Source organism: Lactuca sativa, chromosome 5, assembly GCF_002870075.4.
Source record: "Lactuca sativa cultivar Salinas chromosome 5, Lsat_Salinas_v11, whole genome shotgun sequence".
Lineage (NCBI taxonomy): Eukaryota > Viridiplantae > Streptophyta > Magnoliopsida > Asterales > Asteraceae > Lactuca > Lactuca sativa.
The window spans coordinates 213,682,604-213,754,692 of NC_056627.2; the positions used below are offsets into that span (position 1 = coordinate 213,682,604).

Below are 72,089 nucleotides of genomic sequence, written 5' to 3' on the forward strand. Positions count from 1 at the left end.
CAAACGGATGAAAGAAAATCATGTCCATATTGGAAGGGATTGTATAAGGTAGTCGAAGCCAAGAAAGACAACTCATATATACTGAAAACAATGGATAGTATTGTTGGATTTTAGTTCAAAAATAGTTTCCAAAACTCAAAATATTAGCAACGGAAGTCTTTAGAATTTTGAACTTAGTGACAAATCACAACCCACTAAGGATCTTCTTAGAATTTATGTAAAGATAAAAAAAAACATAGAGGGAAGAAGCAACAACAACCTTTGATGAACTTTGGATCCTCTAGGGGAGGATTGGATGTTGAAGAAGATGGATGAAATTTGAGACACCAACAATTTATCAACTTGATGAGAACGCTAGTTCCTTTTGTTAACTCTTAAGCTTGAAGAATAAAATCCAAGTTTTATATTCAAGAGAGAATGAAACAAGTAATAACTCTTTATCTATTTTGCAAGAAAAATTATATATATATATATATATATATATATATATATATATATATATATATATATATATATATATATATATATATATATATATATATATATATATATATGGAGCATGTTATGGTTTTTTCTTAGCCAAATGAAAGCCTTTGAAATCCTTAATAAAGTCAAAGTTTTACCCATAAGTCCTTAACCCATTAAGATCTCCATGCACCAAAGCCTACTTGTCTCCCCTGCTTTCCAACCCATGCACCCTTTTCTTTATTTTAATCAAAAACCATAACTTCTTAACCTAGTAAGAAGCCATGATTTTGGGTAAAAGAATAAAGAAAGAGTTTAAATTTTATAAACTGGGTTTATAAAATTTAAACTCTTTCTTTATTCTTTTACCCAAAATCATGGCTTCTTACTAGGTTAAGAAGTTATGGTTTTTGATTAAAATAAAGAAAAGGGTGCATGGGTTGGAAAGCAGGGGAGACAAGTAGGCTTTGGTGCATGGAGATCTTCGTCTTTAAGTAAAAGACAAAAGTGTTCAACTAGTCCAAAAAGTTGTGCATGACTTATTAATTCATACCTTATGAAATAATGTGTTACTTGTATTGTAAAATAATTATTTCCATGAAATAAATATTTTTCCAATTCATTATAAGAGTTTATGAATATTTATTAAAATCAATTTCTAATAAATAATCAATTGTTCAAGTTGTTGTTAGTGTGACCCTTAGTATCATATGTTAATTAGAAATATCATTCTAATATGACTCTTGAGCATATTAGATCTTTCAATCTCCCACTTGCACAAGACTCATATTAGATTGATATAGACAGTGGTGAATGTCTAGCAACATTTCATTGCCCTCTTTAACATACGACTTTGTGCCATTCTATCAACACCTAATTCCCCAGAAGCCTAAGGTTACAATTGGTGTATAAGGTAAGTTTATCAGTTATCCCTTGGCTACAGACATCATGTTGAACATGAGGTATAGATCCCAGTTAATCTCATATGAATGTCTAACATTGCATCAGGACTTAGATGTCTAACTCTCAACGAATTAGAGGAACAAATCACATCTTGACTACATACGCCTCTTGAATTTCCACATCATACCTGAAAATAGCTTTTATAACTGCTTGGTTAAAGAACAGTATTTGACTATATCAAACCACAACATTTCGGATACTTAACACCCATATATGTATCTCAGGTGTTAAGGATATGCAGTTATTGACTTTTATCAAGTATCATTCATGACAGCGATCCATGAAGTGATCTTGAACAAGTCGATCCAATACTTGTTCTCTATCAAGTACCTATGAAAATGGTTATAACACTTTGTCAACCATTCCAATTAATACTAGCCTTATTTCATTATTTTTCCCACAGTAATAACCGACTATGGATTTTAGAGTGAATAAATTTACTCAAGGATGAAACATGTTAATAAAGAACTCAACAAATATTTAATAAAAAGATCATATGCCATATATATATATATATATATATATATATATATATATATCATAGTCATTACAATATATGATGCTACAAAATGTTCCAATATTCAATATTAATACGTAGATCAAATCCAATCACTAGAATTGTGAAGTCTGATCCCTCGAGCATATCCTTCAAACTTTGGGTTGAGGAAGAGGCTTCGTGAAAGGGTCCGCCAAATTTTGATCAGTGTGAACTTTGCAAATACTGATTTCACCATCTTCAACTTTATACCGAATGAAGTTGAATCTTCAACTTATATGCCTGGTCTTCTTGTGTGATTTGGGTTCATTGCCAAAGCAATTGGACGCTCATTATCACAGAAGACTTCTAGGGGATCCTGAATGGAAGGAACCACACCTACATCTTCAATGAATTTATTCATCCAAGCAGCCTCTTGTATAGCTTCTGAAGCAACAATGTATTTTGACTCTGGATTGTGCTACAACACTTTGCTTGGAGCTCTTCCAAGATACTACCCCCCCTATTGATAATGAACACATATCCTGATTGTGACTTATAATCATCTCGATCTGTTGTGAATGAAGCATCGGTGTAACAATTTACACTTAAGCTTTCTTCCACACCTCCATAGATGAGGAACATATCTTTAGCTCTACGCAAGTACTTAAGGATGTTCTTCACAACTATCCAATGACTCCACCTAGATTTTGTTGGAACTTTCTTGTCATAATCATAGAATAAGCAAGATCAGGTTTAGTACAATTCATGGCATTCATGATAGATACAACTGCCAAAGTATATGGAATATCTTTCATCTTGTCTAGCATAGCCTTTGTGCTAGGATATTGGGATGAACTTAGTATTGTGCCATGTGCCATGGGTACAACTCCTCTCTTAAAGTTTTCCATCTTGAAACATTTCAAGACTTTGTTAATATATGTAATTTGGCTTAGACCTATTAATCATTTTGATATATCTCTATAGAATTTGATTCCAAGAATATATTGAGCCTCACCTAGATCCTTCATTGAGATTCACTTTCCTAACCAAGCCTTTACACCTCGTGAAGTCGGACTGTGATTTCCAAAGATTAGTATGTCATCTACATACAGGACCAAAAAGGTCATCGAGCTCTCACTAGTTTTCATGTAAACACAAGATTCATCTTTGTTTCTAATAAAACCATACTTTGTGATTTCATCATCGAAACGATGATTCCAATTTCGAGATGCTTGTTTTAACCCATAAATGCATCTTTTAAGCTTACAAACTTTATTAGGATGCCTTTGGTCGACAAAATCTTCGGGCTAAACCATATAGACTTCTTCCTCCAAGTTTCCATTTAGAAAAGCGGTTTTGACATCCATTTGCCATATCTCATGGTCATGATATGTGGCTATGGAAAGTGGTATCGTAATAGATTTAATCATAGCAACTAGTGAGAAGGTTTCATCATAATCAACCCCTTGGGTTTGAGTGAATCCTTTAGCCACAATTCTTTATTTGAATGTGTGTAAATTTCCATCCATGTCAGTCTTCTTCTTGAAGACCCACTTACTCCCTACAGTCTTACACTGGGGAGGAAGTGCAACCAAATCCCAAACTTGGTTTTCTCTCATAGATTGCATCTTTGCTTTCATGGCTTCAAGCCATTTGTTAGATTTAGGATCTACCATTGAATTTCGGTAGGTGATGGTATTGGCAACATTCATCAATGAGAAATCCATATCTCTCAGGTTCTTGATGAGTTCTACCGGATCTGCAAACGCCTTGTGTTTCAACAGGTTGAAGAGTGGGGATCTCTTCATCTTCAACAACCTTTTGTTTAGTAGTAGTTCCAACTTTGGTTGCATCAGGCTGTGGTTCATGATCTTCTTCATGTTCCACGTGCCTCCCACTTGCTTCCTCAATTAGAAACTTTCTTACCAAGAATTCAACTTTCGTGAGATAAATATCTTATTCTTACTAGGGATGTAGAAGTAATATCCTAAACAATCTTTGGGATATCCTACAAAGATGCATTTGGTAGACCTAGGCTCGAGTTTGCTAAAAGATTCTTATATGAAATAGGCTTCACAACCCTAAAATTTCATATAAGATAAGGATGAAGCCTTTCCATACCATATCTCATAAGGTTTCTTGTCTACCTTCTTATTTGGTGCCATATTCAAGATACGAACTGCGGTGAGTAAGACATAATTCAAAAATGATAAAGGGAGAGTACTTCTACTCATCATGGATCGAGCCATATCAAGTAAGGTCTGGTTTCTCCTCTCAGATACACCATTAAGATGTGGTGTTCTAGGTAGAGTAAGTTCTGAGATAATCCTACAACTCCTAAAATGATCTTGAAACTCTTGGCTCAAGTACTCGCCACCTCTATCCGAGCAGAGGATTTTGATTGTTTTATCGAGTTGATTCTTAACTTCACGTTGAAACAGTTTAAACTTTTCAAATGCTTCATGTTTATGTTTCATCAAAAACACATAACCAAATCGACCGTAGTCGTCAGTGAAGGTGATATAATATCTTTCATCATATCTTCACATTGTTTTGAAAGGACCACATACATCTGTGTGTATGATGCCTAACAAAACACTTAACCTCTCATTAGTGTCAGAGAAAGGGGCCTTTTTCATCTTGCCACATAAAGAAGATTCACATATGTCAAATGACTTAGTGCCATTTTCCCCCAACAGTCCACTCTTCTCGAGTTATGATATGCACTTCTTGTTTATGTGCCCAAGACGAAAATGCCATTGATATGTTTGGTTCAAACCTTATTTGAGCCTTTTAGTGTTAAAATGATTAAGGTACTTATTGTTTGAAGTGTCATCTAGATTCAATTCATAAATTCCATTTAGTGGTCTAGCCTCAAAATAGAATATTCCATCCAAGAAGGAATGAATGAAGATTATCATCAACAAATTGGAAATTAAAACCAGATTTTCTTAAACAGGAAACTGATACAATATTTCTAGTAATAGAGGTAATGAAACACACATTGTTTAATGTTAAGTACAAACCAGATGGTAAATGTAAATCAAAATTTCCTATTGCTTGGATTGCAACCCGTGCTCCATTACCCACATGCAGCACCATCTCATCTCTCTTCAGCTCCCTACTCTTTCTGAACCCCTGCAACAAATTACAGTTATGTGTTCCACAACCAATATCAAATACCCAAGAGTTATATGAAAAAGTAGATTGTACCATTTCAATCATGAAAATAGATATACCTTAAGGGCCTTCCCTAGCCATCTTATTCTTCATGTGTCATCTTTAGCAACCTTTTCCTGCTTCTTTGGTAGTGGGTTTTGGGGAGCTTTCTTCCCTTTGTCCTTTCCAGCATGTGGCTTACCTTTGGATTTCTTTCCTTGATTCTTCTTCTTGACTTGTCCCTCTCGAATCATGAGCACTTGGGGGGTTTTCCTTGAGATGTTTTTCTCTATAGTTTTGAGCATCCCGTGTAACTCAGAGATAGATTTATCCAAGCTGGTCATTTTGTAGTTCATGATAAAAGTTGCATAAGACTTTGGAAATGAGTTCAAAATTAAGTCTGTGGCCAAGTCTAGTGGATATGGAGAGGCCAATCTCTCCAATTGATCCAAATGACTTTTCATCTTGATGACATGAGTGCTCATATTTCTAGTTTCCTCCATTTTGCAGGCATGAAGGGATCGAACAATTTCAAATCTTTCAGTCCCAGCTTGCTGACCAAACATCTGCTTGAGATGTTCAATCATGTCAACAGTAGTGAAGAGTTCCAGATCCCGTTGAAGATCAGGAATCATTGTGGCATGCATAAGGCATGACACATCAAGTGAGTCATCTATATGCTTAATCCATGCATCATGTGCAGCCTTTGGGATAGAGGGTGGTTTATCCGGGATGATGTGTTATAGCAGTTGGTGGAGCCATCTACAAAATTTAACAAAGTTTTATTTAGTATTTAATTCTTTAAAAATATTACCCTTTTGTTTCAAAAAAAACATAATTTATTTAAAGTCTAGGATCCAAGTTACAAATTAAATAAATGGTTAGGTATCATTTATCCCACTTAATCAATTTCAACAAGGTAAATAGCTTTTATTAATTACACCGCTTGTAATTGCTAGATGTATGAGACCCTTAACAATCCATTTGTTAATTTCACATGTTTGGTCCCATCTATGCCTTGGAACACTCTTGCTTAGGTGACCTTTATCACAAGAGGTTTCCAATCAAGTCATCCAAGTGAAGAAACTTATACAATTGGCCTATAACTTGGTTATAGAAGTCACAAAAAAATACTTTCACCACCAAAATATAACACAAATGGTTAGGTATCCTTTATCCCATAAGCATTATACAAATGGTGTGACTATGAAAATGTTTCTAAAGCTGGATGGCATAGACTAGCCTTTTGAAAGGTTTTTGGATGTTTTATTATTCTATTTAAAACATATGATCAATTGATCATGGTATCAATTTTCAAAAAATCACATTTTGAGGTTCAAATATAAAACCTAATTTTTATATTTTGATCAGTTCAATTTTAACGATAATATCTAAATATTAAGTTTGAGTTTGAGCCGTGTAGAACCTTTCAATATTGTTTAATAAAACTTCATTTCTTTAAAAAAATATTTGGAGTTTGTATAAGTTTCAAAATCATAATCTTTAGACTTATATTTTACTATTTCAAAATTTTCCATAATTAACGTTTTTTTAATAAGATCGGTTTTTATTTTAAAGCATTGACTTGTTACATCTTATGTTCAACTTTTAAATTTTGAAAATCAAACTCCATCTGATGATTATTTTGACTAAAAAATAGTTTGAGTTAGTGAAAAGCTAAATTATCAACCACACAAAATATTTACTTCAAAAATAAACAACACAAGTGTAACATCCCGATGTGAGGTACTCCCAAATTTAAACCTTTTAATTCATTTATATTTCATTTGGTCCCAAAGTTCAAGAAATTTATGTGATTTACGTTGTGTGTACTAGGGCGCACTCAAGTATGATGGGCGTACATCAATATACGTGGGGATTACTTTCTAAATGACGAAACACTAATTATTAGGGTTTGGCTGGTATTTAAGCAGCCTTATGGCTTCGTTTCCCTTCACCTTATCAGCCTCGACCCTCTCATTCATGTTTGAAGCCCTAGTTCTCCCTGAGAAGCCACTTCTAGCCTAAAAGTGTGTGTTTGTGTGCTTAGAAGAAGAAGAAGAAAGAAAGCCAAGCTCATCTTTGGAGAGTGAAGCACTTTGGATCTGGGATTTACTCTTCATTTGCAACCCTTCAAAGGTACAAAGCTTGCATCTTGATCTTCCAATCATGTAGATCATGACATCGATGTTTTAGTGATACTTTTTTGTCCCAAATGTCTTATCTTGAGCATGGCATGTTCTTGCCGATTTGAGTTGTCCTTTCAGACCCTGGGAGGGGTCCTAAGTCATAAAAATGAAGTCACGATGGTTAGTTATGCTTCATGCATCTGGTAGAAGGTCTTAATTGATTAAAACCTTGAGTTAAGCACTTAATGGGCATGTAAAATCATAAAGTTCAAAACCTTATGACTGTAGAGTGTATTTTAGCCTTGGATTTTAAATATGGACGTAAGTGCTTAAGCCATTAAGCACTTATTGAGTTTTGAAGGTTGCGAGAGTATGCCCGATGTACTCGGAGTATGCTCTGCATATGAGGTCAACCACCCTGATAGTGGTCAACTGCGAGGATTTGGAGTACGCTCAGGGTATCTTCAGAGTATGCCCCACGTACTCGAAATGGGTCAATCTGGTTGAGTTTAATCGATTGGGTTGACTCGACTTGGTTGACTCAATTGACTTAATGGGTTGACCAGTTGACTTTGACTTTGACCAAGTTTGATCTTAAAGGTATTTTGGGTATTTCGGGATTTTGATGGAAATTAGTCATTTAGTAGGAATACGTTTTGGTGTGAGAGCTGAGATTCAAAGTCGAGACCTTATTAGCTTCTGTTCATTTTGAGAGGTGTGTTTTCCTCACTATACTTTTGGGTCGAAGGCACCAAGGCCGGCCCATAGGATTGTTATCCTGGTTTATCATTTGTTGTATCCTGGTATATAGCATGATGTTATACTTAGTGATCTATAAGATCTGTCTATTTGTTTGTTGATTGGTTATATGTATGCTTATTTGTTATGTATACGTTGACATGGTTTATGTGTGGCTAGGTTGAGGCGGATCAGTATAGACTGAAGGCCAAGAGACCTAGGGCGTCCCGAATAGACTGCAGACCTGAGATGTGTACCAGTTAGGTCGAAGGACCGGAGATTGTTCCAAATAGGCTGAAGGCCCAATGAGGTGTACCAGTCATGCTGAAGGTATTATGGGCGTACCAGATAGACTGTAGGTCGGTGGGGCTTTCCAGTCAGGCTGAAGGCTCTATATGCATGTTTTCTGTATTGTGCTTATGTTATGTGTTGGTACTTTGGGGGATCTCACTAAGCATTGGCTTAAATTTTGTGTTATGTTTTAGGTACTTCGGATGATCGAGGGAAGGGGAAGGCATAACCATACACATCCTCATGTTTTGACTTATGATTTTGTGAGACTCTGATGTTGAACATGTTTTGAAAACTATGTTTGTAAACAATTTGTGAAATTGGTAGTTTATAAAAATTTTAAATTTATCATGATTTTTATGAGTGTTACAAATTGGTATCAGAGCATTAGTTTGAGTGAATTGGAGGAACACTCGTGTGAATCTAGTCTCAAACTAAGGAAAAGTTTTTAAAAATGATTTTCAAATTGTTGTCAAAATAATTAAAGAGGATGCGATTTGTACGATCAGCTGGAGCCAATAAGTAGACCCCAAATTACCACACTGCTATTTGATTTTGTGATATGTTATAACAACATGCTAGTGATAGGCTAGGGATATTCAGGAATTGAATGATACAATTGCCTTATTATATGATGCCTGATAGCCTAGGATACTTCATTATATGAAATTGACATTCTTACTGTAGTTTCTTAGTGGATGCATCACGGTTATACATAACTAAGATTCTATAGCCTGAGAATGTTTGGTTTGGCCTTATTTCCTGTTCATGTTTGATGAAGGGCTTAGGGTAGGATTAGATATTCCACTGTCTATAGGGTCTGGTGTTATGTATGATTAGCATGCACGAGTGTTGCAGGGTTGGTGGAAGTTTCATGGATGAGTTGTGTGGGTTCATCCTGCTAGTCTCGTGATGTTTAGCCTTCCTCTAGGGAGTGAGGATTGAATGTATGCCTCTTCTAGTGTGTATTGTTAGGGTTGTTGTGATGATCCTTAAGACACATAAGGGTAGGTGTGGAAGGTAGTATGGGCTCGTACTAATGAAAGCACAGGAACCGTACACGTAACAGGGAAGTCACAACCCCAAGGGCTTTGTTAGGAGTTGGTTCCCGTGATATGATATGGGTGTTATATGATATCTCCCTGGTTTATTTTCAATATGGTGATGACGCGACGTTTTGAGGAAGGATTCGAATCACGATCAGGGACAGGTGGCCAGGGTGGGCCAACTGTATCCGAGGACATGATTATGGAGATCCTTTAGGAGGAGGTTGTTTCTAAATTTTGAGCACATTTCCAGATATGTTGGGTCTATTAGGACCACCATGGTGGAGTATTTTCATGAGCGTTATGCTGCTTTGCTTAAGGTTGTTGCTGATGCAGCCACCGCAACCGTTGTCACTGTTGGGGTTAGTGCTGGGGGGGTTTTCAGTATCAGGACTTCGACAATATGAAGCACCCAAAATTTGATGGAGTCAGGACTCGATCATAGCCATGAGGTGGCTGTCTAACATTGAGGGGTGTTTCTTCACTTGTTGTGAAGGATTGGTGGAGACTCGTTACTAGCTCATATTCTTTGAGTAGAGAGTTGTTGTGTCTTGAGATCAGTTCTCGGAGATGTTCTATTCTAGATATATGTCGTTGGTGGAGCGTGAGAGGTTGGCCCAGGAGTATTTGGATATGAGACAGGGGATTGGGTCGGTGACGGAGATCACCAAGATGTTCACAGAGAGGGCCATGTTTTGTCCCTGGTTTGCTGCTTCTGAGAAGGCTCAGATGACCCCTTACTTGAGCATGATCAAGACGGATATTAGGCAATTTGTATCCACTCAGCGTTATGGTTCTTTGTTGGAGTTGCAGTAGGCCGCCAGGCAGTGTGAGATTAAGATGGAGCTTTAGAAAAGGGAGTAGAGACCGGCCCGACGAAGTCGCAGCCTGCATCGAAGCGGTTCAAGGCCACTGATTGTATATCTGGAGGGCAGAGGTGCCTCACTTGTGGGAAATACGACAAGGTTCATGAGGGGGCCTGTCAATCAGGAAGTGGATGCCACAAATGTGGAAAGGAGGGGAACTATGCGAGGCATTGCCACCATTCTGAGTTCTATGATTTGCTATCACTGTGATCAGGTTGTCCACGTGAAGGTCAATTGTCCATTGCTCGCTGCCAAGCTGGTGCAGGCCCTGAAGCTAGCTACTTTGAGGATCACTGATGGGCACTAGGGGAGGGCGAAGCCCTCGAGGGCTCGAGGTCGTGCTTTCTAGATCAATGCCGAGGAGGCCAGAGTAGCTCCAGATCTTGGGACGGGTATGTTTCAATTTATTATTCTGTTGATTATGGTTTATGTTATGCTTATATGTATGCCTCTAATAAGTATGTTCCTAGTGAACACTTTGCCTACTCTTGTGTGGTTTAACTCGGGTTCGAGTCGGTCCTTTGTATCTTGATCATTCAGTAGGGAGTTTGATATGCCTATAGGAGAGTTAAAGTGTCCATTGCGGGTTCCTATCGCCAATGAACATGGGGTTTCTGCATTTACGGTATATCAGGGTTGTGTGCTAGAGATATTTGTGGTGCCTTATCCGATTGATCTAATCCATATTCCCATGGGATGTGTGCGTTATAGTGGGTATGGACTAGTTGAGCAGGTTTGGTGTCATGTTTAATTGTGAAGGACAGCGAGTAGTAGTTCTAACCCCATGTAAGGTAGAATAGGTTATTTATGGAGAGGGAACCAGGGTAGGTTCAGGATTTTGTTCAGCAACCACGGTTCATCAGTATATTTAGCACGGGTGTGCAAGTTATTAGGTTTATGTGGTTGACATTCGAGTTGGGGACCAGATTTCACTTTCAGAGGTTACAGTGGTCAAAGAGTTTGTTGATGTATTCCCGGAGGAGTTACCCGGTGTACTTCCCAAGAGGCAAGTCGAGTTCAGGATTGACCTTGTGTCCGGTGTGGCCCTGATTACCAGGCGTCGTACCGCTTGGCAGCGCCTGAGGTGCAAGAGTTGTCATCTTAGTTTTAGGAGCTGCTCGGCAAGTAGTTCATCAGACCGAGCAATGTTGGATTATTGTCTAAGTCCATCACTATAATTGGTATGTACTTGACCCGACTCGGCATGGTCCATTTGGGTTGCATGGCATCAGAACATTTTAGATAGACCGTTTGTGAGAAGAGGACATTTGTGACATATTAATATATTATAAGTTCTAATATATTAATATGAAATCATGTTATTTAATTAGTATTGATCAAGAATAAATTTGGACATAGTTTAGTGATCAAAAGAGACTAATTAAATATATGGGGATTGGTTGTGTAAATCATTCATTATTATATATGTGGGCTTCTGATCCATGATTCCTTATGTTGGGTTTAACCCATGTGGTGCCCATGGATACTCCATGGAGATTAAAACCCATGGAGCATAAGGAATGGGTAAAGTCATGGATTACATGGTGTAACCCTAATGTGCACACTATATAAGGACCCCTTTAGCTCAAGAAATTGGCACTAGTAATACATATATGAGGGTTAGCCGATTTGAGCATGAAGTGTCTTCTTCTCATGGTTTTTCCAAGTGTTGATGATGTTGTGTGAACCATTTGAGGTGCCACACTTAGGGCACTAGGCTTTCGAGCATCATGGAGTCAAGCTACATCAAGAGGTATGTATTCTAACTTGTTATATTACCCAAGTATCAAAAGATTGTATGTTAGATAGGGTAATGCCTTGGAATATTCATATTTGCATGTATAATAGAGAAAACATAGATCCACGGTATTTAGGGTTGCATGTCCACTTAGTAGTGTTAGAATGATCAAAACCCAACAAGCAGTTCTCTGTGGGGAGTGTCGATACTGTTCGTCAAGAAGAAGGATGGTTTGCACCGGATGGGAACTAATTATCGAGAGTTGAACAAGTTAACGGTGAAGAACCGTTATCCCCTTATGCGGATTGATGGCCTCTTTGATCAGTTACAGGGTGCATCTTGGTTCTCCAAGATAGATCTGAGGTCTGGGTATCATCAAGTGAGAGTGAGAGAGGAGGACATGGAGAAGACTGGGTTCCGGAATCATTATGGGCATTACTAGTTCATGGTGATGCCATTTAGGCTCACCACTGTGCCTACTGTGTTTATCGATTTGATGAATTGGGTATGCAGGCCGATGCTTTATCGATCTGTCATTATGTTTATTGATGATATCTTGGTGTATTCGAAGACCCAAGAGCAGCATGAGGAGCACCTTCGATAGCTTTTAGGGGTTTTGAAGCGAGAACGGCTTTATGATAAGTTCTCGAAGTGCAAGTTTTTTATTACAAGAGGTCTTGTTCCTGGGGCACCTCGTTAACCAGGATGGGATTTTGGTCGATCCGGCCAAGATCGAGGCTGTGATGCAGTGGAGGTTCCGGAATCTCCCTCGGAGATCAGGAGGCTCTTGGGTTTGGCAGGGTACTATCAGAGATTCATTTAGGACTCTCCACGATTGTGGCACCCCTCACTCGTCTGACAAGGAAGGGGTGGAATTCCGATGGGGCCTAAGTAGCAGGTGGCATTTGAGACTCTTTAACATAGGTTATGTTAGGCCCCGATATTGACCCTCCCAGAGGGAGTCGAGGATTTTGTGGTATTATGTGATGCATCCATCACCGGTTTACTGGTGATCCTCGTGCAAAGAGGACGTGTGATTGCTTATGCTTCGCGGTAGCTGAAGCCGCATGAGTTGTGATATCCCACACATGATCTGGAGTTGGGGGAAGTGGTGTTCGCCCTAAATATTTGGAGAAACTATTTATATGGGGTCCATTGTATGGTCTACACAGATCATAAGAGTTTGAGATATCCGATGGAACAACCGAACCTGTTTTTGATGTGGTAATGTTCATTCTAATCCAATTTCAAAGATAATTGTCAATAGATTCATGTTTTGTGTTATTTTATGGATTAGGCTAATTACATGAAATAAAAAAGTTTGATTGAATTATCTTGTTCTTATGAGTTGCTTAGATTAACATAAAAGTTATGTGAAATTGTTGGTTTTGAATCCAAATTAATCTAAGAGTTGGTTCTAAAATGTGTTTTTGTAACTTGTCCTCAAGTTATATGAAAATTCATATTTAAGATCCATAAAACTCATAAATATTTCCATAGGTTATGAATAAAGAAAAGTCCTATTAATTTAATACTTTAAAGTCTTCCATAACTTGTCCTGAAGTTACGGAACTTGAAGAGTTTTTGGAATAAAACTACTTTAAACACATAAGTTATGGAATTGAATAGTTTTGAATAGTTTCAAAACTTGCCCTCAAGTTTTGGAATTTGAAAAGTTTTCCCTAATGAATACTTTAATTCAAAGTTAAGCCCTTAGAATTTTAAAAGTTAAAACTCAACCCTTATACTTTATAATATTATAAGTTAATAATATTTATATATATATATATATATATATATATATATATATATATATATATATATATATATATATATATATATGTATGTATAAGAGCAAGTCGTCCTACCATTAGTAGCCCCCATTCACGAAGTCGGTCTATAAGGGGGTATAAGGTTACAGCCTATAAAATGGCAGTTTAATGGGTGTCCACTCTCACCCACCGCTTCCTTGACTGGTGGAGGGTCGTTGGCTGAATGGGTAGGACAAGGACTATAATTCTCTGTTCATTAAAAGTATTAATGATAAATATAAAGTAACTAAATGTTTTTTATAATTCCCAATCTTAGTTGCTTTAGGAAAATGTGAATAAGGTGCTAATCCATGAAATTACACTTTGCACTTTGCTTAAGTCGGTTAGTGGAGCATGTGTGGTTAACCGACACACTAGCTTGATTTAACAAGGTAGGAAAAGGGTAACTTAATATTTATCATAGTATCGGTGGAGGGCATGTGGTTAACCAGCACATTGATTAAGGGGTAAATATTAAGGGTACCAAGTAATTTGCATGGTTACTTCACACCTTGTTTTGTAATCCTCGACATCCCAGTCACAAAACTTGAAGAGCACACTCGAGATTGAAACATGCCATTGAGCAGTTCAATGAATCTCAAAAGATCTAGGAGTTTCAAATCCAATTAAAAACCTAATAAATTGGTTCGTTTTTCATGGTGGAAATTCGTGAATCGTCATTCACCTACCTTCAAATATTCTATAGCTTGGATTACGGCATCCCTCTTCCAAGTTATAAAATATTGTGTTCGGTCCTAGCCTTAATATTTTATATTGGGTGTTATATTAAGGACTTTAAATCAACTATTTTGAATATCTCCCAAAAAGATGTCTAGTTCAGACATCTATGATCTTCCCAAGTCTCTTGAAACTTCACCTCCTCCACCTCTTTCAGTTATTCTCCCTTACACACAAGTTCAAGGTCACTCAAGCCCTAATCGTAAGCAAGGTCTATGTGTGCTCACATCTTGGAGATGAAGTCACATATTGACAAGTCGGGAGAGTTGGGTGTCAAAGTCTTTAGAAAGTTGGATGTTCAATCACTTTCTAAGTCACATAGTGAGTTACCTTTGGGACTACTATGAAATAGACTATGACATGACCCTTAATGATCTTATCAATTTGCTTGGTACTGATGAATCAGCAATGATTTGGACCTTTGGTAAAGCAAATTTGATTAGTGGATCAACTTTCCAAACCTTCAATGGACATTGACAATGGTTGCATTGGATACCCAGTAAAAGCTTTCTCTTCCCAATGGAAAGGGATTGACCATAGTCAACTCGGTTGACCAAATGGTAAAGAGAAAGGCTAAGTCTGAGATTGTCCCATGTACCATTCCCAAAGGGTCCATATGGTTCTATTTCCTAAAGGAAAGGGCATTGGTTGCGAAGCTGCCAAATTTACCTGAAAGTTCATAAGGCCGGTAAAGTCAATAAGTTTGACTCTACTTCAGGTAAAGACCACTATCTAACTCTGTTAAGATTCTATTCTGAGATTCTTATTACATGATGTGACTGGGTAACATGTTGATGTTTTAAGAATCAAAAGAAAAAGTGAAGGAAGCTTAAAGAAAGAGTATGGTGAATCTGACCGCGAAGATGGATTTTTATCGTTTGATTAAAGATCAGATTCTTGAGCTACTACTTAGGAGTTATGATAGATTGCTAGGATATATGTAATAGCATAGCTTTCAATTAAAGTTGCATTGTTAGGAACAAGTTTTTTTTCCAAATTTTATAAACAAATAAAATTTTGATTTTATTTTAGTTTATATCTCCTTGGAATGACTTTTATTGAAAATTGATCTTTATATGTTTCTAGCAATAATGGATATGTGAATTTGATTCTTTCGCTTATGGTAGTGTCTAAATTTACCAAATAAGGAAAGCTTCTCACACCCAAGTTTTCAGTTGTATAGAAACTTGGAATCATACAAGTTGTATAGTATGATGAATGAGAACTTTCAGCTTTGGAAAATTAAGACAAGTTCCTTGTTCACATGTATATGTGAGTCAAGTGAAGGACTAAGGGATCGAGTACACATTCTTAAGCACTGGTCAAGGTCCACCACAAAAGGTTGATAAGACTATTCGTCATGATTTACTACGGTTTAGTAAATATGGTTATACTTACAAGTTTATGTATAATTCTGAAGCATTAGAAAAGTTTCAATGTATGGCAAAACGAATGAGAAGAATCAAATTAGGAAGAAAGATAAAAGTTTCTCAAATCTTAATAGATGGGAGCGTACTTTAGTATCATGTTTTGTGATCATCTTGATGATTAAGAAACCATATCACAATTGGTCCTCTAAGGACATCTGAGTGCATTCCTATGGCTAAGAAGAGGAGTCATGAATTGTTGAAATGGTTAAATCAAGAGGATGAGTCATACTTTGTTCCAATACAAGTCTTAGAGTCATACTTCGTTCCAATACAAGTCTTAGAGTCATACTCCAAGATTATAACTTGAGTGACATATCTTAAAGAAAGGTTTATAACACTTGTTAAATGTAAGAGTAAAAGTGTCCTACTCTTGTGCATTTGAAATTGGTAAGTTGTGATGTTTTAGATAAAACAAAGACCAAATTAGGCCGATTGTGTGAAGTGTTTGTCTTGATAAGGAATCTGCACTATCTCTTTTATATTTGCCATGATAGTCTTATATGTCAAAAGGACAGTGGGAGTCTTAAAGATCCTGAAAAGAATTTCAAGATCTAATAAAGAATAAAAACATGTAGTTTAACACTAGAACACAACGTGAGGTTTATAACCTATCGTGTTGACATATTTCTATTTTTGTGCCCGTTCCAGTTAAAGTTGGCTTTGCATATGAGTTCTGCGATTTCTCAATTGGTTGCATAACAACTTGGAAGCAATGGCAGGAGCTTGTGCTTCCAGGTGGCAAGAAATTAAGACTGCACAAGTTCAATCCATATGAGTTTGGATTTGTCATTAACCGTGTCTTGTGATTATGGTTTTGACAAATTCACATGGATAGGAACACATAAACCATAAAATCTAAGTTTCATAAGGTTTCTCTCCGATTCATGAAAATGATGGTGATGAAACACTTTCATTAAGTAGACTTTAAGTAGATAGCAATTATGATATTTGCAATCTCAAATTCGTTAGTAGAGCATGTGTGGTTAACCACCACACTAACATGGACTTGTGAGAAATGGAAAAGGTCTAAACAATTGAGACTATGATTACGGCATCCCTTTTCATAGTTCTGAAATTGTTTAGACACACATGTGTGCTATCTAAGGAAAGGTGTATGATTTTGATAAAGTTTTATCAAAGCATCTCGTATCAAAAGTCTGAACTTTGGTAAGGAAGCCAATAAAGTACTGATTTCTAGAAGTCCAGCTGATTTCTGAGTACATGCCAAAGCTAGTGGGAGCATAAGTGTTATGTTAATAATCATCATGTTAGTGGGGGCATGATAATTATGATAAGTGTTGCACGTCAGCAATGTTAATTATAGAAAACAAAAGTTTCAATTAGGAAAAAGTTGTTTTGCTATAATTAAGGGAGTGGAAATTATACCTCATCTCTAATCCACAAGCTAAGATCGTGAGATCTTAATCAAATATAGTCAAGTATATATATGAATGTTATGTTGGAATGGTCAACATAAGGAATTTCTATATATGGGTACGTTATTTGCGTTCTAAAATTCGATTATGATTACGGCATCCCTTTTCATAATCTCAATTATGAGAACTTGGCAAATACAAATAGGAATATTATAGCAAAAGACTAGTCTGGTATCATGTCTTTATGAATCGTGTCCCATACTCTTCGGATATGGATTCGATTGCATGCGCTATAATATTTAACTATTCTAAATTTTTCAAAATGCCCAGAGCATTAAGAGGGAAAAAAGTTCTAGAACTAGATATGACTAATTTGATTAAGCAATTGTTGAGGACAATCTAAGGTTTACCAAAGATTGGTTGCTCAATGACAATTGGAAGTATGGTGTTAATTTTGGAAGGACCATATTGACATATTTTGAAAAGAGGCAACTCTTGTTCAGAAGTGATAGTCAATATGGGAATATGGAGCTGTTCCCATAGGTGGTAGTTATTCATCAAATCTGTGTAAGATTAGGAAACTTAATGCATGAAGGATGTTCAAAGCAATTTACTTTGAATTTGAGACTTCGTTTCCATGGAATGATCTCCATTGGAATACTCTGTAATGTCTGTTGACAAGTCTTTGTGACTTTGTGCATAATCATTACAAGAGGATCGATGCATATAAGTTTAGAATCTAACAGATTTAGGTAAATGGCAGGAGTTTGGAATTTTTGCATTTGCAGTAAGGATTTGGGATTGTAAAATGAGAATCATTGGAATTATGTTCAATCGAAAATTTGGCCGATGTTTATGTTCGTGTGATTGTTTCTCGTCATGGGGTTCCAGTCTCCATTGTTTCAGACCGGGATGTTCGGTTCACTTCCCGTTTCTGGCAGAAGTTCCACGAGGAACTATGCAGAAGGTTGCATTTCAACATTGCTTATCATCCGCGGACTAATGGCCAGAGTGAGGGGACGATACATACCCTTAAGGATATGTTGCGAGCCTCTGTTATCCTTTTTGGTGGAAGTTGGGGTTCCTACCTACCCCTTGTGGAGTTCTCATACAGCAATTGTAAGTCCCCAAATATGCTTGTGTATCAATCAGATCCGTTTGATTGTGCAGAATCTCAATCAAACGGATGATGTCAAATCACAATAAGAAGAGAAGGAGAAGAAGATGATGATGAATCTTGTATGATATGATAAGAATGAAGATCCGGATACAAGATTCACACACACACTAACACACACTCTCTTTTCTCTCTCTCTCTCGAACACCTTCAAATGCACACACTTAAGCTCCTTGGTGTTCATCACTCTATTCCTCACTCCCCTCACCCCTATATATATACACACAGAATATGGGCCGCAAACTGAGTTTACGGCCGTAAACTCACTTCCTGACCGTAAACACATAAGATATTACATAAAAATACAATTTCCTCAAAAAGCAAAGTATAAAGCATAATATTGACCCAACAATCTCCCCCTTGGTTTATAGCTTTCTTTTCTTTTCTTAAATGACCCAACAAGCTCCCCCTAAAAAGTAGGTGGCTTTCTTGATAATCTTCATTGGGAACTTGGCTTCAGCATTAATCTTCAAATTCTTCATGACTTCAAGATGAACTTGATGAATCTTTAATGAATGACTTCATCTTGAGCGGTTGGGCTTTTCTTCAGAATTTCGCCTTGAACGCACGTCGGGTGAGGAGGCTTGATGTACTGATTCTTGAAAGATAGCGCTCTCAGCTTGAGAATCTTCAGAGAGAACATCAGAGAGAACTAAACTTCTAGATCACTTCAGCAGGTTTAAGATAGCAGCAGACTGATTGAGGATGCTTCAATGCAATCTGTCACATATTCTTCAATTTCAGCTTCACCTTGCTTTTGGGGTTTAAAGATTGAATGTCGAAAGAATAATCTTCATTTCTTGCTCCTTCGAATGCGAATTCTTCGATGCTCACGGACGAAGCTTTGGCTCAGAAGTCTTCAACACAAACTCCATGAGTCTTATCTATACCTGAAATCACTTTTCAAGACAAAACAAAACTAAAAGAAAACTTAGCACACAAATTAAAACAGAAACAAAAATATTTTTGGATTTTTGATTTTTCTGAACAAGAAATAAAACATAAATAACACTATTTTTGGATTTTTAATTTTTGATTTTTCTTTGATTTTTGAATTTTTCTGATTTTTTTTTTCATTGTTTTCAATTTTTAATGCTCCCCTAATATTTAAATTAGAAGAAACTATGACAAATTTAACAAAAATAAAAATGATATCTAACTTTAAGAAAGATTTGGGATCAAAGTTTTTAGACAGCCTTTATCCACTTGTCGGTACCTTCTATCTTCACGTCTTTGTCTGGTCGATCGCCTGTATTGTTGTCCACTTAAACACGAAAAATTGTGACAAATTTAGGACATACTACTTGTTACTAGACAAGGTGAACTCAAGTTCCTACATATTATATCTGATCCTAAGTTCCAAGATACTATATCTTAAGGACCATTCAGCTGACGACCAGGGATATTGTTGTCCACCTAAATTGAGCAGCGAGATCTATAGACAATCTTTGAGTGTTCAATTTTAATTGTACTGGAACATGTTTCCCGCTTCCTGATATGCCCCAGCCATCAAGAACTTCCAGAGTACTCCTTACACCGGGTGAGCAGACAACCATTCAGAGAGAGGATAGATTCAGAATTCTATTACTTATTACTTATTACTTCAGAGGGGTTGAGAAGTAGAAGGTTGCATATGCTGTGTACCAGGTCAGATTAGAAGTCACGCAAAGGAGACAGCATATGGCTAACAGATAAGAGGTATTTCACATATATAACATGCAGAGAAATAGAGTTGCATATGCTGTGTACCGGGTCGGATTGGAAGTCACGCGAAGGAAACAACATATGACTAACAGAAGGAAAGAAAGAAAATGATATTCTACAGACCTAAATTATCGGAATTTACCAGTCACCCCATCCAACTGGAATTAAGGACAGAATCCGCACATCGAGGAAAAGTTAAACCACGGTTCCAAGTACGAGTTCAATTAATGTGACGAGTAGATTCCCATATATATCTCCATGCTCAACCTATCCGAGCGTCGTATTGTCAGGCTGAACGGATCTAACTAGGTCAAGATTTTTCAAGTCTATAAATTTCCTAAGTTCAACTCTTCCTAGTCATGTCCATTTTAAAACTTTTCGTGCCTATCGACGCATCAAACCAGAGCATAGACCCTTCAACTTTGGGTACGTTACGCAGACTCAGGTTGCCTGTTATCACATGATTATATCACTTCCCAGAACATCTCCCTCAAGCACATTTCATAACCAGCATATTTTTTTTTATTTTCTAATTTTCTAATGTTTTTGGATTTTTTAAAATTTTCTAATTTTTGTTTTTATTTCTCCCCCTAAATTTCTGCATAGGAGAGAAACAAAAGTAAATGGGCAGATTTAAATTATCCTAAAACAAAAATTAGTCTTTAAAGCGAATCAGATTAAGAAAAACTCAAGAGTATAGAGAAGAAAACTCAAACCGTAAGTCACCGATTGAATTTGCATCCAGAAAGTCTGAGAACAGCACGCGTAATCTCACAACAGATCCGAAAATTCTTCATGTCATTAAGCACTAACCCCGTGAGTGATCACTTCTTTTCTTCCCTTCCCGCAAAGGACACATTCTCCCAAACAATGTTCTAAGTGTTGTACAGTTGAGAGATGTATCCTATCATGTGCCTGGAACAACCACTACCAACAAACCGAAGTCTGATGAGATGCCTCCATAGCTGCTCCGACACAGAGCGGGATTAATTGGTCTTTGGAACTCAGTCCATTTTGAAACTGGGTCGGCCTTTTTCATCCTTGCAGGGTACTCTCTCCCATGACATATCTTGTTTATCACAAACAGAAGACGATGAAATATTAGAGTCATTAGAAGATTTGGGAGTTTTCACCTTTGGTACCCATATATATTCGGGTTTAACCGATTTCTTGTTCGATCCAATGGGTACCTCGGCACTTGCTTTGGAACTTGATGTCGGCCGTTGAGATGACTTTGACCTAACCGGTCTTTGTTTTACTGGATTATCTCTTGGATTGGGCTTATTGGCTGACATTTCCTTCTTGCCCTTGGGATTCAGATGCTTGGCTTTGGAAGATTGATTCTTGGCCTTCATGGCATTCCAGTCGGCGTTATCTGAACGTGACCTTGAGGGGTTTCTTTTGAAGTATCTCCCTCTTGGTGCGTTCTGCCATCCTTGTGCGTAGTAGGGAATGTATGCACGATTTGGACAATGTCTGGCAATGTGTCCAGGTGTTCCACAGTGAAAAGAAGTCTTTTTCTTCACTGGGAAATTGTTTCTTCCTGCCCCTGGTGGCGTATCTTTTCCTTGTCTCTTGTTGTTCCCACATGCACACTTGCCACAAGAACTCTGTTGTGTTGGAATTGGTGGCCTGTATTTCACAACAGCAGGTTGATCAGAAACAGCTGAGTTCGAAGCAACAGATTTAGAGTTTAAGAAGATGTTGGTTTGTTCAATGGTTTTCTCCTTGTTCTCATCTTCTGCTACTTTACCTGCACATGAAGCAGAAACATTAGTATTTTCAACCTGAATAAATCCTCCTGACACAAATCCAGCTGGTTTGCCATATCGAAGATGTGCCTCCCTGTCAATTTCGTCTTATGTCATAGAAATGGATGTGTAGTTATGATTGAAAGGTGGAGGAACACTATCATACCCTAGACCCTTGTTTTGATTTTCTTTGAATTTTAATTGGGTTTCATATAAGGACTCGACTGTCTGACTTGACGGCTGACGCAGTATAATTTCTTGAAACTGACATCTATTTTTCCACACTTAATTTTTAAAGTGTCAAGTTCTTCGGTTACAACAGCAAGTTGTCTCTTAATATAATCATAATTTTAACACTTGTTGCTATACTCTTCCTGAAGTTTCCTAAAGTCCTTGGTTTTTGCTTCTAATTCAGCCTTCAGGGGTTTCTATCCTTTCCTGATTTTGATATCCTTTATATCTTAGGTCCTCAACTTCCCTTTTTAATAAATCAATTTGTTCTCGAAGAAATTTAATCGCATCTTCACTAGATAGCGTACATGAAACTTCACATGATTGAGAACATGAAACTTCATTGACCGGGAGGTTTGTGGAACTCATTGTTTTTTGACAATTCAAAGCGTTAAGTTCTTCAATTATATCATCCAGACTAAGACGATTGAGATCTTTTGTCTTTTTGATGTCAGCCACGTCCATATCCCATGATTTCGGAAGTGCATTCAGTAGCTTTTTGTTTATCTCGGATTTGGTCAAGACGATCCCAGCTATATTCATCACAGTAGAGAGTGTGGTAAATCGCTGCAACTGAGCTTCCAGGGTTTCTCCAGGAATATAATCGAACATGTTGAAATTTTGTCTTAAAGTCTCCTGACGACTCTCTTTCATGTTTTTCAATTCCCTCGTAAAGCACAACTAGAAGTCAAACTTAAATTTAAAAATGCCCTTTGACTATAAACCTCAAAAGTCAACCTTAAAAGTCAATTTTAAAAAGTCAAACTCAAAAGTCAAACTTGAAAAGTCAAACTTAAAAGTCAAACCGAAAAGCTAAATTTGAAAATTTAAAAGTCAAACGAGAAACTCAAAGTTTTTAAAGTCAAAGGTCAAATTTTAAAAGTCAAAGTCAAAATTTTAAGTAAAAAGTCAAAAATAAAAGTAAAAATTTAAAAATTATAATTTTTGGTTTGAAAAAGGAATTTAAAATTAAAGAAAAATCAATTTTGGGCTGAAAATGACAAGAATGCAAAAGTTTGGATGTGACTAGGAGTGTTTAAGAATTAAATTTCGGAGTGAATGCACAAGGGATTGGCTAGCCGAGATGGTTAGGCGCTTGGGTTGTTGATCCGGAGGTCGTAGGTTCGATCCTTGCAAGATGCAAAGTCGTTCCTATTTTTTTAAAGCGTTGTTGTAGTCCACTTCCGAGCCGTTCTTCAAGCCGCGATCCAAGCCGAGCCGAGGCCGCAAACTCCGGACCGTAAACCCTTCAGAAACGGTAAACTCTTCAGAAATCGCTTTTCTTACAAAAACCAACGTTTTTTCACCCTTTTTGCTCCAAAACTCGATCAAAAACTCGTTTTTAGGAAAAACGCGAAGAACAAACCCCCCTTATTTTTGCGAGATCTATCAAAAAACGCAAAAATCTCTTCAAAATAAGATCAAATAAGCTCCAGATCTGAAAAAATTGATTCATACAACCAAGCTCTGATACCAATTGTAAGTCCCCAAATATGCTTGTGTATCAATCAGATCCGTTTGATAGTGTGGAATCCCAATCAAACGGATGATGTCAGATCACAATAAGAAGAGAAGGAGAAGAAGATGATGATGAATCTTGTATGATATGATAAGAATGAAGATCCGGATACAAGATTCACACACACTAACACACACTCTCTTTTCTCTCTCTCTCTCTCTCTCTCTCTCTCTCTCGAACACCTTCAAATGCACACACTTAAGCTCCTTGGTGTTCATCACTCTATTCATCACTCCCCTCACCCCTATATATATATATATATATATATATATATATATATATATATATATATATATATATACACACACGGAATATGGGCCGTAAACTCACTTCCTGACCGTAAACACATAAGATATTACGTAAAAATACAATTTCCTCAATCGTCTTAGTCTGGCTGATATAATTGAAGAACTTAACGCTTTAAATTGTCGAAAAACAATGAGTTCCACAAACCTCCCGGTCAATGAAGTTTCATGTTCTCAATCATGTGAAGTTTCACTCAAGCATTAGTGCTCCACTTTTTAAGCCCTTGTATGGTCAGAGATGTCATACCCCGGTTTGTTGGGGGGAGGTTGGTCACAGAGTTATGGGAAGGACCGAAGTATTCCTTCAGACCACAGAGCTTATCAAGCAGATCATGCAAAGACTATAGACGGCTCAGAGTCGGCAAAAAAGCTATGCCGACTAGCACCGATCGGAGTTGGAGTTTTAGGTTGGTGATATGGTGTTACTAAAGGTCTCACCTTGGAAAGGTGTGATACGCTTCAGGAAGAGAAGGAAGTTAGTTCCCCGATATATTGGGACTTTTCAAGTGATTTCCAGGGTTGGCAAGTTTGCGTACAGGTTGGATCTACCAGAGGAGCTCAGTCATATTCACAACATTTTCCATGTTTTGTGGTTTAGAATGTGCGTATTGGATGATGAGGTGGTGTGTAACGCCCGCATTTCCAGGCTACGCATTTTCGTTGATGTAATAGTCTAGGTTAACCTTTGTAACCCAATTTGAAATAATAAAAGCGTATTATTTGTGTATTATGTGTTTCGTGCTTAATTGCTTAATTATGTGATTTGATTAATTAAGAATAAAATAAGCGTCAAAATTTAAGTGTAAAATAAACTCAATATCTTTGCATAAAGTTGTACTGGCCAAAACGAGGTTTTCGAATATATAAAGAATGTCGAAATCCGAGTTATAACGAAGAAGTTATGACCTGTGGAAGTTTCGCGACAGAACCGGCAACGCTGAATGACGTAAAAAGTGAAATTTACGTTAGTGCAATATTTAGCCTTAGTTATCTAAACGAAAGTCGTAGAGTTCGTTAAACCGAGAGCGTGCATAAAAAGAACGCCCAAATCTGACTTCGTATGAGGAAGTTATGATTTTCTGAAGTTTCAACTTAAGCGGTATGCAACCCGAATACTCGATTTGAGATCAAGCGGTTTATAGCCGAAACAATCTAAATGGGAATTGAAGATCTCGTTGTTAATAGCAAAACAATGAAAAGTTAGGCGAGAACGAACGTCGGACGAATAAGTTATGAATTTATAACGAAGTTTTCCTGTCCGAGCCTACTAAAAATAAATAATACAAATAAAGTCAAAATTAGCCGACAGAGTCTAAATGAAAGTTGTAGAGCGTAGTCTCACCTACGCGTGGATATAAAGAACATCGAAAACGGAGCTCGTATGCGAAAGTTACGCAATTAGAAGTTTGACGAGTCAAATTACGTCGAGCATAATTGGAGTACGCCCAGCGTACTCAGGAGGATGCAAGTTGCCTAACCAATACTCGAGTGCCACCGATTGACGCATGCAATGACGTCAAAGTACGCCCAGCGTAAATTGAAATTACGCCCAGCGTAATCCCAGACCCACCAGCTTATAAATAGAAACCGAGATCAGCCATTTTCTCTTGTTCAAACTCTTTCTTCTCTCTAGTTTTTGCCTCGATTTGCGTGCCAATCATATCCCGAAGCCCCGCTATCATTCCCGAGCCCCGAAGCAAGATCCGAAGTCCCGAGGATCCCGAAGAGCGTTATTCCCGAGCCGAAGCCCTGCCCGCGAGGAGCCCGGTTTTTGTGAAGATCTTCCAGATCTACGGAGAAACACTACTTCTGCAAGCCGTAGTGCTGTCCGATCATCTTTTGATCAAGTGAGTGTGTAGTTACTTTCTTCCAACACATTATTGTGAAGTATTTTATATAAAATACATGCTATGTGTATATATTTTGTTGTTATATGTGTGAATGTATATCCACTCTCTTTTATCTCATAGATCTGATTTATTCTCTATGAAATACGTGTTATGTGTGTGTGTCTCATCTGTTATGTGGAATATGTATTGATTAAAGCATGCTATACAGGTTTAAACTATGTATAAAAATGTATATTTTTATCTACTAATATGTTGGGTAGAACATGGGTAGATAGTTGGTGTGTAATAAACAGATGAGAGGCCTCGTTGTTGTTTTGATTTAGTCATCTAGTGGAGTTTAGATGACGACCACGGACTTTTCTAGACAGTCTTGTGGAACACTAGCAGGCTCGCCACCTGTAGGTGTTAATGAACTTGGGTGTTCATTCGCTGTACTCCATCCCCCCCCCCCCCCATGGTTACCTTATTTGACATATATTGCCAGGAAACCTCGGAAAGCATGTGTTGTCGCCCCGATGAAATATTCTTAGACTAGGTCCCTTGTATTAGTTATTTTAGGGACATAAAGTGAGAATAACGGGAATGGGTAATCGGGTTTTTGTCGGTTGATGAATATTAATTTAATTATTTATTGTGGGTTGAAAACCTTATATGCTCACCAGGCTCCCAAGCCTGACCCACTCAGTTTCTTTGTATTACAGGAAGTGGCACGAGGGCATAAGATGGATAATCATCAAGTTGTTTTGTTTACAAGTCTGTATATGTATATATTTGTTGAATGACTTGTAATGTTATCGTTTATGCTTTATGGTCTGTATCGGAACATGACATCCAGGGTTTTTGATTATGGAATGAAATTATATTTCTTAATGAAATGTTTTGATAAAAAAATCTATTTTATCATGTTTTGTTTTTGGGAACAAATTCGCATCTCTTTTAAAATCAAAAGGATTTACTCTGAAAATGTTTAAAAAGCATAAATGAAACCGGTCTTTTCTGGCCGAGATTTTGGGGATGTCACATGGTGGTTTCCTTGAACGATATTCAGGTCGATGAGCGTCTGAACTATGTTGAGAGGTCGGTTGTTATTCTGGATAGAAAGATGAATGTCTTATGCAACAAGAAGATACCTTTGGTGAAGGTATGATGGCAACATTGGAGGGGCTCCGAGTGGACCCGGGAGCCAGAAGCTAAAATCCAGGAGCATTATCCTGAGTTACTCGCCACGAAAAACTTCAAGGATGAATTCTAGACCAAGTGGGGGAGAATTGTAACATCCTGATGTGAGGTACTCCTAAATTTAAACTCTTTAATTCATTTATATTGCATTTGGTCCTAAAGTTCAAGAAATGTATGCAAAAGGGCTTGAAGGGCATTGTTGTAATTAGAAGCGTCCGTAATACGCAATGTGTATGTTGTGTATGTTGAGCATACATCAGTGTAGGCTGAGCGTACATCAGTGTATGTTGGGCGTACTTGTTGTATGAGGAAACCCTAATTTTTAGGGTTTCGCTAGTATTTAAGCCTCCTTATGGCCTCATTTCCCTTCACCTTATCAGCCTCCACCCTCTCATTCATATTTGAAGCCCTAGGTCTCCTTGAGAAGCCATTTCTAGCCTAAAAGTGTGTGTTTGTGTGCTTAGAAGAAGAAGGAAGGAAGCCAAGCTCATCTTTGGAGAGTGAAGCACTTTGGATCTGGAATTTACTCTTCATTGCAACCCTTTAAAGGTATAAATTTGGCATCTTGATCTATCAATCATGTAGATCTAGAAATAAGTGTTTTAGTGATACTTTTTTGTCCCAAATGTCTTATCTTGATCACGGCATGTTCTTGACGATTTGAGTTGTTCTTTCAGACCCTAGGAGGGGTCCTAAGTCATAAAAATGAAGTCCTAATGGTTAGTTTTGCACCATGCATATTGTAGAAGGTCTTAATGGATTAAGACCATGAGTTAAGCACTTAATAGGCATGTAAAGTCATAAATTTGGAAACTTCATGACTGTAGAGTGTATTTTAGCCTTGGATCTAAAATATGGACGTAAGTGCACAAGACATTAAGCACTTATTGAGTTTTGAAGGTTGTGAGAGTACACCTCGTGTACTCAGAGTACACCATGCATACGAGGTCAACAACCCTGATGGTGGTCAACTGTGAGGATTTGGAGTACACTCAGCATACCTTCGGAGTACGCCCCATGTACTCGCATTGGGTCAATCCGGTTGAGTTGACTCGGTTGGGTTGACTCATTTGACTTATTGGGTTGACCAGTTGACTTTGACTTTGACCAAGTTTGACCTTAAGGGTATTTTGAGATTTTGATGGAAATTGGTCATTTTGTGGGAATAGGTGTCGGTTAGAGAGTTGAGATTCGGAGTCAATACCTCGTCAACTTCTGTTCAGTTTGCGACGTGAGTTTTCCTTATTGTACTTTTGGGTCGAAGGCACCAAGGTCGGCCCATTGGATTGTTATCCTGGTTTCTCACATGTTGGTATGTTGTAGCGATCTTTTAGATCTGTATCTTGGTATGTAGGATGATGTTATGCTTAGTGATCTGTAAGATCTGTCTATTTGTCTGTAGAGTGGTTATATGTATGCTTATCTTTTATGTATATGTCGACATGGTTTATGTGTGGTTGGGTTGAGGCAGACCAGTATAGACTGAAGGCCAAGAGACCTAGGGCGTCCCGGATAAAATCCAGGCCCGAGAGGCGTACTAGTCAGGCCGAAGGCCTGGAGAATGTTCTAGATAGGTTGAAGGTCTGGTAAGGTGTACCAGTCATGTTGAAGGTTTTGTGAGCGTACCAGATAGACTGTAGGCTAGTAGGGCGTTTCAGTTAGGCTGAAGGCTCTGAATGTATGTTGTTTGTATTATTTTTATGTTATGTGTTGGTACTTTGGGGATCTCACTAAGTGTTGGCTTACAGTTTCGGGTTATGTTTCAAGTACTTCAGATGATCGCGGGAAGAAGAGCATGTGATTGTACACATCCTCATGTTTTGACTTATGATTTTGGGAGACTCTGATGTTGAACATGTTTTGAAAACTATGTTTGTAAACAATTTTTGAAATTGGTTGGTTTTAAAAAGTTTAAATTTATCATGATCTTTATGAGTGTTACAACAAGCATGCATTTGACATAAACAAGCGTTAAACTAGTTAACACTTTTGTGAGCCAACACAAAAGTGTTATGTCCTTCCTAAGGGACAAAAGGGACCAAATAATACAATTTTTTCTTCATGTGATCTTATAGCTCCCATTTACAATAACAACCAACTTTGTTGCAATTTTATAAGATCTTTATAAAAATTATGAACTTTTATAAAAACCTTATAAAACCATGGCCTCCACTTGAAGTCTTCAAAAATAACCTCCGTCATCATCTTGTAACATTTTTCATAAAATAAATCTAGTTTAGAACTAATATATTACATAAATATAACAAGAATAAAAACTAGCTACTTTTATTACATAATTTTGTGAATAAAAGAATATTACAAACCATTTTCAAATAAATAACACAAACAACAACATAAATGGTCCAAGGCTTGTTTATGCACTCTAAAATACATATAATCATAAAACAACATTTGTTTTTCTAAGACAACTTTAAGCGACAAAAAATACATGTAAATTTTTGTCACTAAGAAAACAATTTAAAAAAGTTGTCAAAGAAAATATATATGACCTTGTTTTTAAACAAAACCAAGTTATTCATATTCTCCAAAAACTAAAATTTCCATAAATAAATTAAAAAAAAAAAAAAAAAAAAACTTGCAAGGTGGTTCTTGATACCAATTGTTGGGTTTTAGTTCAAAAATAGTTTTCAAAACTCAAAATATTAGCAATGGAAGTCTTTAAAATTTCGAACTTAATGACAAGTCATAACCCACCAAGGATCTTCTTGCAAGTTATGGAAAGATAAAAACACAACCATAGAAGGAAGAAGCAACAACAACCTTTAATGAACTTTAGGTCCTCTAGGGTAGGCTTGGATGTTGAAGAAGATGGATGAACTTTGAGACACCAATAATTGATCAACTTGATGAGAATGTTAGTTCCTTTTGTTAACTCTTAAGCTTGAAGAATAAAACCCAAGTTTTATCTTCAAGAGACCATGAAACCAATAACAACTCTTTATGTATTTTGCAAGAACAATTCTAGAGAAAGAGAGATGGAGCATGTTACGATTTTTGCTTAGTCAAATGAAAGCCTTTGCAAACCTTCATAAAGTCAAAGTTTTTCCCACAAGTCCTTAACCCATTAAGCTCTCCATGCACCTAAGTCTACTTATCTCTCTTGCTTTCCAACCCATGCATTCTTTTCTTTATTTTAATCAGAACCATAACTTCTTACCCTAGTAAGAAGCCACGGTTTTGGCTAAAAGAATAGAGAAAGAGTTTAAATTTTTTAAACTCAAGTTTAATAAAATATAAACTTTGTCTTTAGGTAAAAGACAAAAGTGTTCAACTAGTCTAAAAAGTTGTGCATGAGTTATTAATTCCTACCTTATGAAAAAATGTGTTAGTTGTATTGTAAAATAATTATTTTCACGAAATAAATATTTTTCTAATTCATTATAAGAGTTTATGAATATTTATTAAAATCAATTTCTAATAAATAATCAATTGTATCAAGTTGTTGTTAGTATAACCTTTAGTATCATATGTTAATTAGCAATATGATTCTAATATGACTCTTAAACATATTAGATCTTTCAAGTATGGCAATATGTGTCGAGATAATTAATGTTTTTGTCATGAAGTATACTTCATGACAAAATTCATATAAAATCCCACTTTTACATAATTTTTTGTAAAAAATAATTAAAAAAAAAAAAGGTAAAACATACTTCCATCTATGTTAGAGCATCTACATCACCTCCGATATTTATCTTGCAAACAACCTTCTTTCAAGTGACATAGGATTAGCAATGCCATCAACATCTTTCTAAATCCACAATTTTACTTCCAAAAGCAAGTGGACCATACATGCTATTAGCTTATACTATTTTACAATAGAGGAAAATGACTCTTGAGGGTAATTAAGTTTTGCGTTTTTACTCATTTGGTCCCTTTTCTTTTTTTTTTTTTGTATTCAATATACCATCGAACTTGTTGTTGGTATTTACCATAGCCCTTTTGACCGGCTTTTGACCTGTGATAGCCGGTTAAAGGGTTATGGTGAACACAAACAACAAGTTCGATGGTATATTGAGTACAAAAAAAAGGAAAGGGACCAAATGAGAACAAACGCAACAGTTGGTTACCCTCCTGATTCATTTTCCCTTTATTCATTTGCAACAAATCCCACATCATCTCCTACTGATATTAATGACTTTATGAGATCGATCTTAAAGCTAAGTAAACTCAAAAATCACAGCACTTATGATTCCACTCGTTTGTAGACTTGTCTAGAATCCATGATACGATAAATCATTTGATTGCAAATGTAAATGTAGTCATGAAATGCATCTGCTTAGTCAAGATTCCCCTAATAAATATTCAAGTGCATTACAAAGTTGTACATGCATGAATAATATCCTTTCGTGAGTTATGTTTTGAAGAGAAACAATAATGAATCTCATAGTCATTAATTTCAGTAGGAGATGACGTGTGATTTGCTGTAAATGAGTAAAGAGAAAATGAATCAGGAGGGTAACCAACTGTTGCGTTTGTTCTCATTTGGTCCCTTTCCTTTTTTTTGTACTCAATATACCATCGAATTTGTTGTTTGTGTTCACCATAACCCTTTGACCGGCTATCACAGGTCAAAAGTCAGTCAAAAGGGCTATGGTAAACACCAACAACAAGTTCGATGGTATATTGAATACAAAAAAAAAGGACCAAATAAGTACAAACGCAAAAGTTAATTACCCTCAAGAATCATTTTCCCTTACAATAGATTAGTGTTTCATTGCAAAAACGATGCCCTTAAATATATATTCATATATAAAATCGATTATAAATGCTATAAACAGGTTTATGTTTAAACATTTTTTATTAAATATAAACTAACAATTTTGTATTATTGATTTAATTACAAATATGATGTTAATATTTATTATTTATTAGTAAACTAGTTTATAACCCGTGGAAACCACAGTTATAAAATTAATAAAACTTTTATAATAAAAATTTAGAATTATTAATCAATTATTTTAAATAAATTATTTATTAAGAGATCAAATTTTTAAAATTATTATAACTTCAAATTTAACATATAATTAGCAAATATAAATTTGAATTTTAAAATGAGTTGTTATATATATCTACATGACACATGTCATAATATTAATGCGAAGTTTTATTAAAATAACACTTTGATAAAAGAAAAATTAAAAAGTATTCATTTATTAAAATAAAAATATTTACTAGATTTTTTTCTTGATTCGGCAAATAAGGTCGGCTTGGTCTAGGTTCTTAAATTGCATTGGCCCCACCACAACCTTTTCCCTTCACCAATGTCTATGAACCACCAATATTTATATACTACTTTATCATAACATTTTTCTAATTTATACGGTTAAATCGTTATTTTTGTATTAAATAAATAAAAATAAAAAACTTAATAGACATTTGACTATTCCAGCCATAAAGTCAAAAGAACAACTTAATCACAACTAACAACACACGATTTTTGCCATAAAAGAACACAAATACACAAAAAAAAATCTCCACAACATAAAATAAAGTCAATTATTACAACTTACAAGTCTCAAAAATCTAACCCTAACCCTAGCTCCTCTGAATGATGGCAAAACTATAACAATAAATAAACAACAAGAGAGTGGGCCCCACATCAATGCAGTTGCACATCACCTCACAAGCGGTATGAGCAAGTATTCCGCATAAAACAACTGCAAACACAAAAAACGGTTTTATCGAATGGATATGAATAATGGGAACTATAAAGAATGATGCAAACATAACCATAGTAATACAAGAAATAGAAATATACTTCCACTTATTTGTGTATTATAGCATTTTATTTTCATTTTTTTCAATTACATGATTGTATTGTTAATTTTTTTTTTCTTATTCAAATATTGTACTTTGAAAAATCTACCTGGTTATGGCATTGTACTTTGAAATTTTTTTTATTACGACATACGATTGAAAAAATTATCCAATTATAGAAGTGCAACTAATTGTTTTGTATTTGAATTGCATTTAAAATTTTCAAAGTATAATTTGGTAAAGGAGTTTTGACTTTTTTGACCATTGAAGTATCAAAATTGACTCTATTTTTTTTTTGACCTTTTGTTATCTATTTTTTTTTATAATTTTAGTTATTTATGATTTTTCTAATGTCTTTTTATTTATTTTGATTCAAGTAAATGAAAAAAAAATCAATTTAAAATATTGTAACAAGTTTTTTTATAGAGTCCGACTCTTATTATTTCTTTTATTCTTTTATTCTAGTCTATTATCATATTGAAAAATATTATCTTCAATTTAAACTATTGATTTCACATAAAGAAATATGATTTAAGTTGCAAGTTACATTTTAATAAGTTTATCTAGTTTTCCTATTTTAATAATTATAAATCGTAAATTTCACACATTGAATCAAAATAAAAAAAAAAAATAGAAAAACCATAAATTACCTAAATTATTAAAAAGAAAAAGAGTAAATTACACAAATGGTCCCTATGGTTTGGGGTAATTTGCGTGCTTGATCCCTAACTTATTTTTTTAACTCGGAAGGTCCCTACTGTTTGTTTTTATTACGCGCTTGATCCATGTCTTACCTAAAAAGACTATTATTTAAATAGTGAAAAATGGTGGGATAGGTAAGGTAAGATGAGGGGTGGGGTTGCGTGTGTGTTTATTTAAATAAATTAAAAAATCAAGGAAAAAAAAATAATATTTTTAGGTAAGACAGGGACCAAGCGCGTAACAAAAACAAACAGTAGGGACCTTCCGAGTAAAAAAAATAAGTTAGGGACCAAACATACAAATTACCTTAAACCATAGGGACCATTCATGTAATTTACTCAAAGAAAAAACCAAAAAAATAACTCAAGCACCAAAAATGTAAATACTCTAGTATATTCACACACTTTACACTTTTTGAAAAAGGTCAAAAAAAAGTTATCAAATTGATGAAAAATAACACGAAAAAATTAAAAAAAATACGGAAAAATTACGAAAAATAAATAAATAAAACCAAGTTTAGTTTTGACTAAAAAATTAAAAAAATGAAAATAAAGAACTTAAAAAAGAAAAACATAAAACCGAGTTTAGTTTTAATAAAAACAATTTCAAGGTTCGGGGTCTAATTTAGCATGAACAGAAGTTCAGGATCTGTTTTAGCATGCCATGCAGGCAGGGAACCAGGTAACCGGCTACAGAATGTCGCAGGGGGCAAATTGAGCCAAAAACGAGAGTTTAGGGTCCAATCTAGCATTATTATATCTTCAATGACTAAATAGAGTCAATTTTGATTCTTCAATGGTTAAAAAGTCAAAACTCCTTTTGTAAACAAAGAAATTAAAGTAGGACACTATTATAGAAAAATCAACGAAAGTACATTGCTAATTGTTGCATTTAGCCTTTTTAACAAAATAAAAGTTGTTGGCCAAAACATGCAACAACATTTCCTATTTTTACCAATTTATGCAACAACGTTTAAGTTTTTCACCGATTTATGCAACAACATTTTAAGTTTTGTTTCACTTTTTTATCAATTTATACAACTGACACGAATTATGTAACCACGTTTCAACCGGTTAAAACTCTTACCAATACAATATTGCATTTTTTTTTTGTCATAAAATGAAACGTTATAGTTCATATAAATTGATAAAAACAAACTGTTTTTGGATAATTAGAAAAACGTTTGTTGAGTTAGTTAAAACATTTACCTGCCATATGAACATGTAAAACGAGGTTATTGCTGATTTACTCTCTAGATCAGTTGACTTAGCACGACCCCATAACATTAAACCAAGTATCGCATGTCCCATAACCTACAAAAATTTAAAAAAAATAAATAAATAAATAATATTTTTTTTCAATAGAACTACGATCATTGACTTTTAGGTCAAGTGGTCAATAACTTTGACTATAAAAGAGCGAATGAATTATTTAATTTATTGATTAATTACCGTTATATATCTGCTCCAAAGAAAAGGAGATGATGCCCCAACTAAAATGGCAACACCATAAGCCACTTCAAGTAATAAGATACAAATCCAAAACACCTATAAAAAGATGACACGTCACTTCACTTCACATATGAATTTTAAACTTTCTATAATTAGTATTTCTGAAACTGTCTACTTTTTAGGTAACACTAACCCTCTTTTGACCCAAACGAACTGTAAAAGACTGAATACCAAATATCTTGTCCCCCACAATATCAGGTATGTCCTGTCAATAATCAAACGTACTTTTCTTATTATATATATATATATATATATATATATATATATATATATATATATATATATATATATATATATATATATATATAAATAAAGGAGTTTACCTTGAACAATGCAATGACAACAGAGAAGAAGCTCATAAATCCAGTAGCAAATATCACAGGCTTTGGAAACACAGCAAGTCTTCCATACACAAAAGTCTAGAAATTAAATAGATTAGTAATTAAAATAATAAATGAAAGTGAAAAAAGATCAGAATCATATCATGTTGCTCTTTCTTTTAAAGAGTTAAATGCAAGAAACATCAATGTACTTTTTATTGATTTGTTTATGAAAGCATTCTACTTTTGTTTTTCCTATTACAGGAATTTTTATTGATGTAATTTGATTGAGTTTTAAAATTATAATGTCGAAATAAGAATAAGAAATGAAAATATAATGCTGGAATTGGATAAATATTATAAGTCCGATGAGTTATTGTAATTTTTATAATGACAATGGAGATAAGGATAGTTGTAGTAAAATGAGTTGGTGTAATTTTTATGGGGTATCAAAAAATAGAAATGGTTATAAAATTTTAGAGGGTAAAACGGGTAGAAAAAATATTAATAATTACCTGAATGTGTAGATAAAATGCAATTTGAACAATTACAGCTCTTACAGCTAGAATGCACATTGCTGCCACAAGAGCAAATCTCTTCCATCTCAACATTGGCATCTGAAATTACCAATTTACCACTAATTATTTGGATTCGAAGAATGATGAATTTTAATATAATAAATCAGATTATGTTAACTTACATTGATTGAATATGCAGTTCCAAGAAGAAAACTTATGAAAAGTGCCCAAAATAAAGGCCATGAACCAACAATCCATCCAAGAGTAAAACTCTGAGGGGTAGAATAGTAAATTGATAATGTCAGTTGAAGTTGTTATGTATAAAAGTAACACACTTTAGATATTTTATCAAAACTAAATTAGGTAAAGTTTATTTACCATGAATGCAAATGAGGATACAATGATAACACCAGTTTTAACAGAATATTCTCCAGATGCTAACGGAAGATATGGCTTGTTAACCTGAGAAATATAAATATCATTAAAAGAAGTTGATTGAAGTTGCTAAAAAGATATTTTTTTTTTGATTTTTTTTTAAAACATACCTTGTCTATTTCTATATCAGATAGCTGATTCAAGCCAACAATATATATATTCATAAAGAATGCAGCAACAATCGCCTGAAAATTCAATGTTAACCATGTAAAAAGAAACTGAATTAATCTGGAATACAGAGAAGATTAACTTATTTTTCTTTTTCTTTTACAATTTTGCATATAAAAAATTCAAGAACAACCTCAAAGACACCAATGAAGAATAGAGGAGAAAAATCTGAAAGCTTCTGAATTGCAAGGAGTGAAACTGAAAGTATGCTCAAAGCCTGTTTAAGAAGATGACACATAAGTCATTCATGCTTTTACAAGAAAAAGAAACAAAACAAAAGACGAGAATGCCCTCTAGAAAGCTTGTTGTAAAAACTAAAAAAGTTGGAATCTTACAGTTCCTATAACTGTGTGAGGTCTTGAGAATCTGTAGAAAGCATCAAAAGCATTTGGAAGGAGTTTTTGAGGGCTTGAAGATTCAGGTTCAATAGGTTGTTCAGAAACTGCATTTGCAACATGATTTGTGTTGCGTTTTCTTGAAAATAGAAAACTTTCATTAAAACTGCTGAGATTGTGTCTCACAAGACTTGATTCGCATCTAATGACTCTGTTACCCTTCGATGATCTTAATGATACATGAAGAGAACCTGAAATTATAAAGTTTAAGAATAATGAGATGTGAATCCAAGAAATATGACACAGTATAAGAAGAAACAACATGAACAGATAGCTAAATCACAGCCCTGTGTATAACAAGTAACAAAAAGGGGACATTTGTTTTATATGTAAAGACGAAAAACACAATATTTGTAAATTATTTCAAGAAATTAGAAGGGATTGAAGCAAATCTCACAATAACCACAAAACGAATTTGTTATCAATAGCAAAATGCCCACAAAAACGTCGATGGTATTTTAGTTTCTCGTAAGAATTACCAAAAACCCATATGAAGACATTATCGAATGCATAAATAATTTCAGAGCAAACAGATTGATAAACAAACCATTGAATCCAGTAAAAAAACGCAAATGAAATACCTGCTGATACGAATACAGAAGGTGAATTTGGTAATGGCGGAGAATGAACGGAAACGTTACTAGTAAAAGACCCAATAATCAAAGACTTCATATTTCTCTTCTCCCAATCAAGCCCAAATCAAGCTGTACTTCATACGAACAAATGACCCGATTCTCGTGAATGTACTTCAATCGAAACAAAGAAGTAACAAGCAGTGTGTGTTCAGTGAGAGAAGAGAGTCAACAGGGGAGGAGAGAGTGAAGAAGAGAGAGTGTGTCGTGGTCAGCAGTCTGAAACTCTCTTACACGTTTCAATCAGAGGATCCCCCAATTGGCAAATCAAAGTTTGCGTGCTAGTTTGGCTAGTTGCATGTCTATGGAGAAAGAAAGTTGTATAGGCTAAAAGCCTAAAGGACCCAGCGCACACTCTGGTTTGTTAAATAGACCCGCTACATTTTGGACCAATTTCATTGAAGCCTTCTTTCAACGAACTTCGTCTTTTCTATATTTATTGAGAAAGGGGCCCAATCTGAGAAAGTGGAGCACGGAGCTTCTTGTCCTGAAAAATAAATAAATAACAAAAAATAGGAAAGAGAAACTCAAGAAAGTTTTTCTTTTTTTTTTTTTTTTTTTTTTTTTTGTATAGATATTTTTTGGAAGAACTTCCACTGTTCCACACGTAACTTTTAAATGTAATATTATCAAATTCGAAAAACATTGTTTGTTGGACTAGCGTATAAAAGTGTTGTTTAGTTGAAAATCGATTGATAGTAAAGTATATATCATCCAAGACTCAAAATGGTGAAATGCATGATATCGAAGTTGATAATCAATTTGAGAAATATATAAAAGTAGAACAATATGGAATCATTCTTAAAGTTCATTTGTTTATTTTTATGTTTATTTATTTATAAAATAAATGGTTGAATTTGTTAGGGTGCACAATTATTCATGGATTAACTTTGTAATGGCTTGACTTGAGAATACACATTTGCACATGTGGGATTGGAGCTTTGTGACATGAGAGAGAGAGAGAGAGAGAGAGAGAGAGAGAGAGAGAGAGAGAGAGAGAGAGAGAGAGAGAGAGAGAGAGAGAGAGAGAGAGAGAGAGAGAGAGAGAGAGAGAGAGAGAGAGAGAGAGAGAGTCTTGTTAGCACCTCTATATATAGTGGGTTGCATACCACTAGTAGAGTGTGCTTGAGAGATGTAATTCATTGTGATTAGTGATTGAGATAATATGTAGAACAAGATCTAGAAACCTTTTTGTAGTCATTACTATGATCGAATACATCTTTTAGCACCTAAATCATCATGTTCATTGTGTTCTTACAATTATGCATGTCAAATCAAATGTTCGTAATTCACTACTACTGGTATCACAACGGGTCTTCAAAGATTGATGTGATTTTTGAAGAAACGATTATCGATTTGGCAACAATCAACACAATGCGAATAGTTTTTGGTGAGTCTCTCGATGATCTCTCGGAATCTCCTGGTTTCATTTCATTAGATCTATTTGCTTTTTATTTCTGGATTTGATGATCCAATTATCTTTTGTTAATCAACCCAACCATTTTTTGTTCAACCCAAATAACTCGTGATTTGATATTGTTCATTGACATTTACATTTCGATCTTTGTTACTGCTCATATTTGATTCTTAATCTTTTAGCCCAATCATCGATATGTATTTGTTCATTTAATCAGACTGAGCCCATTCAATTAATCTGCTACTGTTCATCGACCAAAATTTGAGCCCAATATTGACTTGAATTCATCCAATCCAAATTTGTTTTTCAATCTCATTCATATCTCTTTTTTCCGATCTTTCACATGTAGCTATTCATATAATCGATCTGATACCAGTTTCAAATCAAGATTAGAATCAACTGATCACAAGTTTTATACAAATATTCATCGATTATGTGATCTGATTTGTTTCTTATTGTCTATTCGCTTATTCAACGATTAAAAAGTTTCTTTGAAATATCTATTCTCAAATATGATTTGATTCATTTGAGTTCTTAGAAATCAATTTGACCTAGTTTGATGATGATTACTGGAATTTGTTAATCGTGATCGATTTGCTGAAGATAATCGAAAATGTGGTAGATTGTCAAAGAACTGATGAAGAACAGTCAAGAACATTAAAAAAAATTTGAAATTTGTTGAATTTTGATATGAAAAGTAGTGGAATTGAGGAGTTGAGGTGTTTGTCGAAATTCCTGAGAAGTGTGATTGATTAGTGTTTGATTATCGAAGGGCTTATTCAATCTCTTGATATCAAAACATGTTCAAAGTCAACATTGGAGTTCCATGGAGCATAAAAATGACTAATTGTTAACCAAGAAAAGTTAAAATTGATTGTTCGATAGTTCAATATTGTGAATGGGAGATGAATGTAGAAATGGATGTCAGAAGTTAAAGGTTTAATGGTTGTCTGATATCGATGGGTCTGATAGCAAAGGTTTCTCAATTTCGAAAGGCAAAGTGCAGAAATTAAAAGTTAAAGTTAGAATCGAGTGTTACATTTCAATTTCGATGGTGTATTTGTGTTCGTTTGAGTCATTTAAGTCGATCGAATTGATGTTGACGGTATTGTTTTATAGTCGAATGCGACTGGTATGATTTGGAGTCGATTTCGATGGTGTATGTATGTTCGTTCTAGTCTTCAGGGAAGATAAATTTGGAGTCGAATTGGCAGATCCTTGGAGTCAAACTCGAATTCGAATAATGTTGTTGTTCATGTCCTGGAAACGAATTGGAAACAAGTTTGGAGCGAAAGCAACTTTCTTAGAATCAAACGCATTTACATAGAGTCGAACGTATTTAATTGGAGTCAAAATTGATTTTTGACAATTGTAGCACCCTATTTTGGGTCGTTTCATAATTCGGGGTCGTGACCCGAAGATCAAGTATCATAAGGCTTCGGGCTTTGGTAACAAGAGGTTTAGACCCATTTGGATGTGGATAATGTAGATCAAGTATCATAAGGCTTCGGGCTTTGGTAACAAGAGGTTTAGATCCATTTGGATGTGGATAATGTAGATCAAGTATCATAAGGCTTCGGGCTTTGGTAACAAGTGTTTTAGACTTCTTTTATGAATTATGGATTTTAGTTCTATGTGTTTAAAGTCAAAAGTAATTAGATAGGGTTATGGAGCTCCTCAATACATTTCCGTAGATATAAAGATTGTCGAAATTGGAGTTGAAACGAAGAAGTTATGACTATTTGAAGTTTGGACGATTTTAGGTTAAGTTGAGTACGTTAGGCATACAAGGGGGTACGTTGGGCATACTACGGAATCCTAAGTACGTTGGGCATACCAAGAGTACGGTGGGCATATGCGATCATGGCCCAAACCCTATTTTCCGTGGTTTGAGCCCTATTTAAGCTCCTTAACTTCCCTAAACTCATTTTATTCTCAGCCTCCACCTCTACAACACCCTTCCATGAAACCCTAACCCTAGTTTGAACCTTGTGAGCTAAAAGAATGTGTTTTTGAGTTCTTGGGAGTATGCATGGTGCACCTTGGAGAAGCGTTGGTTGCATTAGAGCTTGTAGATCCGGACCTTGTTCACCTCGATCTATCTTCTAGAGGTATAAAGTTTGAATCTTGATGATGCATTTGTTAGATCTAGCTAGTTTTGGATGTTATGAGCTTTTGGCCATTTTAATGCATAAAGTTTAGATCTTGAAAGTTTGTGACCTTCTTATGGATAAAGTTGGAAACTTTATCCATCTAAACATCATTGTGATTCAGATCTGAAGGTTGGAGACTTGGACTTAATGGATTAAGTTGAAAAAGATGCACTTTTTGGTCCCTTTGATACTTAAAGGCTAGATCTTGGTGGTTTGGACCATTCTAATGGATAAAGTTGGAAACTTTATCCATTATGGAGCTATTAGGATCCATAAAAATTTGATCTTGATCCTTATATTCCTTCCATGAAAGTGTCATGATGTCTTAATGGATTAATAAGTTAAAGTTGTGGCTTTTGGACCTTTTGTAGACATGCAAAGTCATAAAGGTGGAAATCTTATGACTTAGAATGATGTTGTGGGACTAGATCTAAGTGTTGGATGAAAGGGCTTAAGAGATTAAGCAGCTACTGGAAAAGTGACTTTTGGATGAGTACGTTGGGCATACCTTTAGGTACACTGTGCGTACTCGTGAGGAGTCCCGTCCTTGGATGGTGAGTACGCTATGCGTACAAGCTGAGTACGCTGGGCGCACTCAGCCTGAAGTTTGACTTGTTGACTTTGACTTCCGTTGACCGCTGACTTCCGTTGGGCTATTAAATAAGATTTTATCTGGTTTTGGTATTAGTGGATTTGCGGGTGCAAGCAGTGTAGAAAAGGGATCGGGTTGCAGTGTTACAAGCTTCTTCGATTCCGGTGAGTCTTCTCATGGTGTTCGTGAGTCGAAGACACCAATGTCGGCTCACTAAACTATGTATGTAGGATGCTAGCTGTTTTTGTGACTCTTGCACGTTTATATGAGCCTGAGTGGTAGAATAGTTGTATCTGTGATGACGAGCTAGGTCTATATGTTATTATTGTGTTATCTTGTTTATATGTGATTGAGACAGCTGATAGTCTCCAGGGTTGCTGATAACCCACCGAGCGTGCTGTTAGCCTATTGGGATTTGATAGTCCCTAGGGTTGCTGATAACCTATAGCTGTTTATTTGTGATGTGTTGTGTGTGGTATTTTAGGGAACTCACTAAGCTTTGTACTTACGATTTGTGATTTACATATTTCGGGTTTTCTTATATTAAAGGAGGGGCATGACTCTATTGCATCGCATCAATAGGAGACTTGGGTACTTGATAACTTTAATAATACTCTGATAAATGTTTTAAGATGTTGCAGTTGTGAACTAAATATGTACTTAAAGTTTTAATCAAAAAATTTGGGTTTAAATTTGGAGTGTTACAACTATGTATTGCTTGGAATCGAATCGAGTTGCTTGGAGTTTTTGACTAAAGTCGATGCTTATAAGTCAAAATAGATGATGGATCAGGAATAGAATTGAAGAATTAATTGGAAGTCGAACTTCCTAATTATTGGAGTCAAAATCCATTTCAAGTCCGAGGTGATCGTATTTTCTTGGAGTTAAATTCGATTAATAGTGTTTATGTACTTGAAAGATCTAGCATGCTCAAGAATCATATTAAAATGATATTGTTAATTAACATATGATACTAAAGGGTCACACTAATAAAAACTTGATATAATTGATTATTTACTAGAAATTGATTTTAATAAATATTCAATAAACTCAAATAATTAAATTGGAGATTATTTATTTTTAGGAAATAATTTTCGTTAGCAAGTAAAATTACATATAATTCATATTATATGAATTAATAAGTCATGCACAACATTTTGGACTAGATAAATTCTTTTGTCTTTTACTGTGACATCCTCATTTTCACGACCAAAAAAGACTGATTTTCTTATGCTCTGTTTCGAAAATCAGAGTAACCTTTTAAAAAAAAATATTGTGGAGTTTGTTTCCAAAAGAAAATATGATAAAGATTTATCAAAGCATTCCGATGAAATGTATTTCATTATATTAAAACTTTGGGATGTCATGTTCGATACAGATCAAAAGCATAAATAGAACAATATAGGCCTTACAACATTTATTTACATCTACTGGCCTATAATCCAAAATCCCTCATCGAGTCATCCAACTATGCTCTTGTGCCACTACCTATAATACAATAAACTGAGTGGGTCGGGCTTGGGAGCCTGGTGAGCACATAAGGTTTTCAACCCACAATAATAAGTTTATTAATTTCATTAAAAAAAAAAAAAAAAAAAAACAAACCCGATTACTCGTTCCCGTTATCCTCACCTTACGTCCTTAAAGCATCTAATATAAGGGACCTATCCTAAGGATTTTCATTGGGGTGACAACACTGCTTTAGGGGTTCCTAAGCAATTTATCTCAAATAAGGCAATCATGTGGGGGATAGAGTACTGCTGGTGAACAATGAGTTCAAATAAACACCTACAAGTTGCATGCATGCTAGCGTTCCACTGGACTGTCTAGAAAAGTTTGTGGTCGTCATCTATACTCCGCTAAATGACTGGATCAACATCAACATCGAGGCCTCTCATCATTTTATCTCACATCACCTTTTTCATCTATCCATGTTTTATCCCAACATTTTTGTAGATATAAAATACATATACAGTTTAAATCATTTAAAACTTCTATAAAAATGTTCATCCAACATAGATATCAAGTAAACAGATAATATGCACACATAGCACGTAATTAACATAAAATACTTCATATCTATGTGTAAGATGAGAGTGACTATTAACTCACTTGTTAAAGTGATGGCTCGAAATTCAAGCAACGCTTCGCTTCTTAACAATATGATTTCCTTCGAAGAAACCTAGTATTATTACCACTAAATTTTAGTCTAATATTTATTGCGATTAATTATTAGCCTATATTCATCATTAACTCAGAGTCTACTTCATGGTCTATCAAGTAAGGAACAACCAGGTAGGATCATATCGGAGGTAGGATCCATTTCGTATACGAAGTATACTGTTTGAAAATCCCACTTTAAACACCTCACTAAATCACAACCTAGACATCATCTCCATAAGTAGATTAATCAGTATAACGACTTTTAATAACCGATAAATTTTATTTATAGGTTCATAATAACGATATTATAAGTTATATTTAAAGTAGGATAACATAACTTACTTAGCTAGGAGCCGGGCTCTGCAGGGGCAGAACTTCGTCGCTGAATCTTTCTAAGAAAGATTATTGCAACGCTTCAGCGCTCACCTTACTATACTAAAAACTACAGAAAGATAATTCGAATCACAAGGGACCGAAATGCTCGGGGGATAAGAAGAGAAAAACTCTTGAATCAAGAGAATGGTGCAAGAAATATGAGAGCCTAGAGGCACTTATTTATAGTAATTTAATTTTCAAAAACCACCCTCTATATTTACTTAAATGACTAAACACTCATTTATAATACTATTTTAAATAGATTTATTGATATTTCTACTAAACTAATGTCGAAAGTACTCAACACTAGTCTTATAACGACCGCATCGTTGATACCTTTCTAATGATATATATATATATATATATATATATATATATATATATATATATATATATATATATATATATATATATATATATACTAGTTTATAACCGTGGGAACCACGGTTACAAAATTAATTAAATTTTAATAGTAAAAACTCAAAATTATTTATCATTTATTTTAAATAAATTATTAATTAAGTGATTATTTTTAGTTATATAAAATTATGATCATTGAATTAAATAAATATGTAAAATTATATCAATTTATAATTTGTATTAACTTTATTTTAATTTTTATTCTAATGTAATTAGAGTGAGAAATTTAAAATTTGAAATTTGAAATGAAGAATTAATAGGTTGACAAGTGGCATGCATTAATTAGGAGACATAATAGGGTGACAAATGGCAAAAAAAACTAAAATATGCATTAATTATGATGTCTAATATCGTGACACATGTCAAAAGGAGAATAAAATTATTCTTTTACTAGTTTATAACCCGTGGGAGCCACGGTTGTAAAATTAATTAAACTTTTATAGTAAAAACTCAAAATTATTAATTAGTTATTTTAAATAAATTATTAATTTAAAAGATATTTTTATTAGTTATGTGAAATTATAATCGTTGATTCAAATAAATATGTAAAATTAATTTTTAATATATATTAGACATTTTTTATTTGTGAATTAATGAAAATAATAATATAAAATTCAAATTTAAAATTTAATTTAAAGAATAAATACATTGACAAATATCATCACATTAATGAGGAGGTCTAATAAATTTAAAATGGAGAACTAATAAATTGACAAGTGGCAAAATATTAATTAAGAGGTCTAATATGGTGACACATGGCAAAAGGCTACTCTTTTATTAGTATAGGGAGATTAGATAAGGGATATATATATATATATATATATATATATATATATATATATATATATATATATATATATATATATATATACTAGTTTATAACCCGTAGGAACCACGGTTATAAAATTAATTAAACTTTCTAAGTAAAAACTCAAAACTATTAATTAATAATTTTAAATAACTTGTTAATTAAAAGATATTTGTTTAGTTATATATAAATTTATAATCGTTGATTCAAATAAATATGTAAAATATATCATCTTATAATTTGTATAAATTTTATTTTATTATAGTTTGTATAAATTTTATTTTATTTTTATTCTAATATTATTAGCTTAATGTAATTAAAATGTGATTTAAATTTCGAAATTTGAAATTTGAAATGGAAAATTAATAGATTGATAAGTGTCATGATATTAATTACAAGTGCCAATAGATTGACAAGTGTCATGATATTTATTACAATGCCTAACATGGTGACACATGGCAAAAGAACTACTCTTTTATTAGTATAAGGATATATATATATATATATATATATATATATATATATATATATATATATATATATATATATATATATATATATAGTTAGCTTCAAATGTTTTCACTATCTATTGTGTGTCTGTATGATTGATTCTGGACCAATCATTTTAGTTATTTTAATAAAGTAATTAATGCTTATAAAATGCTGAAGATGTAATTAATACCTATTATATCTTCAACATGTAATATGCATTAATTACTTTTTTAAAATAACTAAAATGATTGGTCCAGAATCAGTCATACATGCACACAATAGATAGTGAAAACAAAATAACCTAACCCTATATATATATATATATATATATATATATATATATATATATATATATATATATATGATTTACACTTTATTTTAATACGTAAATGTGCTATTAAAAATTATAACTCGTTCATAAGAACTCTGTTTTTGACGTTCTTTATATCCACACGTAGCTATCGACGAGATCTACAACTTTCGTTTACACTCCGTTGGCTAATTTTGAATTTATATTTTTGTCCATATTTTTATAAAATTAAATAATTTTGATAAAATCATAACTCTCTCGTACGGAATCCGTATTTGACATTCTTTTTCTCAAAATTCCTATTTTAAGGAGCACTACGATTTTCTTTTTGGTCACATTAGCTAAAAGTCAATCATTCTCTTCGTAGCTTTTTACGTCACACATTCCTTGTGCGCGACTGACTTTTATATCTTATAAAAGACATCTAATTCATACGGATACGGATTTCGACGAAATTTATATTTTCGAGATCGGGAAGACGTATATTTTCTAAATATTTAATAATATATATATATATATATATATATATATATATATATATATATATATATATATGTGTGTGTGTGTGTGTGTGTGTGTGTGTGTGTTTTGACGCACTTATTTTTACGATTTACGAACGATTCGGTTGATTTTTCCTATTTTATTATATTTTAATAATCATGAGACATAATATTCACATAATTCTTCTTTATTACGTCAAATAGGTTAGAATTGTTGACCCTAACTATTACATCATCACATTAATACTTAGCCTAGAAACACGGACATTACATTTACCAAAAAGTTAAAGTTTATATTTTATAATTTTTGTTATAAAATATAAAAGGAATTTTTCTTCTATTGCCTTTATAATAATTAAAATTTGGCTATACAAAAGAGAGTATGGACCCTTCATTTGTTTAATGAAAAAACACTCCTATAAAAAGACAAGCATGGACAATATGATTAAAATAAGGAGTGTTGGTCTTTTGATTAATTTATTCAATAGAAAGGCATGACTTTAAGCATGGGGAATACATAGGCTTTAGGGGTATCGGTTCTTAAAGTGTTAAGAACTTATGAACCAAAGATTTTCTATATAAAGTGAGGCTTTCATATCTCTTTCACTACTCATGAAAAAAAATCATAACTATGTATGTATGTGTGTTTCTCTCTAGTTTTACTTGAAGACTTGAAGATCATACTCTTGCTTATGCTCTCTTTATCTTCTTATTTTGATAAGAAAATAAAGCTTAAGAGTCTTAAGAGTTTTATACAAAAGAACTAGCATTCTACATCAAGTTGATTCATTGTTGGTGTCTCTAAAGGTCTACATTCTTCATCTACTTCCAAGCCTCCCAAGAGGATCTAAAGAACTACAAAGATTGTAATTTTCTCAATCTTCTTCTTTGGTTGGTGTTTAATCTTTCTACAACTTTTCAAGAATATCATTGGTGGGTTTAACTTGTTTATGTTATTCAAAAGTGATCAAGTCTTATGTTGCTAAATTTCTTGTTTTTGAAACTAGTTTTTGAATAAAAACACAACAATTGGTATCAAGAGCTACCTTAAAAGTTTTGTTAGATTTTTTTTATTTTTGAAAATCTTAGTTTTTGGAGAATATGAATAACTTGGTTTTGTATAAAAACAAGTTTATATATATTTTCTATGACAACTTTATAATTGTTATTTTACATGACAAAAGTTTTTCATGCATCTTTTGTCATTTAAAGTTGTCTTAGAAACACAAAGGTTGTTTACTGTGTATGTTAATATGTATGATGTGCATAAACCAACCGATGATCGTTATGTTTATTGTGTTTGGTTTCTTTATTATAAAATGATTGTAATAATATATTTATTCGTATGGTATGTAATAAATTAAATTGATTAGTTTTCTTGGTTTATTTATGTAAATAATAGATTAGTTGTTAGAAATAATTTATTTGTACAAAAATGTAACAAGAAATGAAGTTGGAACCATTTTTGAAAACCAAAGAACAATTTTCGAGTCTAAAAGGCTTGCATGATTTACAGTGATATTTTTTGAAAAGTGTCACTAATGTTGTTTACAAAGGGCCGTTGGACTTTTAGCGATAGTTGCTGAAATATTGCTATAAAGAAGCTTTTCTAATATTTTGCAAGCAAATAATGTTTTCTCAAGTGGGAGCTTCTACAACAACATTACAAAAAGATTTTTGGTCCCTTTAAAATGCCCCTTTACGAATGGACTTGGCATTTTTTGTTTTGGCTCACAAAAAAAATTCATTAGTTGGTTATGTTTATGCACATATATTTTATGCATGTCTGTATTATTTATTTGTTCCAATTATTATGTGTGGTTGATAAATTAGTTTTTTCACATGCTAAAATAATTTTAAAAAAATAAAAATCACATGGAGTTTGGTTTTCAAAATTTATAATGTGGACATAAGATGCAACAAGTTATTGTTTTAAAATAAAAATTCGGTTTTATAAAACATTAATAAAGTTAAATTCTGAAATACTTAAATATAAGTTTTAAAATGGTCATTTTGTAACTTATACAAACTCCATATATATAAGTAATAAAATGAGGTTTTATTAAAGATATAAAAGGTTCAAATGCATTCAAACCTAATAACGATTATTAAAATTGAATCGTGTCGAATTATATAAAACTAGCTTTTTATGTAGAACCTTTAAAATGTGATTTTCTTTTGAAAATTGGTACCATAGTTTATTATATGCATGTAATAACCATGATATTATATGTTTTTAAAACTAGAATTATAAAATATTTAAAAGACCCTTTTACAAACCTCAAATCTATGCAAAGCATTTTGAAGGGCACTCACACATCTCTTGTATGCACTAGTGGGATAAAGGATACCTAACCGCTTAGTATTATCTTTTGATGGTCGGGGGTGTCTTCGCGATTTCTATAACCAAGTTATAGGCCGATTACATATGTTTTTCAAATTGGATGATTTGATCAGGAATCTTTTGTGATAAAAGATACCTAAGTAAGAGAATTTTGAGGCATAGATGGGGTCAAACATGTGTAATTAAATTTGTTGTTAGCGATCCTATAAATATAGGAATTATATAGTAAGATATACCTGATAATCGATATCTACCAAGTTAAATTTACATGGATGGGAAAAAGGATATCTTGCCATTTATTTGTTTTGCTACTTGGATCCTTGACTTTGATAATTAATGAGTTTGGAAATTAAAAGGGTATTAATTATTAAAGAATTTAAATATTCAAAATACTAAATGAATTTTGTTAAAATTTTGTAGTTAAATAATTCATTCTCATTACCATGAATTGTCATTTTTTTAATGACTTAATCAAACAATAACATTCACTAGATACAACTTCAATGAATGGGTTCATGTTTTAAGAAACAATCTCGTAAGAGATATGAAATTGTATACACTTAAATGTCCTAGTCCTAAACTATTTGATTTGAGCGATAAGCCTGAACATGATACCTACTAAGGAATCACTGTGATGCTAAAGATATTTCTTACATCAAACTAGGAAAGGTACAAGGCACAAAAGAATCACCTTATGTGATCTAGGAGACCCATGTTTTATGGACTGAACACCTTTAACCCCAAGAAATCCAATAAGGCCCACATAGATGGATCTTGTTTCTTTTTGGATACTGGAAGAGGATCTGTTCCTCTTATCTAGAAAAAAAGTCTGGTAAAGACTAGTAATTCATGTATCTATTAGATAAAACTCATACTTTTCATATAACACTTAGGTACTTGGTACTTAAATGTTTATCTAATATTTGTAAACGACTTGCAGATATTTACAGAAGAGTAACCAGCTGAGCACAAGCAAGTTGGAACTACACTCTCGGAGTTTAGCTTATTAATTATGCTAGGAACATAATGCACTTGTATTATGAAACAATGTTTGTTTTGGAAAAATATATGTTTTAATTTAGCTTGCTTAAATATATGTCTCAGTTTAATTTATGAATGATTGATTATTTAATTAAATAATTTTTCATAACGATCACCATCATATTCAAAAATGATTAAAATTCTTTTATGAGAGTAGATCGCTTAATTAGAATTACAAAGTAAATATCAATATTTTATAAATAACAAGTTCTATATGCAAAATACTTTTGACTTAAACTTGTTTTAAATCAAACTCATCTTTGACATTGTTATCTTTATTATATAAATAACATTCACATATTCCAACTTCAAGAAAGGGATCCTTGAAGGCAAATAATGTAGCTTATTTGACATATGTAAATCTTATTCATATGTAAAAGATTCCTAATAATATTTTCACTAAGTAGTTGATAAAATAATTATTAAGGAACTATACACCATGGTGTCTAACTTCCTTTCTAATTAATGTCAAAGATTTATCATAAGATACCGAATCAACTTTATTGACAACTATAGTAGTTATAGATTGTATTTTACATGTTAAAGCTTAATTATGAAATCTTTGTTGAAGGTTTCAAATATAAAGTTGAGATATAAACTAGTAAGAACTATCTAAGGCCTTAATGATAATAAAGGATGAATTAAATCTTACTTAGTATGTTTTACTTTCTAATCGGTAGAAATGTCCTCCTTTTATTTCCTTGGGATAACACCTAGAACACTATCAATTGTACCTTGAGTACAAATACCAACTAACTAGTAGATATAACATTTTCTTCATAAGATTTTGTATGGAAAGACTCCATCCCTATCTTACTTAAATGTTTTATGGATTTAAAGCCTATGTTGGACTAAAACTTTTAAAACCAAAATCTACTAAATACATATTTGTATATAATACTCTACACGTGGCTTAGATTATTATAAGCAAACCCACCAAGAATAAGCTTTTCTTATTCCTCTGATAGTTGAGTTAGCAGAAAGCAAGCTTCTAATGACAAAGCGAGTGTGAGGTACACGGAACTTGAAGGAGCTCAAGAACCATTATCTGATGTAGTTACTGTTGGATTAATGTCTAAGTCCATAACTATTAATGGTAAGACTTGACCCGACCCGGCATGGTCCATTTGGGTTGCATACCATCATGCACTTGGATAGACTATAATGAGAGAAATAAGACACTTATGGTTATTAATATATTATAAGTTCTAGTATATTAATAATAAGAATAATAAGATTATTTAATTAGTATTGATCAAGAATTAATCTAGGATTAATTAAGTGATCAAAAGAAGACTAATTAAATATATGGGTTGATTGTGTAAATCATCCATACTTGTATAGTGGGCTAATGCTCCATGGATAATCAAGTTGGGCTAAAACCCATAGGATGGTCCATGGATGCTCCATGGTGTATTTGTACCCATGGATCATGGAAATGAAAGGCCATGTCAATTAGGGTTTACATGGTGTAACCCTAACTATATAAGCATCTTATTCTTGACCAAAATCGGCCACTAGTATTATTCTAGAGAGGGCTAGCCGATTTCATGAAGTGTAGAATTCTCTCAAGCTATTCTAAGTGTTTTGATGATTGTGATTCCATTTGAGGTGTCACACTTGGGGCACTAGGCACTCAAGCTTCATGAAGACTTTCTACATCAAGAGGTATGTATTCTATCTTGTTACATTCAATGTTTTGTATGCTAGATTAGGATAATACCTTGGAAGTTCTTATCTGCATGTATAATAGAGAAAACATAGATCCAAGGTATTTAGGGTTGCATGTACACTTAGGAGTGTTAGAATGCTCAAAACCCAACAGTGGTATTAGAGCCTAGGCTTGTTTTCTTGTTATACTTGCAAAAGAAGCTGGAAAATCGAGTTTTGACGCTGTCTGCCCAGCAGACTCGCCGAGTCCATGAATGGACTCGCCGAGTCCAAGGCAAAATGCATCCAACTCGTTGAGTTGGTTCGTGCACTCGACGAGTTGGACCCCCAGACAGCATAAATTCGACTTTTTTGGCTGGAATTGGACTAGGAACATTACCCTAAGATGTTTTTGAACTTATAAACTTGTTTTTGATGTGGTAATGTTCATGCTAATCCATTTTCAAAGATAATTGTCAATAGATTCATGTTTTGTATTAGTTTAAGGCTTAGACTAATTACATGAAAAAGTTTGATTTGAATTATCTTGTACTTATGAGTTGCTTAGATTAATAGAAAAGTTAATTGAAATAGTTGTTTTCAATCCATTTTAATCTAAGAGTTGAGTATAAAATGTGTTTGTGTAACTTGTCCTCAAGTTACATGAAAAGTCACATTAAAGACTCATAAAATTCATAAAAGTTGGCAATGGTTACAAAATGAAGAGTCTTGTGTCATTGAATAATTTTTTTTATGACTCCATAACTTGTCCTCAAGTTATGGAAGTTCAAGAGTCACTTCATTAAAGAAAAATATGTAACCATAATTAAATCCATAAGTTATAAAATAAAGAAAAAGTTAGTTCTTTTATTAGTTTAAAGTCTTCCATAACTTGTCCTCAAGTTATGGAACTTGAAGAGTTTTTGGATTAAAACTACTTTAAACACATAAGTTATGGAATTAATTAGTTTTGAATAGTTTCAAAACTTGCCCTCAAGTTTTGGAATTTGAAAAGTTTTTCTTATGAATACTTTAATTCCAAGTTAGCCCTTAGAATTTTAAAAGTTAAAATTCAACCCTTATACTTTATAATATTATAAGTTAATAATATATATATGTATAAGAGTAAAGTCAGTCTTACCGCTAGTACGCCTCATTCACGAAGCCGATCTATAAGGTGGGTATAAGGTTGTTGCCTATAAAATGGCAACTTAATGGGTGTCCACTCTCACCCACCGCTTGCTTGACCGGTGGAGGGTCGTTAGCCGAACGGGTTTGACAGGACTAGAATTCCCCCTTCATTAAAAGTATTAATGATAATACTAAGTAACTAAACTCTTAATAATACCCAATCTTAGTTACTTAGGAAAAATGTGAATAAGGTGCTAACCCATGAAATTACACTTTACACTTTGTCTAAGTCGTTAGTGGAGCGTGTGTGACTTAATGTTTATCATAGTATCGATGGAGCGTGTGTGGTTAACCGGCACATCGATTGAGGGGTAATTTATTAAGGGTACCAAGTGATTTGCATGGTTACTTCACACCTTGTTTTGTGATCCTCGGCATCCCAGTCACAAAACCTGAAGGGCACACTCGAGATTGAAACATGCCTTTGAACAGTTCAATGAATCTCAAAGATCTAGGAGTTTCAAAACCAATTAAAACCTAATAATACATTTCGTTTATCTTGGTGGAAATTGGTGAATCATCATTCACCTACCTTCAAATATTTTATAGCTTGGATTACGGCATACCTCTTCTAAGTTATAAAATAGTTTGTTGGGTCCTAGCCTTAATATTTCATATTGGGTGTCATATTAAGGACTTTAAATCAACTATCTTGAATATCTCCCAAAAGATGTCTGGTTTAGACACCTATGATCTTCCCAAATCTCTTGAAACAAGCTTTCCTAAATGAAGATGATGTCCCATGGATATCATAATTCTTTCTCCTCCTCCAATTATTCTCCCTAACCCACAAGTTCTTGAAAAGTTTAAGGTCACTCAAGCCCTATTGGCAAGGCAAGGTCTAGGTGTGATCACATCTTGGAGATGTAGTCACATATTGACAGGCCGGGAGAGTTGGGTGTCAAAGTCTTGAGAAAGTTGGTGGTTCAACTACTTTCTAAGTCACATAGTGAGTTCCTTTGGGACACCTATGAAACAGACTATGACAAGACCCTTAATGATCTTATCTATTTGCTAAGATCAACTTCCTAAAACTTTATGGACATTGATAATGATGACATTGGTTATCTAGTAAAGCATTCTCTTCCTAATGGAAAGGGATCGGCCATAGTCAACTCGGTTGACCAAATGGTAAAGAGAAAAGCTAAGTCTGTGATAGTCTCGTGTACCATTATCAAAGGGTCCATATGTTTATATTGCCAAAGGAAGGGGCATTGGTTGCGAAGCTGCCAAATTTACCTAAGGTGTTAAAGTCAATAAGTTTGACTCTACTTCAGGTAAATTCCACTATCTAACTCTGTTAAGTTTCTATTCTGAGATTCTTGATACATGATGTGACTGGGTCACATGGTGATGTTTTAAGAATCAAAGAAAAGTGAAGAAACTTAAAGTAAGAATATGCTGAATCTGATGGCATAGATGGATTTCTATCGCATAGCTTAAAAATCGGATTCTTGAGCTACTTCTTAGGAGTTATGAGATATTGCTTAGGAATAGATAACAACAAGTTTTCATATGGATTGTAAGGATAAGTTTTCCGCAAAATTATAAAATAAAAGAAAAATTTTTGATTTTACTTATTTTAAAATATCCTTACAATGGCATTTGAGGAAAAATTGTTGCTTATAAGATTCCATTAATAGCAAGAGTGGAAGTATGAAATTGATTCTTTCATTTGTGGTAATGTCTAGATTTACCAAATAAGGAAAGATTCTCATCACCCAAGTTTCAATTGGACCGGAACTTGGAATCATGCAAGTTGTATAGCATGATGAATGAGAACTTTCAAGTATTGGAAAAATTAAGACTAATTACTTGTTCACATGGATGTGTGAGTAAAGTAAAGGACTAAGGGATTGAGTACATAGTCTTGTGCACTGGTCAAGTCCACCATAAAAGATTGATAAGATTATTCGTCATAGTTTACTAAAGTTCAGTAAATATGATTATACTTACAAGCTTAAGTGTAACTCTGAGACATTGGAAAAGGTTCCATTGTATGACAGAGCGAATAAGAAGAATCAAATTAGGCAGAAGGATAAAAGTTTCTCAAATCTGAAAAGATGGGAGAGTACTTTAGTATTAGTTTTGTGATCATCTTAATGATTAAGTAACCATAGCACAATTAGTTCTCTAAGGAAAATCTTAGTGCATTTTTATGGCTAAGAAAAAGGAACTTGAATTGTTGAAATGGTTAAATCAAGAAGATGAGTCATACTTCGTTCCAATACAAGTCTTAGAGTCCTACTCCAAGATTGTAACTTGAGTGACATGTCTTAAAGAAGGTATAAAACACTTGTCAAATGTAAGAGTAAAAGTTTCTACTCTTGTACATTTGAAATTGGTAGGTTGTGATGTTTTGGATAAAACAAAGACCCACTAAGGCCAATTGTGTGAAGTGTTTGTCTTGATTAGAATCCGCACTGTCTCTTGGATGTTTGACAAGGGAGTCTTATAGGACAAGAGGACAGTGGGAGTCTTAAAGGTCTTGAAAGTCTCAAGAACTAATCAAGAATAGAACCTGGAGTTCTTCACTAGCACACGACTTGAGGTTTATAACCTATCGTGTTGACATATTCTGTGCCCATTCCAGTTAAAGTTGGCTTTGCATATGAGTTCTTAGAGTTCTCAATTTTGTTGCACAACAACTTGGAAGCAATGGCAGGCCCTTGAGCTGCCAGGTGGCAAGAAGTTAAGATTGAGTTCAATCCATATGGTTTTGGATTTGTCATTATCTTTGTCTTATGATTATGGTTTTGACAAATTCATATGGGTAGGAACTCATACACCATTAAATCTAAGTGTCATAAGGTTTCTCTCCGATTCATGAAAATGATGGTGAGGAAACACTTTCACTAAGTAGATTTTAGCTAGATAGCAATTGTGATATTTGCATTCTCAAAGTCGTTAGTGGAGCGCGTGTGGTTAACCGGCACACTAATATGGACTTGTGAGAAGTGGCAAAAAGGTCTAACCATTATGATTACGGCATACCTCTTCATAATTGTTTAGACTCACAAGTGTTCTATCTAAGGGAAAGGTGTATGATTTTGATAAAGTCTTATCAAAACAATCTAGTATCAGAAATCTGAACTTTGGTAAGAAAGTCAATGAAGTATTGATTTCTAGAAGTCCAGCTGATTTCTGGGTACATGTCAAAGCTAGTGGGAGCATAAGTGTTATGCTAATAATCATCATGTTAGTGGGAGCATAAGTGTTATGATAAGTATTGCAAGTTAGCAATGTTAATTATAGAAAACAAAAAGTTTCAATTGGGAAAGAGTTGTTTTGCTATAATTAAGGGAGAGGAAATTATACTTCATCTCAAATCTATAAGCTTAGATCGTGAGGTTTTAATCATTTAGTCAAGGAAATATATATGAATTTCATGTTGGAATGGCTCAACATAAGGAAATTCTGTATATGGGTCCATTATTTGCGTTCTAAAATTCGATTATGATTACGGCATCCCTTTTCATAATCTGAATTACGAGAACTTGGCAAATTGAAATGGTAATAGTATAGCAAAAGACTGGTTTAGTCTTTATGTGAGACATCATGAATCGTGTCCCATATGCTTCGGATATAGGATTGATTACATGTGCTATATTCATCCGTTCTAAAATTTTCCAAATGCCTAGGGCGCTAAGAAGGGAAAAGGTTTAGAACTGGATATGACTAAAAGGATTAAACAATTGTCGAGGACAATCTAAGGTTTACCAAAGATTGGTTGCTCAAGGACAGTTGGAAGTATAGTGATAATTCTGGAAGGACCATATTGACATAGTCTGTAAAGAGGCAACTCTTGTTCAGAAGTGATAAGTCAGAATGGAATCTGGAAATGTTTCAAAGTTAGATTTTTCAATCTGTTTAAGATTAGGAAACTTAATGCAAGAAGGATGTTTCCAAGGAACTGATCTCCTTTGGAATGCTCTGTAATGTTTGTTGTCAAGTCTTTATGACTTTGTGCATAATCATTACAAGAGGATCAACGCATATAAGTTTAGAATCTAACATATTACAATAAATGGCATGAATTTGGAATTCTTGCATTTGCGGTAAGGATTTGGGAGTGTGAAAAGAGAATCATTGAAGTTATGTTCGATTGATCTAGTTCACAAAGTAAAGATCATAGACAAACATAGTATGCATACTTGGTGTGTGGCATGACTAGTGTTTAAGAAAACATAGTGTACATGCTTGGAGCATGGGACAACTATTGTTTTAAATTCAAGAATAAAGTTGATAGCTGAAACAGTATACAATGAATAATGTGTAATCATATGGTGATAGGTTTTGATACCATATTGGATTCTATTATTATTGTGTTTCACTTTGCATGTTTTGACTTCCCGAATAAACTGGGTTATTCTTCTGGAATGACTAAGTTATTCAAACTATCCACATTCGGTCATATGTTGGAAGTAGATATGAATTAAGACTGTCATGGGTAGGCTTGTAGAGGTCTAAGGTGTTGGACAAAGGGCTACAACACTCATGAGTGCTCACAAGTTCTGAGTATTGGATTCAACCCGCGCTCATTGGAATCACTTCATGGATTTTATCACGAGTGATCATGAGACGATAATATCTTATATTCTTCAAACCTAGATATATGAGTTGTTACTATGAGTTGGTTGTACATTGATTGCACGAAAACGCATACGGTAACTCGGTGTTATAAAACGTGCCTTTGTGTATGATTCAACAAGTAGTAGAACAAGCCATATGAGTCGAAGTTTATCCTTTCCTTTTACCTTCGGGATAAAAGCGATATCTGTGGGCCCCTCGATGATTTGATGATGACAAATGGAAGTGCTCGGCCGGGCCAGGACTGATTTGATTTGTTCAATTAGTCAGTCGTCATAAATCGCAAATCGGGAAACAACAAATGGACAGAGAGAATGATTATAATCCATGTCTCAGTCCATATGATATCTAGAATGGAGGAATATATGATCCCTTATCTAATGGACAAGTCATTGACAAAGGTCAGAGTTCATCTACAAGGTCAGAATTCGACAGAAGCTTTTGAGAGCTACGATTGCCGGTTGGTTCCTGAAGACATACGCAATAATAGTTTTAGACTTATCCAAGTGGGAGACTGTTGGATTAATGTCTAAGTCCATAACTATAATTGGTAAGACTTGACCTGACCCGGCATGGTCCATTTGGGTTGCATACCATCATGCACTTGGATAGACTATAATGAGAGAAATAAGACACTTATGGTTATTAATATATTATAAGTTCTAGTATATTAATAATAAGAATAATAAGATTATTTAATTAGTATTGATCAAGAGTTAATCTAGGATTAATTAAGTGATCAAAAGAAGACTAATTAAATATATGGGTTGATTGTGTAAATCATCCATACTTGTATAGTGGGCTAATGCTCCATGGATAATCAAGTTGGGCTAAAACCCATAGGATGGTCCATGGATGCTCCATGGTGTATTTGTACCCATGGATCATGGAAATGAAAGGCCATGTCAATTAGGGTTTACATGGTGTAACCCTAACTATATAAGCATCTTATTCTTGACCAAAATCGGCCACTAGTATTATTCTAGAGAGGGCTAGCCGATTTCATGAAGTGTAGAATTCTCTCAAGCTATTCTAAGTGTTTTGATGATTGTGATTCCATTTGAGGTGTCACACTTGGGGCACTAGGCACTCAAGCTTCATGAAGACTTTCTACATCAAGAGGTATGTATTCTATCTTGTTACATTCAATGTTTTGTATGCTAGATTAGGATAATACCTTGGAAGTTCTTATCTGCATGTATAATAGAGAAAACATAGATCCAAGGTATTTAGGGTTGCATGTACACTTAGGAGTGTTAGAATGCTCAAAACCCAACAGTTACAATTGACACTAGTTTTAACAAGGATTGTTAACCTTGAATAATAGCTATTCACAAACACAAATTGTTCGCTTTAGTGGTAGAAATCATCTATAACTTGAGAAATGCGGAATCTCTTATTGATGAGCTTTTCTTGATGGTTTCTAGCAAATCCATCAAATACCAAGATGTTATGTCAGATTTCAAATCTGATTAATGACTTAGAGTCATGAACATGAGATATAATCCATGTATGATAATCAAGTATGGTCTTGACTAAACCTCCTCTCTATAGCAAGGCTAGAAGGAGTAAGTGATTCTTCTAAAAAGAATACATTATATAGATAACTATACACATTTAAAACAAGACATGTTATAAAAGGATTTTATCATACTCATGCCAATGACTATGATCAAACCCTTTTCAAAAGTAGTTATGATTAGATCAACAAGGATATTGTGTACTATAAATTCATATTCTCAATATGACATATAGCAAATAGATTTCAAGAAAGACCATTCTTCTTAATAGACATCTACTAGAAGATCTCTATATAGAGTAGCATGGAGGTTTTCTTAATCCATGTTATCTTAACAAAATGTGTAAAGCTTGAGATCCACTTGTGGATATAAAGCAAACATCACAATGTTGTAATCATCATTTTAATATGAAATCACAAGGTATGATTTTATATCAAAGTGAATAGAACATGTGTGTTTACTAAGAACTAGTAGGAGTATAGTGACATTCCTAATCTTGTATGAGTGAGACATACTTAATCATAAGAAATTACATTCTGACCATGCCAAGCCCTTTTTCACCTTGATTCAGAATGTATTTCTAAAATGAAAGACTTAGGAAGGACAAGTTACATTCTTGGAATGTAAAATCTATAAAGATAGGTAAAACGAATGCTAAAAGTTTTATATACTTATGCATATATTGACAATATCTTGGAAGAGATCAAGATAGAAGATTCCTTCGGAGGAACCTTTGTATTGTCACATGGCACTTTTTCGAGCCAACCTTAAGAGAACATATCTTATAGGTTTGAAATATCTGAAATGATTTATATTCGATTTGTTTGGCAAATGAGTCCCTCATTTATGTCATATTATGTATTAGACCTAGTATATGATCATGCTATGAGCATATAATAATATACAAACTAGATACATGGTTAAGTCACCTATTGACTATAGGAACATTCTAAGAGTACTTTAGAAGAACTAAGAGAATGTATATGAGGCAATTAGTTTAGAATAAAATCTTCATGTAAAAAGCTACATAAGATTCTGATTTCTAAGAAAATATATATAATTATGAATTACAATTGGATTATGACTTCATTGTGGGATGAAGAGTAAGTTTAGTTGGAATGACGTCCAAGTAAAACAAAATGACACAATCTACTACAAAATAAGAATACACTACTTTAGAAGTTAAAACCTAATATGATTGGATGAATGAGTTCATTGAAAAACTATGTTGATCTCTGCCATTCAAGGATCACATAGAAATCTTTGTGACTTTGAGAGTATACTTAATCGAGCTAAGAGACTCTATGTCATGGAAGAACACCAATCATATACTCCAAAATATTTAACTATACCTAGAGTAATGTCAAATATGGAGATGATAGTATTCACACAATTCATAAAAATTAAGTTTAATCGAACCCATTAATAATGTTTTTATTCTAAGCTAAGTATTAATGGTCAAACTTCAGCTATAAGACTTTGTTGTTCTAGAAATGAGATTTTGATTTTGATTTAGTATTTAGATATTGGAACATTGTAACAACAACTATTATATAATGTTTTTATAGACTGGGATATGATACTAACATCAATACTAGTTATGTTCTATATTAACATGTTTAATCCATGAATAATCATATTATTGTAAAAGTTCATAGTCTATTATAATTGTGGGAGCAATTATGGAGTAAGACTAATATGTTGGATTGGTTGACTTTCACTGGATGAAGGTAGGGAATGGGTTATTAACTATGATGACTTCTTTGATGTCGTAGAGACTGCACATCTATCAGAGATATTGGTGTCTCTGGTAGCACAACAACAACATTTAGAATTATTTGGACCAATCATGTATGAAGGATCCTCATTCAATACTTCCACCTCGCCGGTTGAGGGGGAAAACTCAATCCTTTAGAAATCTCAAGCATCGAGGTTCCAGTACTTGAAGATGCTGCTCTGGTACTTGTATACAAAGTGACCAATCATCAATTGTATCTAAAGATTAATAGGATGAATAAGTTGAAAATATTGATAGTGAAGAGGATCCAAGGATAGTAACTCAATAATCGGTTCAGAGGGAACCATCATCGGTCCCGGGGGAACCGTCATTAGTTTAGGGGGAACCTTTAGATTCAGCTGCATAGCCAATCCCAACAGTCCAAGACTCATATGTGATATGCTCACGAACTGAGGGGGAAAATCCTTCATCAAACAAACACGAAGAGTCCTCTGAAGTCAGCTGCTGATCATCAACAATCTCGTCTACATATTTGGACGAAAGATCACCCACCAGGCTATATCATCGGGAATCCATCTGTATATACACAAACTCGTTCCTCTATAGACTTAACTAATCATTTTCATTATGAATCTTTACTATCTTCGATCGAAGCTAGAACCACGAAAGAAGCTCTTCTGGAGCCTGATTGGATTATTGCAATGCAAGAAGAATTGGTTGAGTTTGAAAAAAAAATTGGGTTTAGAAGCTGGTACCGAAGCCTAAAGGCTACACTATAGTTAGAAACAAATGGGTTTACAAGAACAAATTAGATTAATCAAGTGCAATACTTTGCAACAAGGCTCGTTTGGTTGCAAAATGGTATAGTCAACTAGAGGGTGTTGACTATGATGAAACATATGCGCCAGTTTCATGGATGGAATCCATACGTATTTTTTTAGCGTATGCAACTAATAAGAACATCAAGGTCCATCAAATGGATGTGAAGACTGCTTTCCTTAATGGTGAACTGAAAGAATAAGTGTATCTGCAACAACCTCCAGGCTTTGCAAGCTTAGAGTTTCCCAACTATTGTTATAAGCTGGAGGCGGTCTGTGGCTTAAAGAAGGCACCTAGAGCTAGGTATGAGACTCTTTCAAAGTTCCTCGTTAACTCTGGGTACAAACAAGGTGTGATAGATCCCACTCTTTTCAGACAAGTAAATGATAAAAACCTGATGCTCGTTCAAATCTATGTGGATGATATCATTTTTGGCTCAACAGATCAAGGAATGGTGGATGATTTTTCCAAGCTCACGACCAACAAATTCCAAATGAGCATGAATAGAGAGATTAATTTCTTTCTAGGTCTTCAGGTCAAACAAGCCGCTCAAGGAATTTTTAACTATCAAGAAAAATATACAACTGGGTTATTAAAGAAATTCTCAAAAGATAATTGCTCCTCGGCAAAGGTCCCCATGGCCTTCAGGTATAAGATCTCAACTGACCCTACCAGAGAGTCAGTTGATCGTAAGATATACCGGAGAACGATTGGTTCATTGATGTGCCTCACTACAAGTAAACTTGATATAGTCTTCGCCATGGGTTTATGTGCTAGATACCAGGCCAATCCCAAAGTATCCCACTTGAGCGCAGTGTCACACCCCCAAACCAGAACGGCGAAAACGTCTGGGGGTGGATGAATTTCATGTATAGTATCATAACAAATGATTAATAGTGATCAAAGCCATACAACCATCATATTGATAATTAAGAAGTTTACATTGTATTCAAAACATTGTTTACTTGATACTAAGTACATATGACAAAAATGAATTGCATGACGCGTGACACCCATTCCTCAAAACTCTTTGGATTACCAGTTTACTGATTTCCTGAGAATACAAGTGATTTTGAAAAGTGTCAACAGTTAAGTTGGTGAGTTCATAAGAGTTTTGTATGAGAAAAATCAGTAACTTTTCCTTATAAAATGATAGAGTGTGCTTCCAGAAAATCCAATATTTTCTTTTAAAAATGAACTGTAAATCTTAAATCCAAAGACGAAAACTGTAAGTAGTGTTGTTCTGGAAAATAGTATTATGAAGTTTTATCTTTACATAAAACTACTTGAATGTATGTTAACCCCGTAAACCAAATGTTTTGTTAATACCCCATGTGAGTTATCATAACCATGCTAGCGACTAGTGGCCTGCTACGACGTTCTTCAGGCGTCGGAGTGTTAGACATTTGTGACCCTAGACCTATCGGTCTACTATAGCTAACATCTTGGGTGCTGGGTTGTCAGTCCCGTATAGATCTATACACAAGTGTCACACTCTCTTATCGAGACTCTGGTTATAACGTAGGACTGTAGTGTATACTCTGGTAGGTACTGTGAAGCCAAATGTCTCACAAAATTGTATCAACCGGTTTAAGTCTAGTGTAATGAAAACCGTTTTTCTTGTAAATGAAAGTATTACTCTTCCATAGTGGTTACATAGTTTAAAATAATTATACCTTTAAATAATTATATGTTTCTTCCGAAACAATAATGTAGTGTTTGTGACTCCCAAACTATACCAATTATAGTTCATTATGATTGTTTGTTAAGACTATTAATATAATATTTTATATAAATATGTAGTAGTTATCTTGTCTAGATGTTTTTAAAAGATTATGTCATGAAAACTTACATCTAACACATGTATGAGAATATTTGGTATGAAAAAGTCAATTTCTAGTTTTTGCCCCCTTTTGACGATATTCACCGGTATCTAGAAAAATGTAACTCGATAAAACTTGTTTTTATGCTTTTTGGGATTTTAACTCTAAATAGTTTCATATGTTTTAAAACCATATAATTTTAGTTAAAACTCCCAAAATGATGTCATAAACTTGTTATGTCCATTTTTGTTTAAAAATTCATTTTTACATAAAATGATAGCTTCTTGAGTTTTCTTTTTGTAAAACTAACTCCTTGATATTTTGTCTTGTTTCAAAATGCATGACCAAAACAACATACTTTAGGTTTTATCCCACAAAAATGGTGGTCCTCAAGGAAACAAAATTGTGTTTCTCTCTCCACCGTAGAGGCTAAATATGTAGCCACAACCAGTTGCTGCTCTGATGTACTCTGGATGAAGACACAACTTTTAGACTACGGGCACAGGATGTTACGGATACCCATCTATTGTGATTCAAAGAGTGAAATAGCCATTTCACACAATCCTATTCACCACTCGAAGACAAAATACATAGAGCTATGGTATCACTTCATCAAGGAACATATTCTTAAAGGTAACAGTGAACTAATTTTTGTTCCAACTCATGAGGAAATTGATGATGTTTTCACCAAGGAACTTGATTCCACAAAACTGAATGGATTTTTGGAAATGTTAGGAATGATGAATCCAGACCCTCAATTCTTCCTGAAAGGGTAATGACCGAAGACCTCATAGTCTTTGAGTGTGATTAAAGTTGCTTCTTTTCTTTTATCAAAACAAATTCTTGAAGCATTTTACTTACCTATTCCCTTTCTAGAATAACTAATGTAGTACATACTTCATAAGTTGCTCCTTGGTATGCTCTGTTTACCGAAGACTATTTATGATCTATTTACTTCTTGGGTCTCTTTATTTCTATGTATTTCTAACCTTTGGGATAAAGTTACTCTTTAATATCATCTCCCGCAGACTCATCAAACAACCCGAAGTCATCTTGCCTCATATGCATTAAATTTCATTGTGTGCTACTTGATGAATGTGAAACATTCTTCTACATTCAATTTGTTGCACATGAAAAACGGTTACTCTCCAAAAGACTTTTCATAATCAGGCCAAGTTTTGGTTAAAGGATTAACATGCTGATTTTCTTTAAAATAAATCTTTTTGGAAAACCCTCTTTTACTTAACCAATCCCATCAAGCAACCGTTGGGGTCACATCCGTTCCACTTCCCAATTTATTCAACGAATGAAACCATTTTCACCCCACGATTGTACGACGCATCATCATGTACTTGCAACAACATTAAATGCCCCTCTTTTCCCAGAAAATATGTTTTTATTTAATTTGTTTTAAATCAATAAAAATAAAAACTCAAAGGTTTTATAGTTTTTATTAAATGAATTTTAATTATTTTGAAATCTTGAGGTATAAAACCCCCTCTTCTTCCCCAAGAAAGCTTTACGCTTTCTAAACTCTCACATACGATCTTCCCCTTCTTGCAAAAAATCTTTTCTTGCAAGTTCTTCAAAAACTTTTAGCAACAATGGTGAAATCAAGAGTCTCAAAGAAACAATCCAAGGCATCTTGCTCTGCTAAACCTACTGGATATGGATCAACGATCAAGGATCTCACTCTTTCCATCGCAGCAAGCGCCTACGGAGGCATTTTTGACGATCATGAAAGCTTAGTGATATTATCAAGATCATGATCAAGTTTCTTCCCACTCATCAACTTTTTGGTGCCTTTGATGCCTTCACATAATTAGTTCCACAAGTTATCTTGTTCAAGTGTGCCTTCTCTTCATTTAGGGCCCTTGGACAAACCTTAAGAAATTCATCTCCGATTGATTGATGATTCCCTTGTTGTTCTAACCTAGGAAAATTTTCTAGAAGTCATCAATTTAAGGGTTCTATCATCAACTTAGTTCTACTCTCCCAACACCAACGACATCTTCACCACCTTGTACAAGATGGGGTATCAAGCTAAGCTTAAAGGTTGGCAGAATTCCAGAAAGGAAATTGCCTGCTATTTGGAAATACATTTGTCATTACGTGATCAGGTGTTTGTCTGGAAGGACTGGAGGTACAGACAACATGGGCAAAAGATTACTCAAAATTGTTTGGAGCATCTTTACAGGAAACCCTATGAACTATGGGAACATTCAATGAGAGGATTTCCTCTAATATGTCAGCAAAGGGAACCCGAAGAAAGGGATGTTGGAACTCACATCTGCAAGGTTTTGGTCCTTATGCTTGGTCGATCTTCACAAAGATGCAAGCCACAGTCTTGGAAATGACACCAATCTCTTCTCTGCAAGAGATCTCAAAAGGTACAATCCCTGTAAAGACCAATCTATTTTCAGTTCTTCTCGACGTCTTCGCATGTATATTCTTCAGTCTGTTGGACTCACTACTCTTTTGGTGGCTGACCATATTATGGATAAAAGCGATATTGCCCCATACCACTCTACCCCTCCAAGCCTCCCTCAACCTACCAAAGTCCAAGACCCGCAGCCCAAGACAAAAAGGGTGAAATCCCTGGATATCAAATGCACACCAGTAAATGTTGAATCAAAGGGTGCGGGTGCTTCAAAGAAGAGAAAAGCCACCACTGCAGAGTCTACTCTTCACGTTCAACCTTCTCCATCCAAGGATCATGATCCACCAGTTAACGTGGTTGATGACAATTTGAAATAGCCTTTGGATTTTAGAGACGTGTTTAGAAGAAAAAATTGAATCGTAACCCTATCCATGGCCAAAAGTGAAGCAAGGAAGATGTTGGAGTCTCTCAAAAGACTCCTACAGCCGTTTGAGTCCACACTGACTCTCCCGAAGCAATCCAATCTAACCACTCTGATACATAAAGTGTATCAGTTTCATCGAAACATGGAGACAAAACCCAATTTGGATTCCAAGTGGATCCGGATGTCGATACATGCCCTAAGGTCTCCAGGGCTTCATGTTTGCACTTTATTTCTCCTGAGGAGCTGAACTCCATTTTCTTTTGTGTCACACAAACACATCAAACACCAGTTGCACTGTAGGGTCCTTTCTCAGAGAACCTAGCCAAAAAAGAGTCGAGGCCAAACTTGGTTTAAGATCAAGGAGACCGAGGAAGCTCTAGAAATCTTGTGTCGTCGCCATTACATCCAAGAGGCCTTGGCATGGTGAGCCTCAATGTGCAAGGATCCATGGACCCGGGGGACACCTCGGTGTGACAAGGATTTAACAGATATGCCTAAGATGATTTATGGTCTAGGTATCGAGCAACAATTGAATCAGGATTAAGAAATTTTGAAGCCTTCAAAAGGGCTCTTCAGGCCAGAAAAGCACAAAAAGTTCAACAACAACAACAAAAGGAATAATCTCTTCTTCATGTGGCTAAGTATTAGGCCGCTGCCTTCAACAATGCTAAAAAAGGGCATGATATCCTCACAATTCAAAAATGGATGTCAAACATGGAAGACACGGTACAAAAGGTTCAAGCTATGGAAATTGATGTTGGTAATTCAAAGCCTCCTCCCACCAACACTTAAGAGCATGGATCCAATAAAGGAGAAAATGCAATTCAAATCAGTTCTAAACCTCTCTTCAGTTTAGATGATAATAATAATCTTGATGAGATTCAACAACCTATCCCTTCTGAAGATTTCATTTTGTTCCTTGACGATGAAGAATCCATCGACTCATAACATTCAACCTCCAAGCCCAAACAAAATAAGAAGAAGAAATTGGTTGTGTCAAGGAAAGAATTCCTCGATCTTCAGTCTCAAGGGGATCAAATTTTGGCTGCAGTCACTTTTGTAACCCCAAAGACTACTGAAGACTCAACTCAACAATCCCTGATCGATCGCATCCAAACCTTTCAAATCTGAGAGAAACTTATTGTAGAGAGAACACTTCTACGTATCAAAATGGGGATTAGACAACTTGACAATCAAATAACTCTTGATCATTGTGAGTTCATCAAAAAGGCCACCGATCTGATCAATGAAGTCAAGTTTCTAAAGACCGAACTTCAGAAAGCCATCCAAGAAAAAGAAAATAAGTCTCAAAAACTTATCAGTGAGACTCACATGGCTTATGAAACAGGTTACTTTGTTCTTCACGATACAATCAAAGGGTTGAGACGATTACTTACTGCAAACGAAAGTGTTGATGAAATCCTTCATCTTACAAAAGGGATTTATCAAACACTTTTCAACCCTGACATGTCGAACAGCAAGGAAGTGAGTGCTCAAATGGCAACCCAATTCAACACCACTTTGCAGAAGCTTGGCGAATTGAAAACTTGGTTTTAGGAGCAGATGGAGCCTGCTTCCTTAAAAGGGGAAAGTGTTCCAAACCATGGAATAAGGATCAAAACCCTTTCATCCTTAAAAACGTCTAAGTCAAAAACTCCCTCGGTTCATCAATCCAACACTCCTCCTCAGCAACAACCCTCTACAGAGCACAACAAAGACCAAAATCCTCATGGTTCTCCTCGGTATTTAGTTTCTCATGATTCTGCTCGGTAGCCAACGCCTTATCCTTCTCCTCGGCCTCAAACTCCTCTTTATCTGCAAAACTTAGAGGAAGACATTTAATCAATCCACTCTGATGACTCCCCAGCCATGGTTCAGAAGAAACAAGATTGGAGAGCTGGGAAATTCACAAATGATATTTGGAGATCACAATGGTTTGATACCACTTTTGATGAAATATTGATCAATACTTGGGTAAATCCTACCCGAATACTCTTGGACTCATACTATGCTCTAATTCTCACATATGTAGAACCTCCTTCAGATGACTACTGGGACATTCCGATTTCTCCCAACTCCAAATACTTCCCAATGTTTCAATCCTTTGAGCTCACCATTACTGAAGATTGAAGGCTCTCCATGGAGTTTGAACAGCTAAATCTTGTCCATGCCAAACATGGTGGGAAATTAGAAAACATCTGGTCCAATGATAAACCAAAAGGGGTGAAGAACTACAAGGTCAGGAAGTTCATGAAGAGTGAATTCTTTCAGTACACTCTTTCCTGAAGAGGATGTGATTACATCATATCACAAGCAGACTTTGTATTTATGAATCCTAAAGAGATTTTCTTGATTTCTAGAGTGTTCCAACTGAAAGCTGAAAAGTATCCAAAAATGAAGATTGCTTTCGAAAGAGCATGCGAATTTCTTAAGGCTCTAGTGTGAGACTTTTATTGACTTTCCTTGTAATCTTAGTATTATCTGGTGTAGTCTTCTGGGTTACCGAAGTCAGATACTTTATAATAGTTCATTATTTCCGTGTAACTTTTGGGACTCTATAAATAGAGTATCCCACTTCTTGTTTACTTACCAATTTCTGAACTTATCAATACAAGATCTTTCATCTCTATATCTAAAGTTATCTGATTGATACTTCCACCGAGTCCCTCTTCACTTATGCTGTTCATCATATGCTAACTTGTGTTTGAATGCAAAGCATGTTATGATTCAACTAAGTGTCTACTTGTTTAAATGCTTAATTATATAAACTTGCTGCTATTTACATTCCTTATATTTCCACAATCTAACTATTATTCTTGATCTAACAAAGATCCATCAAGATTAACATATAGTTGCGTAGTATATTATCTTGTTACTAACTTTTACTAAGTTCTTCTCTGAACACTTTGTTTTCAGAATAAAAGGAGATTTGTTGGTTTTGACTTTAAGCAAACAACGAGAATTACCAAAAGAAGAAAGATCATAAACATAAACCAACTCATCAAGACCTATGTCTAGATTATGAGAACGATTCACTCAGCCAATCCAAAATAAAATCCTCCAGATAACAGGTATAGCTTAAATATACGAAAGTTTGGTGGCATGGAAGAAATCAGAAACAATCCCCGAGAAAGGGTATTTAAGACCCAAATAAAAGAGGTACTCGGGGAAGCATACCCAGGAAGGAGAAACGAAAGCAGGCTGAATAGAAGCTTTGAAAGACCTGAAGATTATATTAGAAGGAAAATGTATGTTGGCTTTGAGAGACTGCATGTATTCATCATCAAAGGAATAGGCCTCATCATAGGTTTGGATCCCCTGATCAATGAAGTTATATTCAGAAGGGACATTAATGTTGGCATGGGAATGGGTGGCCATCTCACCCATGATAAAAAAAAAGAGGAAAACTAAAGGAAAATAAGAGAAAGAAATTATCTTTGAAGGTGACCGGAGATGATCAAGAGAAATATTGGGGAGGTTAAAGGAAGTTAAGCCAGTTACCCCCATTTAACCTAAATGACATAAGAGAGAGTGTGATTTGACTGCGTATGATGCTTATGGAACAGATAAAATCTATTCGATTAGGGTTTGAAATTCAAATTCCTTATCTCTTTTATTTTTTTATTTTTTTGAAATTATACCTTTAAATATTTGGAAATTAACCTTAATATTTCTGTAAGGTCACACCTTATGATCTGTTGAGTCAAACACACGACATGCTGATAGATCAGTGTCAGCGTCTACTACATCTATAATGCAAGCGTATCAATCTTATCTGTGTCAGCTTATAGTCCAGTTATCTGATTGTAATCATTTGTATATTAGGTAATGATATAGATAAGTATAGAATAAGTAACAGATCTGATATCTTTTTGGTAAGATCGGTTCTTAGTATAGATTAGATGCAATCCCTTCAATCAAGGGATATACATGTATAGATTAGTATATATACAACATTAAGGCGAACCCTAATGTTCCGATTGTGGCTTTGTGTCAATCGTCTTTATGACAAACCCATCTTCTTGGTGAAGACAAAACTCTTTCTTGGTGAATGGACAATTTAGAGAACTTTTGTGTTATTTACTTTTGTTTATTATTTTGCTTAGATTCGTTTTACATTTGTTATTCATACATGAAGTGTATCCGATCGATACAAACCTTTAATTGGTATCAGATTGGGTTTTTGATACACTCAAGTAATCGTGTTGACTTCAAGCAATTCCAAACCCTTTGGTCTCAACAAAATTCCTCCCTTCGATAAACACAACTTCGCCATACGAAAAACCAAGGACATGGTGGTTCTTGAAACCATGGACAATGAGATGAGAAATATTGTTGAAAAAAGGTCCCCATGTTTGTATGTACCAACCCATGGTCAACAACGCTCCTGTTGGCCCCCTGAAGCAAAATACAAAAATAAGTTATGATGACAATGAGAAGAGACTGCTTAATCTCGATGTACAATCCAGGGCTACTATTGGAAACTCTCTTCCATACCATGTATATCATCTCATACAAAATTGTGAATAATACCAAGAGATGATGAACACACTGATGGTGGCTTATGAAGGCACTGTGAAAGTCCAAGTTACGAACATCAATAATCTTAATCAGAGATACGAGCATATCTTTGCTTAAGAAGGTGAGTCTCTTACCCAAACCTTCAATAGGCTTAACTTTTTCATTAATGAATTGTACAGGATTGGAATCGTCAAGCACTAATCACAATTGGTTCCGAAGTTTCTCGATTCTCTTGGGAAAAGCTAGGAAGATCACACTGATGCTCTTAAGAATGGTGAGAAGATCGATACCATGTATCTGAATTCTTTGTTCAATAGTCAGCAAAATTATGAAGAGAAGAAAGATCTTAGTAAAGAAATCATGAAGAAATCGAGCAAGGAAAAGTATGTTGCCCGGGTGTCTTGGAAGGAAGCAGAGAAAACGGGGTTAGAAGAGCTCAGTTCTAGGGAAGCAGTTCAGCAAGGGGATCCACTTTTGAGAATAGAAACTTAGGTAATTGCTTTAATTGTGGTAGCCCTGATCATTTTTCCATGGACTACAAAGAGAGGAAAGAAGCCCAAAGTCCTGAAACTATGAAGTTTTGTACAAGAAGTTGGTGGCTCATATGAAGAAGGAAAACATCTCTCTGCCAAAAGCTTTCTTTGCAAAAGAAGAGGATCATGAATAATGGGTGGATGATGAGGAGACATTTGATGATGAGGGGCTGAATATTAAGGGTCACATGGTACATATCAATGATTCCCTTGATGGCATTCGTGACACTGATCGTTCTCATGCTGGTAAACGATCAAGTCCAAATCTAGGTCAAACTTGGTACCTAGACAATGGAAGCTCTAGACACTTAACCGTTTACAAGCCCCTCTTAACAGATTTTGTAGAGAAGGATGGTCCAATGGTAACCTTTTGTGACAATAGTGGAAGAGTTGTTACAGGTGTTGGAACTTTTGAATGCAGGACGGTTAAGCTGAAGGACGTGTTTTATGTAGAAGGACTAAAAGGCAACTTCAATTCCATCAATCAACTTTGTGACGCTGGTTACAAAGTTCTTTTCAACCTTCATGTGGGAAATTTGTTTGATTCTGAAAACAAAATCGTACTTTCTGCTCTCATGGAGAACGATATTTATATTGTTTGATTTTTTGGTTTAGACGATGATACATTATTTTTGTTTTATTCTTTGCTACTTCTGAACATAAGCTGCTAATTTTATTTACTATATCTTTTTGTGCATTTAAATTTTCTTTTGTTTTACCAAAGGATTATACATTATACATTTTTCTACTAATATTTCCTACATGATCTTCACCATCAATAGTGACCTTATCTAACTGATCTACTTTGAAGGGATCAACATGTCATTCCTTAAATGCATCACTCTCCTTGTGGAGTCAGTTGATGTTGACTCAACATCT

At 34.6% G+C, this 72,089-nt stretch overlaps 1 protein-coding gene across 1 annotated transcript; it reads right to left on the reverse strand.

Moving 5' to 3' along the window:
• Window positions 1-32,360: 32,360 nt before the first annotated feature.
• Window positions 32,361-37,801, reverse strand: LOC111913868 (homogentisate phytyltransferase 1, chloroplastic). Its single transcript, XM_052771474.1, has 12 exons — window positions 37,356-37,801; window positions 36,715-36,965; window positions 36,513-36,596; window positions 36,322-36,396; window positions 36,155-36,238; window positions 35,959-36,048; window positions 35,774-35,875; window positions 35,262-35,357; window positions 35,072-35,143; window positions 34,879-34,974; window positions 34,636-34,740; window positions 32,361-32,625 (listed from the first exon to the last, which is right to left on the reverse strand). Exons 1-12 carry the CDS (start codon window positions 37,444-37,446, stop codon window positions 32,584-32,586), a joined length of 1,188 nt encoding a protein of 395 aa, XP_052627434.1. The 5' UTR covers window positions 37,447-37,801; the 3' UTR covers window positions 32,361-32,583.
• Window positions 37,802-72,089: the final 34,288 nt, after the last annotated feature.

Excerpts from the sequence above, each read along its gene's own strand:
- LOC111913868 (XM_052771474.1), bottom strand. The coding sequence starts at position 37,446 with ATGAAGTCTTTGATTATTGGGTCTTTTACTAGTAACGTTTCCGTTCAT. Across the intron at positions 36,397-36,512 it reads TCTTCATTGGTGTCTTTGAG|GCGATTGTTGCTGCATTCTT; the intron begins GTTGTTCTTGAA and ends TTGAATTTTCAG. Across the intron at positions 34,975-35,071 it reads TTCGTTTGGGTCAAAAGAGG|GTGTTTTGGATTTGTATCTT; the intron begins GTTAGTGTTACC and ends ATCTTTTTATAG.